The 72,089-nt window shown below is 37.3% G+C and overlaps 3 protein-coding genes and 1 long non-coding RNA gene across 4 annotated transcripts; 1 reads left to right on the top strand and 3 right to left on the bottom strand.

The window, feature by feature from the left end:
• Positions 1-25,680: 25,680 nt before the first annotated feature.
• Positions 25,681-25,989, bottom strand: LOC111897121 (secreted RxLR effector protein 161-like). The gene has a single exon (XM_023893086.1). It carries the CDS (start codon positions 25,987-25,989, stop codon positions 25,681-25,683), a length of 309 nt encoding a protein of 102 aa, XP_023748854.1.
• Positions 25,990-27,961: 1,972 nt separating this feature from the next.
• Positions 27,962-28,888, bottom strand: LOC111897122 (uncharacterized). Its single transcript, XM_023893087.1, has one exon. The coding sequence runs from the start codon at positions 28,886-28,888 to the stop codon at positions 27,962-27,964; it is 927 nt and encodes a 308-aa protein (XP_023748855.1).
• A 9,551-nt stretch (positions 28,889-38,439) lies between these two features.
• LOC128133244 (uncharacterized) lies at positions 38,440-39,332 on the top strand. Its single transcript, XR_008231644.1, has 3 exons — positions 38,440-38,657; positions 38,752-38,807; positions 39,088-39,332. It is a non-coding gene; the product is annotated as an uncharacterized LOC128133244 (long non-coding RNA).
• Positions 39,333-40,606: 1,274 nt separating this feature from the next.
• LOC111897100 (G-type lectin S-receptor-like serine/threonine-protein kinase RKS1) lies at positions 40,607-51,375 on the bottom strand. The gene is made up of 7 exons (XM_023893068.3): positions 49,895-51,375; positions 42,438-42,563; positions 42,137-42,330; positions 41,860-42,070; positions 41,527-41,764; positions 41,289-41,436; positions 40,607-41,199 (listed from the first exon to the last, which is right to left on the bottom strand). The coding sequence occupies exons 1-7, from the start codon at positions 51,174-51,176 to the stop codon at positions 40,885-40,887; spliced, it is 2,514 nt and encodes an 837-aa protein (XP_023748836.1). The 5' UTR covers positions 51,177-51,375; the 3' UTR covers positions 40,607-40,884.
• Between the last annotated feature and the right edge of the window lie 20,714 nt (positions 51,376-72,089).

Here is a 72,089-nt window from a genome sequence, read left to right as displayed (position 1 = left end):
ATTCAGGAGGAGGCGGTTAGGGTGGATCGGTGCCACCCGAGGTCATCGGTCAGATGAGTACGGATGAGTTAGATGCCAGGATTCGTGGGGTCCTGCATGATGAGATTGCTACTATGTTCTGAGCCGAGATGTCGGCGATGTTTGGGTCGATCAAGACCGTGATGACAGAGTATTTCGATGAGCGGTATGCAGCTCTTGCAGAGACGGCTGTAGCGGCTATAGCAGAGGCAGGTGGAGGAGTCAGACAAGGTTTTCAGTATCGGGACTTCGATAATGCGAAGCCCCCTACTTTTGATGGAGTTCAGGATCCAATCAGTGCTATGAGATGGTTGTCAGATGTGGAGGATTGTTTCTTCACATGTTCATGCCCTGCGGATAAGAGGGTGCAGTGTGCTCTGAACCTATTAAGGTTCGGGGCGAAGGATTGGTGGAGGTTGAACATGGGAGCTTATTCGGAAGCGGGCTGCGGTTTCTTAGGAGCAGTTTCAGGAGATGTTTTGTGCCCGTTATGTGCCACGAGTGTAGAGGGAGAGGTTGGCTCGGGAGTTCTTGGAACTGGAGCAGAATTCGGAGTCGGTGACGGAGATCACTAGAATGTTCAATGAGAGGGCGATGTTTTTCCCTAAATTTGCATCAGAGCAGGCTCAGATGCTTCGATATATGAGTATGCTAAAAGGGGATATCCGACAGTTTGTGGCTACGCAGAGGTGTGAGACCATGCTAGAGTTGCAGGAGGCCGCTCGGCGGTGTGAGTTGGAGGTTGAGTTACAGTTGCGAGAGCAGAGGCAGGCCCCGGTGCAATCGTAGCCGGCACCGAAACGGTCCAAGACCATTGATTTCAGGTTGGGAGGTCAGAGTAGTCGCACTTGTGAAAAGTGTGGGAAGGGTCATACCGGAGGTTGTAGGTCCGGTGGTGCGTGCCGCAAGTACGGAAAAGAGGGGCATTATGTGAGGGTTTGTCGGCAGTCAGCCCCGGTTCAGGATATGAGGATTTGTTATCATTGCCATCAGGTTGGTCACTTGAGGGCCAGCTGTCCTCATCTTGTTGCTAGACCGGTGCGGGTTCCAGCACCGGCCACCTTGAGGATTATTGGCGGGGGTCAGCGTGGAGTGGAGCTTCCAAGGGCACGGGGTTGAGCTTTTCAACTTGTCGCAGAGGAGGTCAGGTCAGAACCAGATACAGTTGCGGGTATGTTTTAATCTTGTCATCTTGTCATCTGTTGGAGTATGTATATCAGGTAGTCTTGTTTGCGCGAGTTATAGTATTGTATTTGTTAGTCCTTTTTGCCTGGTTTATCGAATGATCGAGGGTTTTGGTATTTGGAGTCATAGTTGGTTAACATTCAGAAGGATTGATGGTGAGGAAACTAGGTTTCTCTGTCTGGATGCCGGGAATAGCATTGGCAAGATGAGGAATGTTCGGTTGAGGGTCAAACTCTTTTAGAGTTCGATATGTGCAATGTCGGGATGTGAACTCGTGAAGGTTGCTCGTTTTAAAGGAATCGGTGCATGGATAAAAAGGAAATATCTTGAGTAGGGTTGATTAAATGATGTCGGTTGGGTTGCCAGTAAGTGGAAGCCAATTCTCTAAGTGGGGAGAATTGGAAAATTCTCAGAAGAATCGGCGAGCATTAGAGGTTGATTAGCTGTTTGGGATTTAGTTGGGCTTCAGTTAGCCAAGAGTATGGGCTGGTATATGTAAGTGTCAGATAGATGGGGCGGGGTGCAGACCAAGGTTTTCGGAGGAAGACGATCGGATGGTGTGAGGTCTAAGGTTAGGCCGGAATCTGAGAATATGGAACGGAGTTACAGTTCGAAACCCCAAGAGGGCTAGAATAGTATATGTCGGAGAGATTCCCAGGGAGGATCGTTTGTGATGATGTATGCTAGTTTGAGCGGTCCGAATAGACTGAAGGCCAGAAGGCATATCAGTTAGACCGAAGCCCGGAAGGCGTATCAGTCAGGCTGAAGGCCCTGGAGGGTAGTTCAGCCATACTGAAAGTTCTGAGAATGTTTCAGGGTGGCTGCCGGCCTGGAAAGGCGGTTCAGTCATGCTGAAAATTCTGAATATGTTGTTAGATCTATATGAGGAGATGGATTGTGTATGCCGCGATGCTATAGAAATCAGTAGGTCTGGCCCCGGGTATTAATTGTGTTAGTGGAAGGCAGCACATGGGCCCGAGAGTCCTTGCAATCAGATTCAGAGCATGTGTGATGAATAGGGTAGTTGTTAATTTGCGAGTGATGGTGTAGAGTAGGATAGGAGTGCTGTGGCACTTGGTTGAAGTTGCGAAGTTGACTGATGGACTACCTTAGATAAGGAAAAGGAAAGGTATGTAGCTCCGAGGGGGGGGAGTGTTGGATCACGGAGGTGAAAACAGTAGCGAGAATGAAGGATTGAAAGTATGTCAATATGGTGTTTGGGCATTGTGATTGTGCCAGTGGTATGGAAGTACATTTGAGTTGGATGTCTACTAAGGCCGGAAGGCAAGTCAGGGTACGGCCGGAAGGTTTACCAGAGTTAGGGGACCGGAGGGTCCCGCTGAGACACAATTACTGGAAGGATTTCTGGTAATGTAGAACCACATGAGTTCGGAAGGGATGTAAGGATAGAATCTTGGATTCTCAGGGTGGTTGTGGTTAGGAGATTATGTATGTAGTGGTAATTCATCATGGGGGATGTCTGAGGGTGTCTTCAGTGTGTCGGGTTTTCCCAACCCGAGGGTGCTGGAGCAAGTTCAGCATGTGTATGTGATTACGGAAGAGAACTCATGGGAGTTGCTCAGGAGCTGAAGGAAGTGTCATCCTGTCAGCACGGAAGGAAAAAGTGTTGGATTCAGAAAGGGAGCGGGATAAGTCTCAACACTGGATTCGGTAAAAGTAATGTCAGACAAGAAAGGGATAGCAGTGGGATACTAGGTCGAGACCTGGTGGTTCGTGGAGATATCTAGTTGATAAGAGGCAAGTGATCGTGGTGGTTAAGAATGATTGAAGTGTCATTGGGTGGTATTTGGTTGATAAGTGTGGTTGTTAGAGAAAGGACTCGGTGGCCGGCTTGAGGCGGTTGTCAGGACACCGCAGAGGGAAGAGTTGGGTTTTGGGTTTCTGTGGTGTTGTTTTGAGGAACCTGGATCAGTTAATGCCAGGAGATGCTTTGCGGGAGTAGTTTTTGGAATTGTGTTGCCGCAGGCTTCGAGGACGAAGCCTAATCTAAGCGGGGGAGAATTGTAACATCCCAAGTTCAAAAGTGCAAGTTCAGGGTTCAAAGTGTAAATAATGATGGTCAACTCGGCGAGTCCATGGGTAGACTCGGTGAGTTGAGTCGCGATTCTGGTCGCGTGTTAAGTGGCCAACTCGGCGAGTTAGTGCTGAAGAGAGAAATACCTTAATCTTTGGGATTTCACCCTATTTAAAGGACTTAATGTCCTCCTTTCATTCCCTTTATCCCCCTTTGAAGTCAAGAAAGCCCTATATCCGTTGGTGAGAGCATTAGAGAGCAAAATGGAGCTTTGAGAAGTGATTGGTGAAGAGATTTTGAAGATGTAGAGGATTGGAGAAAGGGACTTTGCAGAGATTGGGATTATTCTTCTGATGGAGCTTTCTTTTGAGGTAATAATTTGTTGCTTGAGCTTTTGTGCATCTAGATCTATCATTTGTGTAAGTTTTGGGAGCATATCTAGTGTTATGTTGGGTTTGGAGGAAGGATCTGAGGTTGCTACCTCAGATCTGGGATTGAGATGATTCAGAAGTGCATAAAGCCCCTGTCTTTGAGTTGTTAGTGAAGCCTTCTTGTCCCAAACCCTAGCCCAAGAGTGTTTTATGCTTAGATCTCTTTAGATTCATGTAAAGTTTGCCACTTTATGTGATGGATGGGTTGTAGGAGAGTAGATCTATGGTTGGGAGTCCCTGCATGGCTTAGAAAGCCACTGTATGGAATAAGAGCTAGAGGTAGTCGGCGAGTCACATGGGTGTACTCGGCGAATTGGATGAAGATAGGAAGGAACTCGACGAGTTGGAAGAACAAATCGACGAGTCTGTTGAAGATTGCCTTGGACTCGGCGAGTCTGTTCTTGGACTCGGCGAGTCTGGTCGTGGGACCCTAACTTTTCTGGTTAAGTCGTGAATTGGTGAGTCGAGGGACGACTCAGTGTGTTGACTAGGATGGGACTCGAGGATTCTTGGACGGCGAGTCTCAGGGTGACTCGACGAGTAGAGTCTAGGCATCAGAGTTTTCAGATCATAGGAACTTGACGAGTCATCGGGTTGACTCGACGAGTTGAGTCGTGATATGGGGTTTCTCAAAGCATACGGACTCAACGAGTCAGCGGGTTGACTCGGCGAGTAGAGTCAGTCAGGAAGGTTGACTTTGACTGAGGACTTTGACTTTGACCAAGGGTTGACCAGCTTGACTTCCAGGGATATTTTGGTAATTATTGGTATTTATTGGTTTGGTTATTTGGTAATGATCAGTGGTGGAGTTCGTGCGGGTGGTCGGAGCAGCATGGTCTTAATCCTTCAAGTCGGCAGTTGCAGGTGGGTTATCCTCACTATATCGATGGGGTCTAAGGTTCCAAAGCCGGCCCCTTTACCGGATGGAAAGCCGAATAGTTGTTGATTACTTTATTATAGAGTTATGTTATGATATGAGCATGAGATATACGTGTGACCAGAAGGTCTTATGTGCTATGGATAAGTAATTATATGATATGTGATCTGTATGAGTAGGGATGCGATATGAGTATGAGTTATATGTGCGACCGGAAGGTCTTAGTTACCATGAAAAGTATTAGCTAAATTGATAGATGTTATGTGATTCGTATGAGTAGGATTGCGATATGAGTATGAGATATATGTATGACAGGGAGGTCTTATGAGTTACGAAGAGTATGCGATATAGGTTGTCTTATGATATGTGATTTGTATACGTCATGTATGAACTGTATGTATGTATGAACTGTATGTTATGGACCGGAAGGTCAATAGAGTATGGACCAGAAGGTCATTATGTGTAAGACCGGAAGGCCTAGCAGGTTTGGGACGGAAGTCCCCTGAGACATTCGGATCGGAAGATTCTATAGAGTTATGGCCTGGAAAGGCGTATGTGTTGCATGTGGTATTTTGGGGGTAATTCACTAAGCTTTCGAGCTTCCAGTTTCAGTGTAATGTTTCAGGTAACTCAGGAGATCGTGGCAAGGCAAGGGCGTGATCGTACCGCTGCTCAAATTTTATGTTGATGTTCTGGGATACTCTGATAACAAATGAAATGAAAACCTTTTTGTAATGATTTTATGAATATGGGTTGATTTTGAAAAGTTTAAATTTATTGTAAATTTTCACGGTGTTACAATAATCATTCCAAACATAAAAGTTGATTTTAGGCGATAAAAGTGAGTTTTGGTAATCATCCTTAACAAAATTTGGCCAGAAAATCGAAAATCCCGGCACTAGATCCTTGGACTCGTTGAGTCCACTATGGAACTTGTCAAGTAGGACCTACTAGTCGAGTCTGCCAGTCAGAAGGCAAAAAATTCAATTTTCTTGAACTTTGGCAATTCACTTTTGCATCTATTCCCAACCAAGATGTCCCATCATGATTTTCTGCCTTATATATATGGGGGACCAAAATCATCCCTTCATTCTTACACCTTCCAGCCAAAAACGCCCATTTTTCTCTCAAGAACACTTGCCGAGAACCTTACTTCTCTCGCAAGTATCATGCGAAATATGCTTGAATCTTCATAGGATCATACCAAATTCATCTAGTGTTCTTTATACCATCAAGCAATCATCATTCCATCTCCTTAAAACCCAACCGAAAACACCTTGATCCTCTTGATTTCACCAATAACACCAAGAACATCACTCGAATCATCAAGTGAGCGAAAACCCAAAGGCGACTGAAATCACCTATCGCCGTCTTGGTACCATTCTAATACTCCTAACTGTAAGTGATTCTTACTTTTTAGGCTATTCCATATCATATTTACCACTATTTTCACTAACTATATACATGTATATTGCGTGAAATGTTATTATGTCTCGGTTTTGTTACAGGATTTAACTTGTGGAATTTACTCTATTACACTATATCTTCACTCGAGCACTCACATAAGGTGAGTTAGTACCCCTATGTTTTGATGGGTTATGAGCATGACATCATTCCTATGGTGTTTATGCAACCCTAATTTCTTTGATCTAAGTTTTTCTACTATGAACACAACAACATTGAATACCAAAGAAATGATCCAAAGAACTAGCATACAACAATCTAATTGACATATAAACTAGGGTTTAGATCTTACCTTTCTTGTTATGTAGTAACAACAAGTTCTCCTTGAATATCCTTGACCTTTGAAAGCTTAGTACCTTAAATGTTTCACCTCTAATGGAGTCACAAACACCACTAGCAATAATATGACTTAGGGTGGGAAGGATTTCGGCTAGGGTTTCTCATAAAACTCATAAGCGCTGAAAATCCTATGTAAAGGGTTCCTTATATAGGTGTGTGGGTTGCTAGGGTTTCTGAGAAAATCCTAGTTCCTGCTTAAGGCCTAAGTAGTCCATGGATTCCTTCCTTAGAGCCCTTGGACGAAATCTTATGGGCTTCACCATGAATTTCGTCCACTCCACTCTATGGAGTCCATCAACCCACTAGCAATTAAACGTTAATTACAATATCAGTCTCCTTTATTTAATTAGTCTCTTTTGATCACCAAATTAATACCAAATTAATTTCTGATCAATACTAATTAAATAATATGATTTCCAAATAATATATTAAACTTGTAATATATTAATAAAACCATTTTCGAGTACCAATTTATTATTCATATAATAAATTCTATTCTCTCTCCATGATTCATCCTATCAGTTGCTATGATGAAGGCAACCCAAAAGGACCATGCTCATAATCGGGTGAAGTACATACCAAAATAGTTATGGGCTTAGACACCTAATCCAACATGTTTTACCATTTTTAAATGCTTTTAGGGGGAGAGTACAAGCAAAACACAAAATAGTTGTGCTAAGACTTACATGCTATTACAAACCATTTTTAAGATATTAATGCTTTTATAAACTAATTAAACTATTTTTAAACTGTTTTTCAAACTCTTAAATTGTTGTTTTTATCAAAGTATATTCATATATATCTATATGTATAATTAGGATTTAACAGACTTAGGACTATTGCTTTTGTCTTTATTCATGTTCCTTATTTGGTTGTGGCTTAGGGTAGGATCACTTGTCCGACTGTCAGTCAAACCTTAATTATACATACCAAGTATATATATATGGGTATTAAACTTATTTCAATAACATTGTCAATCATTCCAGTACAAACATTACATTTGGAAACTATAATAGGTATAGTTTTGAGATCCATTCACACTATTATCTAGTTCAATAATAAATTACATGAATCAATGCATAAGTACAAATTTCGTTTCATTACAAGTACATTATTCATTTCCAAGAACAAGAAAACAGATACACACTATACGTAAACAAGTTAATACTAGAATGTGAGACACCACTTCAGGGTACTTAGTAAGGTTCTTACTAAGTCCAGTTTTATAACCAGAGTCTCCTTGAGGGAGAGCGTGAATTTGTGTATAGATCTATACAAGAGTGACAATCTCGCACCTCGTCTGTTAGCTACAGTTGGACCGGCAGGTCTACAAGTGACAAATGTCATAAATTTTCGAAGCCTGAAGAACGTCGTGTAGGATACTAGTTAGTTTAGCATGATTATAATCTCATTCATATTAAGAATTAACTAAACATTTCGGTTTACAAAACAAACATTACTTCAGTGGTTTTATTTTAAGTAATAGGACTACCTATCATTATTTTCCAGAACTATTACACTATAGAGTTCATACAAGTGCAGTAAACTATTTTCTATCAAAGAAAACATACATTTATGGAAAACATACACTTTTACTATTTCAAAGTACGACAACATACAAACATTTTGGTCTTAAGGTCTAAGACTGATTTTCATTTAAATAGAAAAAAAATTGGATTTTCTGGAGAACATACTAACATTTTCAGGGAACAAATGCATCTTCAAATACTAAAATCTTATGAACTCACAAACTTAAATGTTGATACTCTCTTTTCAAAATAACTTGTATTATCAGGAAACTAGTAGTTTGATACACGCATCCAGGTTTTTGAGAAGATGGACCTTATTCAAGACTCTACTTTTACTTTGCTATACATTTTTGGTGTCTTATAAACAATACACAGAACACACATGTATTAACTATTTTAAGTGCAATGTATTGTTGTTGCTTGTTTTACTATTATGCAATTGTTATGATACTGTACATGACGTCCTCCGCCCCTTCACATTTCCGCCGTTCCGGCTTGGGGTGTGGCACCATATTTATTATACATATGATTACATAACTATCCAGGCTTAATCGCAGCGTCCAACTTATCTAAATACTTTTATGTAGTTCTTAATGTGATATTGTTTCCGGTATGTATGCATGTTCGTATAATTCTTATAAAATACTTATATTCTAAAAGTATACTTTTAGTCAGAGTGTTTCAACCCCATTGTATTTATAGTTGTATATCTTGTGTGGTTTGATATACTTAGTTCACTATAAACAATGCTCTGATACCAATCTGTCACACCCCCAAACCAGAACGGCAGAAACGTTCGGGGGCAGATGAAGTCATGTACAGTATCACAACAAGAGATTAATAGTAATCAAAGTACAACCAACATCATATTGTTAATGTATAGTTTTTACATCTGTGTTCAAATCATTGTATACTTGCATCCAAAAATGTATAGAAAAAACTAAAAGACGTGGGTCTATGATACTTCGTCTTCTCCAAAACCTACGTGGATACCCGTCTATTGATTCCCTGAGAATACAAGTGGTTTTGAAAAGAGTGTCAACAATTAAGTTGGTGCGTTCATAAGTATTTTTGTATTAGAAGTCTGTCATTTGTTCCTTGAAAATATAAATGTGTTTTTCCAGAAAATCTTATATTTTCTATTGTAAATGAATTGTACTCTTAGTACCTTAAGACCAAAATGTGTAAGTATTGTTGTACTCTGAAATAGTATAATGTAGTTTTAATATTGACTAAAAGCATATGAAAATGAAAGTTTCCCTGAAATGTAAGTTTCGTTGTACTGGAAAATAGTGTTCTGTAATTGTACATGTATGAAATCCTTTTGAATGTATGTGCTTGGAACTACCAGCTATACTGTAAAGTATTGTATTGTATTATAGTTTTATTATTAAATAAAACTATTTGAAGTTATGTATGTATTCGTACACTCATCATATTGTTCAATACCAAACTGTGAGTTATTATAACCATGCTTGATGACCTAAGATGGTCTAATACGACGCTATTTAGGCGTCAGAATTGGTACGACATTTGGCACCCCAGGCCTGCCAGCCTAACTGTATCTAACAGTTTAGGTGTTGGATTGTCAGTCCCGTAGTCCTAATAGTATTTAACACATAATATTGTGTATAGTCGTAATCCTAACAGTATTTAACACATAATATTGTGTATATGTTAGTTAAATTAATATGTGAAGTGTTTTTAAATCACTAGATTAATTTAAAGGAACTTACAAGCTTTCTGGGGATTTTGGATGAATGTTTGAAGATGTTCCCATAAAGATTTGAAGATACTGGATGAAGGTTTGAAGATATAAAGATTGTCTTATAAATTTTGAGAGGATTTGTAACTGATTGCGAAAATGAAATAGGATAAATGGGTGTGATTTCGGCCTATATATATATATATATATATATATATATATATATATATATATATATATATATATATATATATATATATATATATATATATATATATATAGTTAGGTTCATGTATAAACCTTAATTATTGTGTGAATGTGTGAACCAATGGGAATTAAGAAAACAATAATTGATTAATAAAAAAAATAAAAGTTAATTTTGGAAGTTTACATATAATTATTTTACTAACCAAAAAATGAAGTCATATATTTTCCTTAAATCATGGTTTCAATTACAAATTTTATATAAATTTATCCCCTTTTTAAACTATATTTGTGATCTTAAATCATATTCACCACTTCACGTTGTCAAGCCTGGAAGTTGAATTTTGTTGATTATAATTTTTTATGTTAGGAAAGAGCGATGACATTATGAATTAAATGATTTTGATTCCAGAAGTTCAACACAAACCAAAATTTTCGAGAGCAAAATTTGCAGGTCAAAAAAGAGAGACAATGTGAGAACAATTATTCTTCAAGAATGAAAATTTAATTGAGACTTGGAAAACGGGTAAACCAATCTCCAAGAAAATTGAGTTGAAAAGTTAATTTTCAAAACAATTAATTTATTCTTCAAGAATGTTGTATATTGTACAAAAAAGTACTATAAAGATACAGGGAAGAAGCGCATAAGTATCTTCAAAGAGATTAATTTTTTCAAGAATTGTATTCTTCAAACATTCTTGAAGAATGCTTGAATTCTACATGATTTTCTTGGTTGTATATAAAGGTTGTGGTGCTACAAACCTGCAAATCTATTTTTATTATTCAATTCTTCAATAATACTTGAATTCTTGAATTCTTCGGACCTTTATATCATTTTTTCTTAAATCCTTCTTCAAGAATGCTTGTATTCTAAATAATTGAAAATTATCATCGGCTGAAATTTCTTATACAAGTTATTTATTTTATTCCCAAAGAATGTAAAATATGAATTTGATATATATTTTGTGAGTACCGTGTAAAAGAATGGTTCAAATTCTTTAAAAATGTGTTATAATATATATATATATATATATATATATATATATATATATATATATATATGCATTCTTAAAGAATTATATGCGAAATCAATACTCCGTGCAATTGAAATCAATTGAAATCATATTAAAATTGACTGTTATAGATTCATTTAAAATACTATATTCTTTAAAAATGTTAGGCACAATTGAAATAAATTAAAATCAAATTAAAACGTAACATATACCCTTCAAATTTGCCATTCCTAATTTGTTTAAAACCATAACGTCAAATTTACTCTTCTGGAGCTCGCAATATTGATAGAAATTAATTTTTTACACTTAATTACTATTATGCCATTATTGATCCTAACTGTAACGCCTATGTTTCCGGGCTTGCCATTTTTAGCAATGTAATGGTCTAGGTTAACCTCTGCAACCTGTTTTGAAATAATAAAGATTGTATGATTTAAGTATTGTGTGTTTTGTGCTTAATTGCTTAATTATGTGGTTTGATTAATTAAGAATAAATATAAGTGTCAAAATTATAGTGTAAAATAAACTTGATATCTTTGGTTAATGTTGTAGTAGTTGAAACGAGGTTTCCGAATATATATAGAACGCCCAAATCTGACTTCGTATGAGGAAGTTATGATTTATCGAAGTTTCGGCTTAGCGGTATGCAGCCTAAAATACTCGATTTGAGATCGAGCGGTTTTTAGCCTGAAATACTCGATTTGGGAGTCAGCAATCTGATCCGAAGTACACCCCGCGTACACCGAAGGTGTCGACACTCGCAGCAAGTGGCTTCGGATGACGAACGCAGTGACGGATTCGGACCAGTACGCCCCGCGTACGCCTGTACGCCCCGCGTACTCCGAGGCTCCAGCCTCCTATAAATAGGATGTGAGGGCAGCCGGTTCTTTTGTTCATTTTCTCTCTTCTCTCTCCCGTTTTGCATCGTTTTGTGTGCCAGAAATACCCCGAAGCCACGGTATCATACTCGAGCCCCGAGGCAAGTCCCGAGATCCCGAAGATCCCGAGAAGTGCGGTTCCCGAGCCGAAGCTCTGCCCGCGAGAAGTTCGATTTTTGTGAAGATCTTCCAAATCTGCCGAGGATTACTACTTCTGCAAGTCGTAGTGCTGTCCGATCATCTTCTGATCAAGTGAGTGTATACTACCTTTCATAAACACGATAATAATACAAGTATGGTTTGAGTGTATTAAGTATATTGTTGTTTATATGTGTGAATGTGTATTCACTTTCTTCTAACTCATAGATATGATTTATTCTCTATGAGATATGTGTTATGTGTGTGTGTGTGCCTCATCTGTTATGTGGAATATGTATTGATCAAAGTATGCTATACAGGTTTTTATCTATGTATAAAATGTATATTTTTATCTACTAATATGTTGGGTAGAACATGGGTAGATAGTTGGTGTGTAATAAACAGATGAGAGGCCTCGTTGTTGTTTGATTTAGTCATCTAGCGGAGTTTAGATGACGACCACATACTTTTCTAGATTGTCTTGTGGAACATTAGCAGGTTCGCCACCTGTAGGTGTTAATGAACTTGGGTGTTCATTCGCTGTACTCCATCCCCCTCATGGTTGCCTTATTTGACTTATATTGCTGAGGTACCCCCAAAGCATGTGTTGTCGCCCCGATGAAATATTCTTAGACTAGGTCCCTTATGTTAGTTGTCTTAGGGACATAAAGTGAGAATAACGGGAATGGGTAATTGGGTTATTGTTGGTTGGTGGAAATTAAATATGATTATTTATTGTGGGTTGAAAACCCTATATGCTCACCAGGCTCCCAAGCCTGACCCACTCAGTTTTATTTGTATTACAGGAAGTGGTGCGAGGGCATAAGATGGATGAACCATCAAGTTGTTTTGTTTACAAGTCTGTATATGTTTATATTTGTTGAATGACTTGTAATGTTATCGTTTATGCTTATTGGTATGTATCGGAACATGACACCCTGAGTTTTGATTATAATGAAAATACATTTCTTTTATGAAATGCTTTGGTAAACATTGTTTTATCATGTTTTGTTTTTGGGAACAAATTCCGCAACTCTTTCAAATCAAAAAGATTTACTCTGAAAATATTTTAAAAGCATAAATGAAAATCGGTCTTTTCTGGCCGAGATTTTGGGGATGTCACAGTTGGTATCAGAGCATTAGTTTAAGCGAACTAGGAATTTGTAGGATTTCTAGACTTAAACTTAGAATGCTAAGTGAAGTTTTGAGATGTGTGTCTGTTATGTTTTAGACACGAGCACTAGTTTATTTTAGGAAAGTTGCCTAAAATGCTTTATGTGCTAAATGTTATATGTTGCCATATATGATATTATTTGTTCGGATCTATGGTCTGTTGCCGACCGGATCTAGAAACCTTATGTGTGTAGGATTCTAAGCGTACGTCTACGATATTAGAACTAGCATGTAAACGTTTCGGAGTGATAAGGATGATTTGAATATCTATCGTGATTGAGGGTCTAAATTCACCTTATTCGGTGTGTAGATCAAAATGGTGAGAACAAGAAGTGGAGTTGGAAATGCTGACGAAAACAGGAATCAACCACCAGTGATTGAACAAATACATGTCGTAGCAGCAGCACCTGAGCCAATAGCCATGGCTGGTGTGCAAATGATGATTCAGACGATGTTGGATCGTCAGATGGATGAAACTAGATGGTTGCTTCAACAGAATCGTGAAGAACTGTCAATTCGTGTGGAAGAGCCCGAATTAAATGAAGGGAACTCGGAGGGTGGAAACTTCAGTGGGTCTGTTGGTCAAGCCAACCCACCGATAGTTAGGCAACACAACCATGATGGAAGGAATGATGGAATGGGATGCAAGTATAAGGACTTTCAAACTTGCAAACCATCGACCTTCAATGGAAAGGAGGATCCGATTGGGGTTATGGATTGGATCTCTGAAATGGAGCTAGCCTTCATGACTTGTGGCTGCAGAGGTAAGTTGCAGACTATCTATGTAGTGCGTCAATTCCAAGGTGGAGCTGTTCGTTGGTGGAACACTCTAGGGAAGACTTTGAGCCCTAATGAGCCACTGCAATTGTCATGGGCAGAGTTCTTGGTGCAGTTCAAGCGGAAGTTCTGCTCGACTCAAAATCTGTTAGAGTTGGAGAACAAGTTTTTAGCATTGACGAAAGGCAGCATGTCAGTTGATGAATACACCAATAACTTCACCGATAAGATGGAGTTTGCCTTGCGTATCATCCTAGACGAGCTGACAAAGGTGGACCGGTATGTAAAGGGACTCCCATGGGAGTACGAGGTGCCAGTACGTCAGGCACTTACTCTAGAGGCAGCTATCTGGGCTGCCAAGTCTGTTGAGAACATGATTAAGGGAAGAACCACCGACAAGGTTGAGGTTGGTGAGAAAATAAAGTTTGAGGGAACATCTGGTTCCGGTAAGAAAGGCAAATTTTCGAAATCTGATTCGAAAAAGTTTGGAGGAAAGGGAGGCGAAGCGAAGTGGTGTGATAAGTGTAAGAAAAAGCACTTTGGGAAATGTAGCGAGGATGTGACCTGCTACAAGTGTGGAAAGGTCGGACATTTTGCCAATGAATGTCCGAACAACAAAAGGATGTGTTTTGGTTGTAATGAAGAGGGGCATATTTTGAAAGACTGTCTGAAGAAGAAGGAGGCAGCTAGGCTCAACATTCCACCAAAGCCGAAGGCGAGAGCCTTCCAAATGACACTTGAGGCCACGAAAGATGAAGCTGATGTCACTTCAGGTACCTTCCTCGTAAACGAATTACCTGCTCAAATTTTGTTTGATTCTGGTGTCAACTACTCCTTTATTTCGCATGAGTTTGGTAGAAAGCTAGCTTTGCCTGTTGATAGACTAGATAATGCTTTATTAGTCGAAGTAGCTAGTGGCAAGTTTGTACCTGTTAGCCATCGTATGAAAGACATCTTAAGTGACCTTAATGGGAATAAGTTTCACGAGAAATTATTGCCTATCGAACTAAATGGTTTCGACATCGTGTTGGGAATGGATTGGCTTAGCGCCAATGATGCCGCAATTTTGTGCAAGAAGAAGATAGTTAAAGTAAACCCGCCTGGGAAAGATTCGTTTATGGTGTATGGAGACAAACGCAGAGTGAATTCTGGAATCATTTCCCTAATGAAAGCCAGAAAGTGTTTGACCAAGGGATGTACATCATATTTAGCATTCGTGATTGATGCTAAGAAAGAGAAGAAGGTGATGCAGAGCATTCCAGTGGTGTGTGATTATCCGGAAGTATTTCCCGAAGATCTTCCTGGATTACCACCTGATAGACAAGTGGAGTTCAGAATAGACTTGTTACCAGGAACCATGCCAATAGCAAAAGCACCTTATCGATTAGCACCAACGGAGATGAAGGAGCTGATGATGCAACTTCAGGAGTTATTGGAAAAAGGTTTCATTAGACCTAGTTCATCGCCCTGGGGAGCTCCGGTGTTATTCGTAAAGAAGAAAGATGGAAGTATGAGAATGTGCATCGATTACAGAGAGCTGAACAAGACAACAATAAAGAATAGATATCCGTTGCCAAGGATTGATGATATGTTTGATCAATTGCAAGGTTCGAGCTATTTCTCAAAGATCGATCTAAGGTCAGGATATCATCAGCTAAAAGTAAGAGATCAAGATATCGAGAAGACTGCATTCAGAACTAGATATGGACACTACGAGTTCTTGGTTATGTCGTTTGGACTAACCAATGCTTCGGCAGCATTCATGGATTTGATGAATAGGGTTTGTAATCCTTTCCTTGATAAATTCGTGATAGTGTTCATAGACGACATTCGGATTTACTCGAAAAGCCAGGAGGAGCATGGCAGACACTTGCGAGAAGTGTTGGAAGTTCTGAAGAAGGAGAAGCTGTATGCAAAGTTCTCCAAATGTGATTTTTGGATTCGTGAAGTCCAATTCTTAGGTCACGTGGTCAACCAAGAAGGGATAATGGTTGATCCAGCAAAGATTGAAGCTGTGATGAAGTGGGAACAACCGAAAAGTCCCACGGAGATTTGAAGCTTTTTAGGATTAGCCGGATATTACCGCAGGTTTATCCAATGCTTTTCTTCGATTGCTACTCCATTGACAGCTTTGACCCACAAAGGAGCTACTTATGCTTGGAGTGATAAGCATAAAGAAGCATTCGAGAAGCTAAAGAAGAAGCTATGCGAGGCAGCGATACTTTCTTTACCCGATGGAGTTGAAGACTTCGCTGTTTATAGCGATGCGTCTGGGGTTGGATTAGGTTGTGTTTTGACCCAAATAGAAAAGGTGATAGCATATGCGTCTCGACAGCTGAAAGAGCATCAAAAGAATTACCCGACTCATGATTTGGAGTTGGCAGCGGTAGTTTTCGCTCTGAAAATATGGAGGCATTACCTCTATGGCACGAAGTGCAAACTTTTCACTGATCATAAGAGTCTCCAATATCTCTTTAATCAGAAGGAATTGAATATGAGGCAACGACGTTGGCTAGAATTACTTAAAGACTACGACTGCGAGATACTTTACCACCCCGGTAAAGCTAATGTTGTTGCTGATGCTCTCAGTCGGAAAGTCAATCTTGAAAGGAAAAGGCCAAGGGCGTTGAGAATTGAAGTTGTCTCGACCATTGTGGAAAGTATAAAGAAAGCTCAAGAGGAAGCTTCTGAGAAAAATGACCGAAAGGAGGAACGTTTGGGTAAAACGTTGGTGTTTGGTACAAACGGTCATGGACTAAAGGTATTCCAAGATCGTATTTGGGTACCTAAGTCATGAGGAATTAGGGACATTCTGATGGAAGAAGCTCACAAAACCATGTACTCAATTCATCCTGGTAGCACTAAAATGTATAGGGACCTGAAACCCTACTACTGGTGGCCGACGATGAAGCTTGATGTTGCAAAGTATGTGGCTGAGTGTGTGACTTGTGCGAGAGTCAAGACACAACATCAGAAACCTTACGGGAGTTTAGAACCATTGCCTGTGCCTATGGGTAAGTGGGAAGACATTGCTATGGACTTTGTCACTAAACTGCCCAGAACAAAGAATGGTCACGACATGATTTGGGTGGTCGTTGATCGATTCACTAAGAGTGCGCATTTCATAGCAGCCAAGGAGAAATGGTCTATGGAAAAGCTTGCGAATTCTTACGTGAAGGAAATTGTGAGGCTTCACGGTGTTCCGTTAACGATTGTATCGGATCGTGATAGCCGTTTCACCTCAAGGTTTTGGAAAAGTCTACAAGAGGAAATGGGTACCAAGTTATGTTTAAGTACAGCTTACCATCCGCAGACTGATGGTCAGAGTGAAAGAACGATTCAAACACTTGAAGATATGCTGAGAGCATGTACCTTGGAATTCCTAGGTAATTGGGATGAACATTTACCATTGGTAGAATTTTCCTATAACAATAGTTTCCACTCGAGCATTAAGATGGCACCTTATCAAGCTTTGTATGGACAAAAGTGTCGTATGCCGTCTTGTTGGCTTGAGGTTGGGGAAAAGCGGTTTATGGGACCGGAGATGGTTCATCAAACTGCTGAAAAGTTGAAAATAATTAGGGAAAGAATGTTAGCAGCTCAGGATCGTCAAAAGAGCTATACTGACAAGAAGCGAAGACCGATGACGTTTGAGGTTGGAGATTCGGTTTTGCTTAAAGTCTCGCCGTGGAAGGGACTTATAAGATTTAGAAAAAGGGGAAAGTTGAGTCCAAGGTTTATTGGACCGTTTAAAGTTCTTCAGAGGGTTGGGAACCAAGCTTACAAGCTCGAATTACCCGAAGAACTGAATGGAATTCACAACACTTTTCATGTGTGTTATTTGAGGAAGTTCACGGGAGAAGTTCCCGATATAATTCACATTTCTGAATTTAGAATTGATGAGAACAAAAGGTTGATTGAAGAACCAGAGGCAATTGTTGACCGAAAGACTAAGAAGTTGCGACGCAAAATGGTTGGGTTAGTGCGTGTCCGATGGAAACACACGAATGGGCCGAATCTCACCTGGGAGACGGAGAGTGACATGTTGAGTCGCTATCCGCATTTGTTTGATGATGTGTGATTCCGGGGACGAAATCATTCTAAGGTAGAGAGAATTGTAACGCCTGTGTTTCCGGGCTTGCCATTTTTAGCAATGTAATGGTCTAGGTTAACCTCTGTAACCTGTTTTGAAATAATAAAGATTGTATGATTTAAGTATTGTGTGTTTTGTGCTTAATTGCTTAATTATGTGGTTTGATTAATTAAGAATAAAAATAAGCGTCAAAATATAGTGTAAAATAAACTTGATATCTTTGGTTAATGTTGTAGTAGTTGAAACAAGGTTTCCGAATATATATATAAAACGCCCAAATCTGACTTCGTATGAGGAAGTTATGATTTATCGAAGTTTCGGCTTAGCGGTATGCAGCCTGAAATACTCGATTTGAGATCGAGCGGTTTTTAGCCGAAGTAATCTAAACGAGGATCGAAGGTCTCATTGTTGGTATCGAAGCGATAAAAAGCTAGGCGAGAACGGACGTCAAACGAAGAAGTTATGAATTTATAACGAAGTTTTTCTGTCTCGGCCCATTAAAAATAAATAATAAAAATAAAGTTAAAATTAGCCGACGGAGTCTAAACGAAAGTTGTAGAGCGTAGTCTCACCTTCGCGTGGATATAAAAAAACGTCGAAAACGGAGTTCGTATGAAGAAGATATGAATTTCCGAAGTTTATTAAATATTTTGTATTTAATTTTAATTGGAAAATCCGGCATTATCCGAAGGGGAGTCAGCAATCCGATCCGAAGTACGCCCCGCGTACACCGAAGGCGTCGACACTCGCAGCAAGTGGCTTCGGATGACGAACGCAGTGACGGATTCGGACCAGTACGCCCCGCGTACTCCGAGGCTCCAGCCCCCTATAAATAGGATGCGAGGGCAGCCGGTTCTTTTGTTCATTTTCTCTCTTCTCTCTCCCGTTTTGCATCGTTTTGTGTGTCAGAAATACCCCGAAGCCACGGTATCATACTCGAGCCCCGAGGCAAGTCCCGAGATCCTGAAGATCCCGAGAAGTGCGGTTCCCGAGCCGAAGCTCTGCCTGCGAGAAGTTCGATTTTTGTGAAGATCTTCCAGATCTGCCGAGGATTACTACTTCTGCAAGTCGTAGTGCTGTCCGATCATCTTCTGATCAAGTGAGTGTATACTACCTTTCATAAACACGATAATAATACAAGTATGGTTTGAGTGTATTAAGTATATTGTTGTTTATATGTGTGAATGTGTATTCACTTTCTTCTAACTCATAGATATGATTTATTCTCTATGAGATATGTGTTATGTGTGTGTGTGCCTCATCTGTTATGTGGAATATGTATTGATCAAAGTATGCTATACAGGTTTTTATCTATGTATAAAATGTATATTTTTATCTACTAATATGTTGGGTAGAACATGGGTAGATAGTTGGTGTGTAATAAACAGATGAGAGGTCTCGTTGTTGTTTGATTTAGTCATCTAGCGGAGTTTAGATGACGACCACATACTTTTCTAGATAGTCTTGTGGAACATTAGCAGGTTCGCCACCTGTAGGTGTTAATGAACTTGGGTGTTCATTCGCTGTACTCCATCCCCCTCATGGTTGCCTTATTTGACTTATATTGCTGAGGTACCCCCGAAGCAAGTGTTGTCGCCCCGATGAAATATTCTTAGACTAGGTCCCTTATGTTAGTTGTCTTAGGGACATAAAGTGAGAATAACGGGAATGGGTAATTGGGTTATTGTTGGTTGGTGGAAATTAAATATGATTATTTATTGTGGGTTGAAAACCCTATATGCTCACCAGGCTCCCAAGCCTGACCCACTCAGTTTTATTTGTATTACAGAAAGTGGCGCGAGGGCATAAGAGGGATGAACCATTAAGTTGTTTTGTTTACATGTCTGTATATGTTTATATTTGGTAAACATTGTTTTATCATGTTTTGTTTTTGGGAACAAATTCCGCAACTCTTTCAAATCAAAAGGATTTACTCTGAAAATATTTTAAAAGCATAAATGAAAATCGGTCTTTTTTGGCCGAGATTTTGGGGATGTCACACTAACCCTCAATTATATTTAATCTAATAGACACAATTTATTCATACAATCACACTATAATTACAATTCGCATTTAATCCTAACCCTATATATATATATATATATATATATATGAGGATAAAATGATTTGACATGTGCATAGGGAAGTGTAATTTTTCTAATTGGAATGTATGTCACCGTCTAAAAGTTTTGAGATTTCGGCATATCCTAACCGAAATCATTGTTTACGGTCTAAAAGTCCAACAGAGAAGGGGAGTTTTTGGTTTAAACTCCACCGAAATTCCCTGATTTTTGTCCATGTTCTCGGTCTCGCAATGGCAATGGTTTTCGGTTTAAAGGTTTGTTCTCGGTAGGGGTTCTCGGTGCACAAAGAGAAGGTTTTCGGTTAGCTCTTTTTTTTTGTATTTTGATGCCTACTACCAAAAACGCATAAAGTAATATAAAATTGAACTATTAAATCAAATAATTTTATTTATTTGACTTTTGTTTAACATAGTTGACTAGCTTTGACTTTTAGTGACTTTCTTTTATTTTTATTAACTTTAAATAATTGGTTGTTACACAAGGAACTAACAGGAAATCACCCTGAAGCATTTGGTTTCCAAACCCATTTGTTAGGAACTACAGACAGCTTTACATTAACAACAATATCACACAAGCTATCCAAGGCAGTCGATTCCTTTCCTCTTCATGGCTGTCTTCTCCACTCCCACTGAGTAGCAACCACTTCTAGATCTCTAATCCTATCTGCCACCCTGCAATTTTTATTAGACTTAATAACATAAAGTTCTAGAAACGCATCTTTCAGAACCAAGTTTCCATGCCATTTGTCTTTCCAAAAGTGAGTTGTATTTCCAGCACCTAAACGTCTCTCAAATAACTAGTCCAAAGAAATATTACAATTAGCAAACTCCATATTAATTCTGGAAATCGTCAACCATACCCCAGGGATACTGCATTTAGCCATTGGCTTAGTATCTATTCTAGAGATTTTATGCAAAGCAATGATGCAAGCGGACCAAAAATTGTTCTCTTCACTTTTTAGGCGCCACCACCATTTAGCCAAGAGAGCTAAATTTAAAGACTTGAGACAATTAATACCAAAACCCCCTTTACTTTTATGTTTAACCATTGTGCTCCTAGAAATCCAATGTATTTTTTTTTTATTTTCTTTTCCACCCCCAAATAAATCTCTTTCTAATACCCTCCAGAACATCAATAATCTTGCTGGGAGCCTTAAATAATGAGAAGAAATAAAGTGGGAGACTTCCTAAAACGGATTTGAAAAGTGTAAGACGCCTGACAAACGAAAGGTTATCCGCTTTCCAACTAGACAACTTAGAGATTGAATTTATCCATAATTGGTCGCCAGTTCTTAGCAAGCCTCATATTGGCCCCAATACGAAGCTCGATATATATATATATATATATATATATATATATATATATATATATATATATATATATATATATATATATATATATATATAATGGGGAAATTCGCAGGTTCACAACAAAGAATACTAATCAGTCTTTCAAGTTCAAGATCTTCCACTCCAACACCAAAGATGTTGCTGTTGTGAAGATTAAACTTTAAACCGGATGCGATGTAAAAACAACGAAGGATTCTATTTAGATTAATTAAATCCATCTCATACCATTCTCCAATAACGGTAACATCATCCGCGTATATAAATTGAGACAACATGGGGCCATTATTTGGAAGATTTATACCGTGATAAAAATGTTGATCACAAGCTTCCTTTAGAGAAATAGTTAATTTCCATCACAAGGATAAAGAGAAAAGGAGTTAGAGGGTCACCTTGCCTAACACCCCGTCTTATGTTGAGTTCTTTAGTGGAAAAAACCTTGACTATGATAGAAGTTATTCCCGAGTTTAATTAACCACACATCCACTTCCTCCCTTTACCCCCAAAATTCAGTTGCTCCAATATCGAATCTAAGAAACCCCAATTAAGCGAATCAAACGCTTTATCAAAATCAACTTCATATGTATTATATTGTTTTGCATTTTGTATCTATTATTTGTATGACTCATTGTATAACTAGTCTGCACATAATTAGTCATTTTAGTTATGTTTGTAATTATATATCAGTGGAAATCTACCCCCCCCCCCCCCCACACACACATATATATATATATATATATATATATATATATATATATATATATATATATATATATATATATATATATATATATATATATATATATATATATATATATATATGCATACAAATCTAGCTTCTTTTGAGAAACAATAGATATGTGATAATTTGCGAACTCATAATCAACTCATCATTTTTTAGCACCAAAAACACTAATATTCTCCAAATTGTGCGTCTAAGTCATATCTAGGCTCAACAAAGGATTTGACGATATATATTTGATATTTTTGTATGACAACTGATGAGCACAATCAGCAGTCGTATGGACTGCTGATGAGCATAATCAATAGTCATCTGGACTGATGATTGCTCATCAGCAGTCCATATGGCTGCTGGTTGTGCTCATCAACAGTCCGTACAACTGTTGAATGTGTATACATGCAAAATTTGAAAATAAATAAAAAAAATTGTCAATTTTTTTAGTGTTGATAGGAGTTAGACGCACCATTTGGAGAATATTGATGTTTTAGTGTTGAAAAATGATGAGTTGATTATGAATTTACAAGTTTGCATGCTTTTTTAAGTTCTCACACACACACACACACACACACACACACACACACACACACACACACACACACATATATATATATATATATATATATATATATATATATATATATATATATATATATATATATATATATATATATATTATCGTTACCATTATCAACTTGAAACCCTAAAAGCAATGATGCGCGAAAGAGAGAATGAGAAACAACAACACTAATAAGATGTGGAGAAATAAAAGGCAACTTTATATTATTTCAAGACTACAGATAAATTGAAAAATGCATCGTATGTTTTTTTATTTTCATTTTATGATCCTAAAAGACGACATATACTTATTTATGTCATGGATTTTAATAAAAGATGACAACATTTTGCACAAACATTTATGATTGCCGTAAATCCTTAAAATTTTTACGAAAGATGACATAAGTTTTATGAACGTTTTTTTTTTTTTTGGTCATAAAATAGTGTATGTCGATGTTCATCTATCATTAAAACCTCATTTTTCTACTAGTGCTACTTAGGGCTTTCCAATGATATGTTGCAAAAAAATAGTTCTTGGGCCTAAATTAGTGGAGAATATCAACAACAAGATCTAACTTCCACCGCCCGTTGTATGTGCTGTCCAAGCGCGTAAATGTACCGTGTCGTAGACAAGAAATATGATTCATTGGTTTCATTTTTTTTTGTTTTGATAATCTCTCGACCACATACAACCTCATTCTTTTCCAAAAAAAAAAAAAAAAAAAAAAAAAAAAAAAAAAAAAAAAAAAAAAAAAAAAAACTTGTTAAAGTTAGAAGAGAATTTTGAAAATTGTTTATGATATTTTAACAAGTTTTAGATTGTCGAAGATATAAATCTGGTTTGATATTTTTAAAATAATAACATACATCTGTTTGTGCAAAAAGATTTTGAAGAAGGGTTTTCTTCAAATATTTTCAAAGATATGTATTATGATTTTCTAAGATGCTTTTCGAGAATTTCCACAAAGATTTTTTAAGGGCATTTCGAAGCCACACAGAGAGGACCGTTTCTGAAAAAATTGGATCTTCAAGGAGTACTTCAATAAAGTTAGGCTTTCTAATTAGCGATGAGCATATACGGGTACCCGTCTTATTTGGCGAGAACCGGAACCGGAACCGGAACCGGCGGTTCCTAGAGAGTTAGAACCAGAACCAGAACCGCTTTAGACAGTTCTTAAATGTTTGGAACCAGTCTCGGAACCGGCGGTTCTGATTCCGGGAGCGGGTAACCCGGTCACATTAATTTTGTGAACTTTTGTCTACAAAACCGCAATTTAGTTCGATCCAAATCAAATTAATTCGGACCAAAGACGGACAAAATCGGACCAATATATTCTAAACCGATCGAAGTAACACACACACACACACACACACACACACACACACATATATATATATATATATATATATATATATATATATATATATATATATATATATATATAAACCGGTTCTGGCGGGTACCCAGCGGGTAGCGGTTCCGAAAAAATGAGAACCAGAACCGGAACCGCTTAAGGTTCCAAAACCGGCAGTTCCGGTTCCAAAAGCGGGTACCCGGTTCCGATGCGCATCCCTGTTTCTAATAAGGCACATTATTTATTTTCGGTGGATGACGTTGATATCTAAAAAAGAAATCTATGTCTTTGTTTGGTTTACAATTTTTTAAGGAAGTTTAGGCCTACCAATTGTATCGTGTTCGCGTTGGTGGGTCGTAGGTTGGCGGGTCAAAATATATCAACCCGAACAGGAACCATTTAACTATGCATGTAACGGATTACCGGGTTTGAAACATAAATACATATATGACCCGTCAACCCAATTATTTATACGGGTTCACAGGTTGGTGGGTTCGTGGGTCAGATTGGGGTTCATATGTTCAAAGGTTCGATCGCAACAAATCGATTGTCAACTACGTTGTGCATCCGTCGTTCACGTTCAGACATCCATCATTCGATAATGATTCAATCATGCATGTCGCCATTCTTCGTGAGTTTGTTCTGTCGTTTGTCATAGAGGGGAGAGCGAAAGAGGGGTTATTCGATTTTGTTTGTGAGATGCTAAGATTATTTAGGGCAAACGCCAAATGTCAAATGGTCAATGATATCGAGTATCCTATCCTAGTATAAAATATGGAAAGTGATTCGTACACAACACTGTATAGTATATATAATGCTTAAAACATTTAAAAAAATATATAAAACTTTTTATTAAAATTTTAAACGGATTGGTGGGTCAACCCGTATGTTTTTTAAGAAACCCACATATAACCTGTTTAATAAACGGGTTGATGGGTTCAAAAACTCAACCCAAACCCGTTTATTTCGTGCCGTGTCGCGGGTCGTATCGAGAATTGTCAGGCGTATGTGAATGTGATGATTGGTTGACAATTTGAAGGCATATAATTTTGTTCAGTTCCACCAAAATCTTGTTGGTGGTCAAGCAATATAACAGTAAACGAGAACAAGGGTAACAGGGGTAAAAATGGAAATGACAGCCGAATGATTACTTTATTGACTGAAGAATACTAGCAGCCTAATGATTAAGGTGCTATACAATGAATTTTCGACTGATGAATTGTGATCACTGAACTACTCTATTTATACTACTAAATTTAACAGAAAAGAGAAATAATAGGAGCAGTCTAATTGTAACGGTCATCACTGCCCCATGTGCTTTATTCTTCCTAGTTACCAGGTTCATCCTTGACCAACATTTCTCCCCCTCAAGATTGACCTTTCTTCTTTAGATCCTCAATGCCAACTAATTCCCTCATCTCTGCAAACTTTATCCTTGGCATTGCCTTTGTTAGAACATCAGCCTTTTGTTGATCTCCACTTACATGTTCCACTTGAATTTGCTCCCTTTCAACACACATGCGAATGAAGTGGAACCTTGTGTCTATGTGCTTGCTTCTGCCGTGAGATACCGGATTTCTTATGAGTGCAATGGTGGATTGATTGTCGATTAGCAGCTTCACCTTCTGTGCTTTCTTTCCCATCAGCTCACTGAACAAATTTCTTAACCACAGTCCTTGACATGCTGCTGCAGTTGCAGCCATATACTCGGCTTCACATGAGCTGAGTGCCATTGTTTTCTATTTCTGCGAAGCCCATGTTATAAGATTTCCTGAGTAGTAGAAAGCTACTCTAGTGGTTCCCCTTCTATCTTCACAGTCACTGTTGTAGCTGTTGTCACTGTATCCCACAAGTCTTCCATCGCCTCCCTTGTGATACTTTAGCCCATACTGGGTTGTTCCCTTCACATATCTCAAGATATGTTTTATAGCAGCATAGTGACTCTGTTTAGGACTTTGCATAAACTTGCTCACCACTCCAACACTGTAATTGAGGTCTGGTCTTGTGTGTACCAGGTACCTCAAACTCCCAACAAGCTTCCTGTACATGGTTGTATTTACTGGTTCACCATCTTCATCTTTGGTTAGCTAGAGTTTTGACTCCATTGGGTAATGGGAACTATTGCAGCCTCCCATACCTGAAGTCTTTAAGATCCTTTCAGCATACCCCTTCTGTGAGAGCATTGTACCATCCTTACCCTGTATTACTTCAATTCCCAGGTAATATGATAACAATCCCAGGTCACTCATGTCAAACAAACACTTCATTCTATTTTTGAACTCTTGGATTCCTTTCTCACTTGACCCAGTGACTATAAGGTCATCTACATATATAACCACTATAAGAATCAGATTGGGTTTATGTACCTTGTAGACGGCTTGCTCATGAGCACATCTAGCGAATCCAATTGACTTGAGTGATTGGTCAAGTTTTATGTTCCATGCCCTTGGCGCCTGTCGTAACCCATACAGGGCCTTGTGAAGACGGTACACCCATCCTTCCTTGCCTTTGACCATCCAGGTGATGTACAAGCCAATTTTCTTTCGTCGCTATCGAGAGAATCAGTCTTATCGTCTCCAACCTGGCCACCGGTGCAAATGCGTCGTCAAAGTCGACCCCCCTTTGTTGAACATAACCCTTGGCGACCAAACGAGCCTTGTGCTTGATTACCTCCCCAGCTGCATTCTTTTTCGCCTTAAATACCCATTTTACCCCTATCGCCTTGCGATTTGGGGGTAGCCTGGTTAAAGTCCAGGTATTGTTTTTCTCAATTGACTTCACCTCCGTTTCCATGGCTCGTTTCCACCCTTCTTCACTTGATGCTTCTTCGTAGGTTGTGGTTTCATCATCAACCAACAACAGCTCTTGATTACTTTCATACAATTCTCGTATCTCCTCTTCCTCCAATCTTGTCGTGTTTTCATAGACTTCATTGATTGAGCGGAATCCTCTAGGTGGCGTGTCGTCATATGAAGCTACAGACCCACTTCTCTCTTGAATTGTCGATGCTCGACTGGAAGGTGTTGATCGCGACTCCAATCTGTACGAGCTTTGCTGTGATGATTCTTCGAATGGTGGAGTGTGAGTTTCGTGTTCTAGGTTAGAATCGCCATGTGACGGCGTTAACGGGTCTTCAGTCACATTATCTGTTGAGTCTATTTCTTGGGCTGGTTGGGATTGGGCTTCCATATTTGTCACAAAATTGGTCCAATAAGGGGTTGTAAGAGGCTCCCCTATTGTTTCATTGCTCCAAGCCCAAGGCCTTGCTTCATCAAAGATCACGTCTCGAGCTATCACTATCCGACGATTGTTGGGATTGAACATCCGGTACCCTTTTGTTCCTTCCTCGGATCCCAAATACACCATAGGCTCGCTTTGATCAGTTAGTTTGTTCAGACCTCGCAATTTCTTCACAAATCCCACGCAACCAAAGATCTTTAGGTGTGCGATCGAGGGTTTAGAAGCTTTCAGTGATTCGTATGGGGTTACGTCTTTGAGCGCTTTTGTGCTTGTTCTGTTCAGTAAATACATTGAGTGTCTCACGGCCTCTCCCCAAAATTGATACGGTATCCCCATATCCTTGAGTAGTGCCATAGTCATTTCCAGAATCGTCCTATTTCGACGTTCCACAACCCCGTTTTGCTGTGGGGTGTGTGGTGTTGTCAATTGTCGCTTGATTCCCGCTTGCTCACAGAAAAACTGAAATTGATTAGAGTTGAACTCACCTCCACGGTCAGTTCTTATCATCTTGACTTTGTGGCTGTACTCTTTCTCAACTTGCAATTTGAACTTCTGAAACATGCTCAACGCTTCATCTTTTGTTTTGATCAGGTATACCCACATATACCGTGAGTAGTCATCCACGATTAAGAGGAAATATTGATTCCCTCCTTTGGTTGCTGGGGTGATGGGTCCACATAAGTCTGCGTGTACTAACTGGAGTGGGTCTTTAGCTCTCCACGTGGCTTCCTTTGGAAAGGCCTGTCTTGATTGCTTGGCCAGCATACATCCTTCACACACCTATGATAGATGAGTCACCTGGGGCATACCTAGTACCATCTTCTTACATGTCATCTCCTCGAGTGTTCTGAAGTTAGTGTGTCCCATACGTGCGTGCCATAACCATGAGTCATCGTCTATACTCATGGCTAAGCATACAGGCTTCCCAGGTGTAAGCTTAATTTTATAAAGTCTGTTCTTGGATCTTTGCACCTTCATTACCAGGATTCCTGCTTCATCATACATCCTCAAGAACTCGTTCTTCATCCCTATGTCATACCCTTCTTCAGTCATTTGTCCCAGACTTATTATATTATTGTGTAGAGCAGGAATATAATATACATCTGGGATGTCAAATTGATCACCATTCTTGCAATCAAATAGGAGAGCACCTTTTCCTTTGATTGGAACTCTGGACCCATCTCCGAATCGAACCTGCCCCGTTACTTTCTCATTAAGTTCTGCAAATAAGCCCCTGCATCCAATCATATGGTTACTAGCTCCATTGTCTAGATACCATATGTTCTCTTCATTGCTCTCCTTGAGTTGACTCGGATAGACTTTTTCTTCATTCAAGAGGACCACCTCGATATTCTTTTCACCACAAACAGTCAACAATAGAGTTGGTTCTTCTTCATCAGCAGCCAAGTTAACTTCTTGGTCCTGTTGCTTCTTTGCCTTGCACTCCGATGCATAATGACCAAGCTCTTGGCATTCATAACATCTAATGTTGCTCTTGTCTCGTGGTTTTTTTGTTGACAATGTTTGTCTCCTGTCGTGAGTCACCGCCCCAACGATCACCTCTCCCACGAGACGAACCTCGTCCTCGTATGCTGCCTCTTCCTCCCCGGTTGTTATTTCCTCCTCTTCCTCGACCACCTTGTGAGTTTGGCTTGCTTGGACTCCGGTGGGTTGATGAACCTTCAGCCTTGGCAAGTAGCAGGGCATTATCAGCTTGTGTGCTTGCCTTCCGGAGTCGGAGCCTGTCTTCATATGCTTTCAAATGCCCAATTGCTTCTTCAAAGGGCATTATCAGTCTTGCCTTTTAGACCCTCTCTGCACCCACATACCGTGACTTTAGAGAGTCCCAAACTTCCTTAGCTGTCTTCTTCTTGGCAGCATGTGCAAGTATTTCTTCTGGTATTGACTGGAAGATGAAAGCTCGAGCCTGCTTGCTCTTCTTCTCATCCACAACCACTCCGGTTGGTGGCTCTATGGCATCCCATAACCCATGGGCATCCATGATGGCTTCCATCTTAATTGACCAGGTGTTGTAATTTAGTGAGGTTAACATTGGGCACTGTAGGGTGAAGGGGTTGTCCTTGGACTGATTGGATGAAGATGAGGCTGTCATCTTATTGAATCGAGGGTACTTGGGCATACAATTGATCAGGATCTGTTTGCTCTGATACCAAATGTTGGTGGTCAAGCAATATAACAGTAAACGAGAACAGGGGTAACAGGGGTAAAAATGGAAATGACAGCCGAATGATTACTTTATTGTCTGAAGAATACTAGCAGCCTAATGATTAAGGTGCTATACAATGAATTTTCGACTGATGAATTGTGATCATTGAACTACTCTATTTATACTACTAAATTTAACAGAAAAGAGAAATAATAGGAGCAGTCTAATTGTAACGGTCATCAATGCCCCATGTGCTTTATTTTTCCTAGTTACCAGGTCAATCCTTGACCAACAAATCTATATATAAAGGAATTAGTCACTCTCGGCTAAACTTAAATAATCAATTTTCATCTATAAATTTTGATAAAGAAAAAATTGTCCTTGCTCTTCTTTAAAACGTATTTTAAGAATAAGTTTGTGTAGGGAATACGAGGATGATTATGATCGAGTATCCCTGATTAGTAGTCACATGCATCAAATAAATTTATCAAAACAATCGGCAACGAAGGATGAAATACAAGAGGGTTAAAAGTGATTATGGTTCATGGAGGAAGATGGTTGATAGGAAGGTGATGAAGATGTTTATGGTCGCATATGGATTTACATGTCACAATGTGCGCTTAACACTATAAGAAAAAAAGGCAATTAGCGGCTACAAAAGTCGCCGGTAAAGAGTAACGACTAATGGAAATCACGGCGACACGTCGTCGATAATAAGTCGTCGATACTGTTCTGTTGCTATTGATCAAAACGTCATTGCTAATGAAAATTGTCGCCGCTAATGCTCCTGTCACCGATAATACTTGGTGTCGCCGCTAATGCTTATGTCGCCTCTAATGATGATGTCGCACGCAATAGAGTCGTCGGTAATAACATTTTTTCATTTTTTAATTTTTTTTTCTAATCAAGGATTTTGGGTATAAAAAACCTGATACATAACGACATTAAATACATAAAAACAAATTACATAACATCCGATTAGATACCAAATACTGTTATAATTAATTTCATACAAAAATAAATAACAAAATTTTTACAATTCTAACAAGTAGCAAAGTGAGATGAGAAGTGTAACATACTACACACAAATTAATTATCCGACAAACCACCATCTCTGTTTCCATCGTTTCCTCCTTGATTATTCCCCGATTGAAAAAACGCATAAAACTCCTCCCTACATCTCGGGTCGTTGAGCAGTGCCCGAAGATTTTCCAACTACATAATAACTAACAACATATATAAACTTATAAGTTAAATTATCAAACATAACCAAAAACTACCAAACTACATTCCTATTTCTTGCACTTAAATACAAGATATACCAAAAGTACATTGCTATTTCTTGCACTTGGGACAAAAACCCAATTACCAAAGTTTTTAGAAAATAATCACCACAAACCAAAATTACCAAATCAACATGCTTTTTTTGATGCCAAAGTACATTGCTATATTTAAACTAGAGACAAAAAAACCAAATTACATTTCTATTTGTTGCACTTAAATACAAGAAATAGAAAAGTTCATTGCTATTTCTTGCACTCAAAGTCAACATTATTATATCTTGCACTTGGGACAAAATCACAATTACCAAATCAACATGCATTTATTGATGCCAAAGTACATCGTTATTTTTAAACTAAGACAAAAAAGCCAAAGTGAGTAACAGAAGGTTTCTGACTGATGCCTCTAATATGGCCATGTTGTTCTCCTAATACTTTCTCGAAAGCAACTTTTTCTTGATCCGGTGTTAACTTTCTCTCACCTTTTAGCCCTTGCGTTTGTTCTAAGAGCTCTTCCACTAACCGATTCTGCATTTCCCAATAGTGAGTAACAATTAAGTATAAATAAACACTTAATTATATGATAAATTATAATTAAATACTTATGTATTGTTGTTCCGCCTCGACAGTAACAAATACATCATCCCTATCGGTATGATCAGCCTTGCGAAACGTTTCCACTCTCCTAAGATTCTGTTTAACATTAAAAACTAGATTATATGTTAATTAAATAATTACATGTATTGTACATTACCTTCTTATACGAGATCGACCCCCACGATTCACGGTCATTTGCATTTGACAGAATTTTTTGTTCCTTTCTGAAGCAATTTTGTGTTCGTCCGTTTGGAAATACTCAATTGTTTTCTTCCAATTAGCAACATCCATACCATCCGGAGGGTTGGCTAATGCTCTCGGGATATCCTCATACCCTCTGATTTCCACAAAATATTCTATTGCATCAGGGTTACGCTCTTGATAACTTTTTAAAAAAAGTTGTTTGAAAACTCTCTGGCAACAAATGAGCGTTTGGATCCTAGTACATATGATCCAAATCAAACTCTATCTACAACAAATAAATAAATAAATAAAAGGAGTTAACCAAGTAAAAAACCAATCATAATTAACCATATAAAATATCTTTATATAAATAATTTACCCTTAAATGTTGTATTATTGTATCTTTTATTGCATGGGAAACTTTTTTCCAAGTCCATTTATTAAAAGGGACCATCGTCACATTATTTTTCCAACTTCTCATGCAAACATGTCTTTCAGCTCTCCAATGGGATCATATGTCATATCCCTATCATAATCCATGTTAATCGGTTTGCCCTTATTCTGTAAGAGAGCTCTTCCAAGCTTAATATTTTTGGCTTTGCCTCGGACTTTCCTACGTTGCTCAACTACAAATATAGTTAAAAATTATTAGAAATGGTATTTAATTTATAATAACTGAATAAAATTAATAAATAAAAATTTATAATAACACTTACGGTCCTACCCATGATGACCGACACATCTACCACTTGGGAAAAGGTGGGTCCTCAGCTTTGTCACCCCATGTCCACGGCATATTACAACATCCATGGTGTACACAAACAAAAGCAATATCGATATCATTTCCTGAAAAATTATAAGATATACCGATACAATTTTTATTACAAATACACATTACATAAGAATAAACATTTCTATTATAACATTGATTATTAAATGACATTATAAATTATAATTCATAATGTCATGTAAAGTACAATGTTATAATTCAAAAACAAAAAAAAAAGTATGTTGCTATAATTCAAAATGTCATTTAAAGTACAGTGTTATAATAAAAAAAACATAGGATGCCATATATAAACGTCCTTTTTTTTAATTATAGCATTGTAGTTTAAATAACATTGTGAATTATATAATCTTATTATTTTTTTTTTCTTTTTCAAGTATAACATTATACTTTGCATGACATTATGAAATAGCATCTTACTTTTTTTTAAATGAAATTATTAGTTATAGAATCCTATTTTTTTGTTTTTTAATTATAGCATTGTAATTTTGAGGCTTGCCTAATTAAATAATAACATTATACACTATTAGACTAGGAATTATGTATTGTCATGTTTATAATAGTTGAGGTACAAAAACTGTAATATATATATATATATATATATATATATATATATATATATATATATATATATATATATATATATATATATATATATATATATATACTAGGTTATTACTCGTGGAAACCACGGTTGATATATTTAAAAATTTTATATAGATAAAAAATAATAAATGTAAAAAAAACAAACATATTTTTTATTGTAAGTAATTATGAATTAATTTGTTAAGCAAAATAATTATAATAATGTTATTAGAATATGATTTTTTTATTTTCAAAATTTAAATTGAATTTAATTTGTTACCAAAAAAAGAAAATAATAAAAATCATAGAAAAATCACGTGTCAAAAAAAAATATTTTAAAAAACTGACACGTGTCATTTTAGATTTCATTTATTAGAATAGAAGAGATATATATATATATATATATATATATATATATATATATATATATATATATATATATATATATATATATACAATGTTCTAAAAGGCGCGCCACGGCGTGAGGCGCGACATCGCCATTACGAAAAGCTTCATAAAGTTGATGTTAGGCGTGGCACGTGCCAAGGCGTGATATGACGTGCCATGACGCGTTATGAAGTGTTATGGCGCGTGTTTTTTCATTTGAGACACATTTTTTTTGCTCTTTTTTATACCTTTTCTAATCGGACATACAAGTATTGTGTTTTTTATTAACTTTCTATTATTAGTTGTTGATATAGCACTTCTAAAAACTAGGTATATTTGATATAAATTTATATTCATACGGTAATATAATTATAAATTAATACAAAATCGCCGCCTTACATCACGCCTTGAAAAACGACATGGCTCGCCATAACTCGTTAAGCTTGAGGCTTGGCCTTGCCGCCACGCCACGCCTCACGCCTTTTAGAACCTTGTGTATATATATATATATATATATATATATATATATATATATATATATATATATATATATATATACACATACAAAAATACACAATATATACAAATACACATATGCGTACATCATAAAAACATTTTACTATAATCAAATAGACATACTTTCAAATACATATATCACATATACACACTTTAACATATATACCTAATAACATTCTAGTTACACAAAATACACATGTTTTCATATACATATTATACACACATAGATACACAAAATACACATATTTTCGTATACATACACCAAATACAACAAAAAAAAACACTTAATGATGAAAAAATACACTATTTTTACACACATATGCCAAATTCCACATAATATATATATAAGCACACATATTTTGCAACAAAATCTCGAAATTCAAAGTATAAAGAACCTATGGTTGTCGGAACTGAAGAGATGGTGTAGTGGTTGGTGGTGGTCCTCAGTAGTCATAGTAAACCCGTAGCGGTGACCAAGACAAAATGACCAAAAAAACTGAAATTGAAAAGTATTTTGCATTTAATCATCAAATGGAGCCGGAAATCGATGTTATAAGAGAAAGAAAAAGAGAAATCAGAAGTTGAAGCTACCTTTTATCCGAGATGCATTGTTTTCGTTAGAGTTGAACTCATTTTCGTCGGAGTACTTGAAGCCTTAAACCCATTTGATCGGTAATCTCACAATGTTGGGGAGTCTCTTTGTCGGAATCAATGATAACACATAGAAAATGGGAGAAGAAAAATAAACGAGACAGCAAGATGAACCCAGGAAGAAAGCAGAAAGTGAAGTCTGCGTCGTTTTTTCTTTCACTACAAGAAAAAAGGCCTTTTACGACGCGCAAAACACGACGCTCTTTGATTTATGTTACGCATTAGAGAGCGACATTAAAAAAGTGTCATCTCTTCAAAAATTTTAAGGATTTAGGTCGCGCATTACTGAGTGCCCTTAAATTAGTGTCTCATGTAAAAATATTAAAAACACGGAGGGCACCTATAATAAAAAGGGCGTCCTCTACAAATGTCGCTTTATAATTTTAAAAACGCGCGTTTCTGGGACTCAGGGGGAAACTAAATCCCCCAAAATTTTGAACACCCGCTTCCTCTTCCTCTCTACTCTCTACACCCGCCAAATCGACTTCATTCTCTCCCTTCTTTCTCTCTGCAAACCCCTTCTTCTCCGATCGACTTTCACTTCCTTCTATTTGCAAACCCTAATCAAACATAACACATTTGAAATAGTAATATCTTCTTTCATTTTCTCCCCTGCTACTCTCTGTAAAACCTAGCAGCCGCCACCACTAGAAACATGGAAAATCCCCCAAAATTTTGAAGTACCCCGCTCACTCCTCTTCACCTCTACCCTACTCCATCTACAATGACTCCCCATGTTTACAAACCCTAGTCTAGTTGTGCTTCTATCCTTGGTCCTATTTCTTCATCCATTCAAGCAAATTAGGGGAACACGACTTCTCCCTGTTACCTAATATGCGACTCCCATGAAACCGAGTTGCTCAACAGGATGAAACTCAACATCTCCGATCCGATCTTTATCTATTCTCTCAATATCTCTTGCGCTTTCGTATTTATAGCCAGAGTTGGAGAGCGAAAAGAAGAAAGAAGAAAGAAGAAAGAAGAAAGAAATGATGTGCGTATTCTTCCTCTTTTCTTCCTCTAGCTCGATCACAACCCTTCTTCTCCCTTCTTATTATTTCTTTTTTTATTTGCAGGTGAGGGTGTGAGGTGGCGTTCAAAGGTTGTCAAGGGGTTGTGAGGAGCTATAGGGCTCAAGTTCGAGGTTGAAGATTAGAAACCGAAGGTTGAAGATCAGATTTGGGATTAGATGACACTCTGGCGAACATCTCTCCATGTTTTTCTTTATTTGCTACACCGACTTGAGAATAGAGCTTCATATTAAGGTTGGTGTCTTCTGTCTTCCTCATTTGGTGGGCACATGAAAAAAAATATACTTATACTTTGATTTTAACCAAATCGTCAAGCATTTGACTTCGTAGAATTGATTTGTAGACCATTTCATTTCATAACCATCGTAATTGCAATTCAACCCAATGTCTATTTATACAACAGTTGGAAGATGACCAAATGGATGAAGAATCTGAGGAGTTAGGGTGCTGTTGGCTGCACAAGGCGTGATTGGAAAACGAATTGATCAGATGGAATCAGGCTTCATGATGGCATTAGATTATATGATCAATCTTGCAGAAAAGGACCAAGACGATAAGGTATTTATTCAAATCAAATTAAAGAAATCAACCTTCTTCTCTACCCAAATAACGATCATCTACATAATTTCAGCGCAAGTCTCTGTTGGAGGTAATCAAGGAAACAATATTATCCCATCTTACCAAAAAAATGCCCCCCACATGTAAGCAAATTTACATCTTTTACCAATTTACACTCACTGATTTCTACTACTTATCTCATAAAATTATAACTTTCTTGTTTTTTTTTTTCTTTTTAGGTTCAAGTTGTGGGTCGCTATGCAGAACCCCTTGGAAAGAAAGCAGACATGATCACATATGTATTGTACCTTTATTTATATCTTTTTTCCCATAACCAAATTATACTTTTTCTTGTATATCCAGGGAGAAAATCTAGTTATGGCAGTTGATGATGATGGCTGCTTTACAGAAAAAGTTACCGATTTCATTGGTCAATATGTCAAAGAGGCAGATAAAGATATCATTCAAGCAGTGAAGGCAAGAATAGTTGAATGTTATATAATTATCAACAGGGGCATTTATGTAAAATGATTATTCCTAACCTTTTATTATGGATGTATGTAGGATAAGGGCAGACTGGTCAAATCTCGAAGCTTTACACATTCATATCATTTTTGTTGGAGATATGATACCCCTCTCATCTACAAAGCAGTTCCCAGCTGGTACATCTTTTTACTTATCTTTTCTACAAAAGACATGAGTGCCCTTCGCATCTTTATTATCTTTAGTGGGATAACGTGGTATCATGATTAGTTTATTCATGTTTCTTGGTCAACGTTTTTTGCAGTGGAAAAGTTGAAAGATCAATTACTTGAAAACAATGAGAAAACAAAATGGGTTCCTGCTTTTGTTAAGGTAGGTCATTTACAGTGTTTGGTATGATTTAGTCAACAAAGGAATGGAATGACTCATTCCATTACCATTTCTGTTGGAATCAAGCATAAATTATTCAAAAAGGTGGTTCACACTTTTAAACAACAATCATATAAAATCAAGGTTTCAACTTTTCTTCCTTGTGGATTGTACGCTCTGGTCCATGACAAAAACAGCCAACCACATATAATACCTTTGCATGCATATTAAATACTTGACCATTTGATTATATTTTTAATTTTGTACCCACGTGTCTTGACTGTCTTGGATTCCCTTGACCCATGCCTATTTTTTGAATTTTAAGGCACTTCCACAAGCAACATCTCTTTTGTGTTGTACTTTCCTGCACATTAGTTTCCCTTTTATTATCCATTGGTTCCACTTTGAAACCATCGATTTTATGAGGGCTACTCTTCCTTTAATTCTTTGGATTGAAACCACCAGAACCTCTCATCTTTGTCTTATATATATCGTTAATATATAAATAATAAAAGGAAATTTTCCAAAAAATTTCTTAGATTTCAGTTTTTCCAGTCATTACAGTTGACTTGTTCTTTATGTGATTACCTTTGAAGTCCTAACCTAGTTAGTTAAAATTCTAAATTATACACATTTAAATTATGTGTTACCTTTTTTATAAGAACCTGAACGTTATGGATGTAAGGTATCTACCTGATACCTTGCTGCAACCTTGTTGCCTAAGAACAGAAAACAAAATAGAATAGGAAGAAAAAAAAGGAAAAAAAAACTACATGGCTGGCAACAGGTGATAACAGGGGAAGAAAAAGATGGGATTTTTTATTTTGCTTGGTGGAAAAGAAAACTTTTATTGCTGAAAAACTTCTTTCTAAATACCTATAACGTAGCATATTTATACTAAAAGAAAAAGAGTTTGACTCATAGTCTAAAACCGGGAAACAAAAATAATAAAAGCATTTTCCTAAAATGCCCCTGTGGGCTTTTTCCTGAATTACGCCAACAATGGAGGTGATATTATGGCAATTCACGAACTACAATCATATTTTATTACAAAAACTTAATTAAATTGGAACTTTCCCAAAATACCCCTGAGGCTATTTTTGTCCCCAATTCTCAGGGGACGGAATAATGATGGATGGTCAAGCTAAAATTTGGTTTTGAATTTAATTTGGTATAAAAATGACAGGTTTGATAATGGTAGATGGTCAAGATACAAGAACTTTTCAAGTCCATTTGGAATATTACACTACAGATAATATTCTCTCTTTATTTCAGAACTTCTTACTTCTTCGTCTTATTAACTTTTTCATCTTATAATATGTTTGGATGCTGCTACATTTTAATACTGTCTGGAGTATATTATATTTGTTATTTGTGATAATAGCAGCTGGTTTTGTTTGTGATGGGATTAGTGTAAATTTTTGTCTGTTTTGTTGTTTTCTGGATGATAGCTAGTTACCTAAAGCATTGTTTAAAGGTGGATCAGTAGTCTACATGTCATTGCATGTCATTGCATTCTCACTGTTACCTATCAAAGTACTGAGGTAAATATTATGATTTTTTATATTAATTTTCTTACTTTCTAAAATTATTAGTGTTTTTTTTTTCTGAGTTATGATTGAAAAACAGTGAACTAGGGTAAATTTTATGAATTATGATATTAGTTTCTGAAAATATATAATTAGGGCATCATTATGTCTTATTGCCCCGGGCAACATATTTCTTTGGACCGGCCCTGGGTCCTTGCATTGCAATTGCCTATTTATCGGTTCTAAAGGACTGTGAGATTCATTGCTTTCATGAAGGATTGGAAGTCAAACGACTTGGTGGTCTCCATGTCATTGGGACATCTTTGCATGAGTCCCGAAGAATTGATAATCAGGTAACTTTGCATCAATATTGTGTTTTAAGGTTTTACATAAATTTAGCATATACTTTCAGACTCACTTTTTTAATTTATTTCTTGCTTTACAAAGCTTCGTGGCAGAGCAGGAAGGCAAGGAGATCCTGGATCAACACGCTTCATGGTCAGGTAAGTTCATTTAAATGATTTTTATAAAGTTTAAAGTCAATCCTTTCATCTGGACAAAATTCTTCATGTTAAATTACGTAATAGTCCTTGGAGTAGTTGACATGAACAATTTTTTTTTGTTAGAATGATTCCATATATATGTGCAAGCAAGCACATGCCTTGTGAAAAAGGGAAATCTATTCTAGTCATTCTCTTTAACAAGGCAATTAACCTTAAAGTTGATTTTTTAAACCTGCAGATGTTTAAAACTACATTGAGTGTGAGATAGAAGTTTATGCAGAGAAGGAAAAAGATAGAAGTTTTTGAGGATGTTGCTGATGAAAAAGATAGAGGTTCTTTAGGATGCTGCTAATGAAGTTTATGCAGAGAAGGAAAAAGATAGAAGTTTGTTGGCACATAGTAAGCTAGATAATTAATGCAATTGTATATAAATGAGTTCATTTTTTTATAACATTTACTCACTATTGGAATAATTATTTGTATTTGACATATTAGTGAAATGAATTATATTTGTTATTTATGGTATTTTATTTATTATTATGAGATTTCTAATGTATTATTTAATATGAAAAATTAGTAAATCTATAAATAATATTTTTTTTTAAAACATTTAAAATTACGATACGCAAAAATGTGTGTCATCTTCATTTATGACATGGCCTTTCTTGACAGGGGCTTTCTTGATACGCATTGCGTGTCATTAACACGCGCGTCGTAAGGTTACGACAGGCGAATGCGTGTCATCTTCCTTTATGACAGGGCCTTCCTTGATACGCATTGCGTGTCGTAACCGCGCGTCGTAAATGCGTGTCGTAAATGCGCGTCGTAAATGCGCGTCGTCTCTAGACGACGCGCAAATGCGCGTCGTCTATCTTTATGACATGGCCTTCCTTGACACGCATTTGCGCGTCGTCTGAGCCATTTATGACGCGCAATGAGCGTCGTAAAAGGCCTTTTTTCTTGTAGTGTTTTTATCTGTGCATGCCTTTAGCGGCAACACCCAGAAACAGCGACAAATTTCTGGAAGGGAAGGGTACCCAATCTTTTTTTATTCCACAATTAGCGGCGACAATTTCGACATTTTGCGGTGACAAATTGTCGCCGATATTGACTTTCTGTGAAAATGAACCCCAGTCGTTGGATTAGATCGTCAATCGAACGGTTGAGATTTCCCGAAAGGTGTTAGTGCGGATCCGGCCTCAAGACCATTACCACGACATTAGTAGCGGCGACAAAGGCTTTTAGCAGCGACTCTGGCTTGAGTCACCTCTAAAAGCCTGTGTCGCTGTTAATAATGTCGCCGGTAGTGTTTTTGTTTATGTAGTGCAAATGGTTTCCAAAAGAATTGGGTAACAAGAAGTTGTGTAATTTTTTTATTAAAATAAATGTTAATAAATGTGTAGTTTAACAAATAAAAGAAATCAATAAATGTTAATATTATTAGTTTTTATAAAACAAGAGAAATTTATAGAAAAACTAATTGAGGGTAATAAGTAGATCTAATTTCCAATCCAATTCATTTATCATATATGCAATCCAAAGTGATATTAATTCATGTCGGTTCATTCATATTCACATTTCATTGTTAAATTTGATTACTTACAAAACATTATGCTAACCAAACAACCCCTTATATTGATGAAGATGATCCTAGAGATTTAACTTCTAGCCGTACGATGTTACCGATAATCTTAATTAATTAGAAAACAAGTCTTTGGAATTGAAAGAATTAAGCAAAAGCAAAAACCTAAATCTAACCATTTCATCAAACATACCACATGATTATTACACTACTAAGGAAAACCAAACACCAAAATCTAACCCTTTCATCAAACATACCACATGATTGTAATAGTAGCTAGTTGCTTATTTACATGTATCCTACAAGTTGATAATGCAACAACTTTAGCTACAGTGTTGCATCACTCAATAATAAGTTGCAACCCATTACATATACATAATGTTGAAAGTATCTCCAAATGCTACTTACAAAATGCACAACTTGATTCTTGACACTTTATAGGAAGGGACATGATCGAGCTCATGTTCAAAGTAATTGATTCAATGAATTATAAGATCACCGAGCATAAACAGTAGTGATGCTCCTATCATAGACTGACCCATCTCCACAACTAGCCGAAGCTGTTGTTGAATCTGTACCATAATTCAATTGTCTAAAGATATATGCTGGTTGATTAGGAGTAGGGAGTTGTGTCTCACGATTACTTAACATAAATGCTACATCTGTCATCGTTGGCCGATCAGTTGCCGATTCTTGAACGCATAGGATCCCAACATGGATACATAATAGAATTTCACGAGCATCATATGCATCTCCTAATGATGAATCGACAACTGTCAATGCTTTATCTTGTTTCCATAAATCCCAAACCTGAAAACCATGTGAATGATGATGAACTTTCTTTTAATTTGGGAATTGTCAAAAAGCAAGCAACAAAGAATATAAAATCAGTTCCTTACATGTCCGACCAAATTAACTGAGTTCTCTAGATAGTAGCTGTTGTTTTTCCTTCCACTGATAATCTCCAAAACTAGAATTCCAAAACTATAGACATCAGATTTCACTGAGAAAAGACCTTCCATTGCGTACTCCGGAGACATATAGCCACTGCAATTATATTGCATCCATGTTAGATGGATTATGGATAGAAAAGTTGAACAAAACTGATTTGTGCTAATTATATAAATGGAAACATACTATGTTCCAACAACTCTACGTGTTATAGCTTGGTCTTGATCACTTCCAAATATTTTTGCCATCCCAAAATCTGAAATTTTAGGGTTTAAATCTGCATCTAGCAAGACATTGCTTGCTTTCAGATCTCTGTGGATGATCCTAAGCCTAGAATCCTGATGAAGATATAGCAATCCACGAACGATTCCCCGAATGATCAAAAACCGTTTTTTCCAATCCAAAAGACACCCTTTTTCTTGATCTATATAGAACACCATTAGGTTGAGAAATTTAGAAAAAGTACAAATCTTAAGAAGCGTACGAGGATATGGAAAAGTTGTAGGTCACAAAACAAACCGAAGATGAAAGAGTCCAAGCCTTTGTTTGGTAAGTATTCGTAGATTAACATCTTTTCTTCTTTATGAAAACAATATCCCAAAAGCCTTACAAGATTCCTATGTTGAAGTTTTGCTATCAATGTCACTTCATTCGTGAATTCATGCATCCCCTGACCTGAACCTTGCGATAATCTTTTGACAGCTATTTCTTGCCCATTAAGTAGCTTACCCTGAAAAACTCTTAAAACGTTACATAAGCTACATGAAGATATTAATGATCCTAAGGAAGAGATTACCTTATAAACTGAGCCAAAGCCACCTTCTCCTAGTTTGTTTGAAAAAGAAAAATTATCGGTTGCTGCAACTATTGTGCTCAGATCGAACACATGTAAATCAACGTTTTCTCCAAAATCCTTCTCCATGAAAGAACCTTCCATGGATTTCAAGCTATCACTAAAACCTAATCGGATTTCTCGTTTACTTTGATTGGCTTTTAATAAGAACAAACAATTAAGTGTTAGCAAAAACTAGTGTATTGATGCATTTCCTTTAAGTTTATTGTTCTTCTAGCTACGAGTGTAACCAACAAAGACATACCTTTCTTTTTCCTTATGTAACAACAGATTAACATAGAAATGATAAGCCCTGCTGCAATCACTGGCAACCCAATGATCACAAATGGGTTTTGATGGGAGCTCTTAGGTTTATTTGTTGAGTACTTGGCTGAAATATAAAACAACCGGTTAAATATAGAAAAGTTTGAATCTTATGTTAGAAATTATTATCTTTCAATGTAGTATATTAAAGATGCTATTATATAAGTATCCATAGTGGTCACTGACTTTAAAGAAAATATGACAAACCAAATTATAAATTTCTAATACACGGTTTCGTTTTCTTTTGTAAATTTATGAAATCAGAAGAAGGGGTATTGTCGTCATTTGAGTGAGGGCATATGTAAAAATAAAGATAAAATATGTGTAAAATTTGAGGTTTAAGACACTTAAACTGATGATTATCAAAGTTTTTTATTATAACAGAAAAGTAAGGGTATAAGTCAAGTGGGAGGATCAATTTTAGGCCTCTCTCTTCCTTCCATCAATCGCCTCTCTCTTCTACCCTATATTTCTTTTCTCTTTTCTCCTCTTCTATATATTTCACCATTATTCAATAGGAATACTTAGCCACTATAACGTATAAATGGTGTTACATATTAATTTTCAACAAATTCATCAACTATTTGGTCTGGCTGATCTCTAAAACCTGACGGGAATAAGTTGACGCATATTAGTATAGTTGGGACAAAGCTTAGCACACTAGACTACACTCCCATCTTCATGTGAATTTCAAAGATTTCAGTTCCTTTTCTTTAAACTTTTTAGCTCGTGGTTTGTGGACCCATGACTGGATTAGGTTGTCAATCAGTGTTGGGAGGATCAATACAAAAATGTATTCTCTAAGATTGAAGTGTTATCGAGGAAATTTAGAAACTTGAAAAAGTGGGTATAAATCAACTCGGCTCATAGGAAGTAAAGATTACATGGATTTTTTTGTTCAATTTCAAGATCTCTAGAAACAAAAGCTTTTAGATATCAAGCAAAAGGCAATCTTGAACTAAGTTATCGACAATAAGCACAACACTCAGTTCTATCAGAGATTATTCAATCACAATGAACGACATCGCTACTTTTAATGATATTTTGTGCTTCATGCTTTTTTGGTTCTCTAATCACGGTAGGAGGGTTAAATATGTTAGATGGGATATATGGTGTCGAAGCCCATGTATTGATGATTGTATAAGGAAAGCCTCTCGCTAGCCCCTCTTTAGTTATTTCATTATATCTTTCCTGGTCTTCAATAAAAATGTATGATGTTACCAAGTCAAAAACAAGAAACGACTCAACTGATATTGAAATAAAATAATTTTGTTCAAAATAAGTTCGTGAAAGGGAGTGAGAAGAGTCAATAGCTAGCGTAAGACCACAAGAAAGATTTTTATATAACATAAGACAAACCCTTCTTAATCATAAAAGACCTATCAGCTATCACAAATAAATACTCCTTTCCGTGTTAGATATGTTATCATTTTAAAATTTCAATATTATCTCTATATTTTTAATTAGAACCTATAATAATTTATATTGTATATTTATACATTTGATGTAAATTAATTATTATAGGTATCTAGTTTAGAAATGTAAATTAACTTATATTGATGCATTTAATATTTTAAAATTGTTATTTTGCTCTAAATTAATTTTTTAATAACTTTCCTTAATTCAAGTCTTCAAAATTTTGGCAAGTATTAATGGTTTTGTTATGCATAATTGATTTGTATAAAAAACTTTGTATCTTGTATCTCTTAAAATTCAAGATATGACTAATATGCTTTATAAATAGTATAAGATATATATATATATATATATATATATATATATATATATATATATATATATATACCAAAAAGGTTGAGAACACGAGAACAAAGTATATTCATTTGCGATTCCATGTATTCATTTGTGGAGAAAAGATAAATTTTTGCGCCTTTAATTTCAATTAAAGAGAAAATACATATTCATGTTGATTGTACGTAAAAATTTATCATTTCTCCACAAATGAATATGTGGAATCACAAATGAATATACTTGTTCTCGCGTTCTCAACCTTTTAGGTGTTCTCATTTGATCATTTCCATATATATATATATATATATATATATAATATTCTCTAATTTACAAGAAACTTTGATATTATATTATTTCATTTGAAATAAAAAAAAAATAGTCGTGATTCAGTAAGAATTATAATATTTTACTTTGAAAACTTAGGCATCCACAATGCATTAAACTTGTTAGAATTTAATAGATTGACACATCATCATTTTACTTGCTATAGAACTCTATATTAATTTTCCTACAATGCATTGAACTCAATAGAGTTTAATAAAATATATATTTAAAATAGTTAAAAGGTTTCCTTTTACCCAATGAAGAATTTAATGGTCATTGAACTCTATATCTATTGAATGCCAACATGACATCCGATAACGATAGTGTTTAATCCATTGAATGTCAATTAGATATGTCACTTTATTTAACTCTCTCATTGAACTATGCATCGTGGATGCTCTAAGAACTAAGATAAAAAGTAAGTTAATATAATATATATGTAAGAATTTTTTTTCCGAAAGGGCAAACTTTTATTAGATATGTCACTTTATTTAAATATGGAAATAAGATTTTATTATTTTGAATTTATTTTTAGTTGATTACCAATTTAAAGATAATTTAATATGCCTTTGTTCCACAATAATTTTGACTTTATTTTTTTGTCTTTATTTTTTTTTATTGAATTCTTTAGTTATTTTTGTAAATCAAATAAATTCTAATAATTTTTCTCAAAAATTCCATGGATAACCTCAATCATTTTCCATTGAGATTCACGCATTTGTTATTATTCATTTAACTTAAAATCGAGCGTTTGACCGCAAAAATCGTATCATCAGGGGCGGTTTTTATTAGGTGCCCGATGTGGCACCGGGAACACCTAGTTAGTTCTGCATATGCAGTGATAATTTTTTCAAATTTTCTTTTTTACCTATTGTGCCACTGCGTAAAAAAACCGACAACTACATAAAAAAAAATTAGCAACTACATAAAAAAATGTCACTCTATTGGATCAACAAAGGCTGAAAATATATTTACAACCTAAAGTTATAATTAGTTTAAAACTTAAACTCATAATTAGTAGTCCAAAAACCCTATTAATTTTATCCCAAAAAAAAAAGCAAATAAGCCTAAGAAAAAAGCTTAATGGCATTTGTAGAATAGTCCAATCGGGAGTTTGGACTTGGTCTACTTGGACACTTGAATTAATTGGACGAAAGGAACAAGAACAGAATAAAAAACTATCGACACTTGAGAAAGGCACTATGTTCGACTTCAACAGAAAAAAGATCACCAGTCGTTGCTTCGTGCTTCCGTTCCATGAGCTTCATGGCTGCCTAATGTTGTCTTGTTGATTCACTAGCAAAACTTGAATCTCATTCCTACCAATTGTTCAATTTGACTCCAAGTAATCTCCAAACCCTAGCCTAAGAATGAAGCAAGCAAGTTGAAATTTTACCAATTTGTTTAAGTTGAAATCGAAATTGCTATGTTTTTATCTTAAATTATTGAAATTGTTATGTCTCTATTGATGTTATTGACTTATTGCTTGATTTAGTGAAATAAATTGTTATGTCTCAACTCTCTATCTTATTGTATTTATTGACTTATCTTGAACTTTTGAAATTGCTATGTTTCTATTGATGTTATTGACTTATTGATGTTATTGACCAATTTTGTATGCTTTTATTGAAGCTATTGGATGATTTGGTGAAATTAGTAGTTATTTAGCTTAATGTTGAATTATAGGTTACCCTTACAGAAAGACTAAGACCGAATCCTAATGAAAGTGGTGAATGATCTTCCCAAACACCAATCACGAATCAATCAATTCCTTCGGTTAATACAATTCCACAAACACCATGCTCTAATGAATCTATTGAAAGTGTTGATTTGAAAGATCTTCCAAAGGACACGGCAGATAGGCCAAAGATTACAAGCTATAAATCACATGTAAGAGATGATCTAAGAAGAGCTTATTTGCTTCAAGGGCCTTGTCAAATAATGTCACATAAGTTTCCAAAAAAGAAAATATGTGATAGATTAAGAAGCTTCATTCCTTCATGATTTAAAGATTTTGATTGGTTGGAATTTAATGTGGAAAAGAATAGAGCATATTATTTATATTGTTATGTGTGTGAAGACCTCATGGGACAAAAAGGAGGGAGATATGCATTTGTTTCCTAAGGTTTTGATACTTGGAATAAAAAAAAGCATTTTAGACTCATGAGGGTAGTATTGATAGTTTTCACAACAAAGTAAGAGAAAAATGTGATTTTCTATTGGGAGAAAAATAACCTATTGATGTACTCTTAAGGAGGCAAACCGAGGCGGATGGCCGTAAATATGAAGTTCGGTTACATGTTTCTATTATTGTTGTTAGACTTTCACTGAAAACTGGTTTACCGTTTCGTGGTCATGACAAGTCGGTTAACTTGGAAAATAGAGGCCTTTACATTGAAGTGCTAAAAGCCATGTGATAGACAAGGTTACAATGGGGCTAGAAATATGCGAGGGGACTTCAATGTTTTGGAATCTTTGATATTACAAGAGAACAACACAACTTTTTATGTATATTGCTTTGCACACCAACTGCAGTTAGTGGTTGTGGTAATAGCAAAGAAGCATGTTGGTGTTAGTGACTTTTTGAGCAAATTCCGTTGGTGGTTAATGTTGTTTGTGCATCGTGTAAAAGAAAAGACTTATTATGGGAACAAGCAAGAGAAATGGTGCAAAAGGCTTGTGTAGTAGTGAACTTGAAACGAAAAAATGGTTAAATCAAGAGACTACACTAGTTCTAGCGGCAGATACAAGATGGGGTTCACATTTCAACACACTCACAAGTTTGATGAAGTTGTTTGCGGATGTTCTTGTAGTGTTAGATTTTGTGAAAGAGGATGAAGGGTCATTTGCAAAGCGTCAACAAGCATCCGGAATCTTATCATATTTTAAATCGTATGAGTTCATGTTTTACTTATGTATGATGTATGAGATTTTACACCTCATAGGTACATTGTCAAAGTAACTTCAAAGAAAATATCTATACATTTTAGAAGCACATTCGATGCTTAGAGTGACAATGGAGGCATTGAAATCTTTATGAAACATAAGGTTTGCTGCCAAAGGAATCCTCTTTTTGTCTAACACGCAATATTGATACTTTGGATATGGAAGAGTTGTATGTTGGTGCGAGAAATCGTAAGACCACAAAGACTAATAGATTTCATTTCGAGGTTGAAATCTTCAACATGGTGGTGAATATGCAACTTACAAAATATCAGGATCGATTTAGTGAAACAACCACCCAACTACTAGAATACATGTATGCTTTAAGCCCTTGTGATTCATATGCACAATTTGACAAATCAAACTTGTTAAAGTTGGGTAAGTTGTACAAGTATGACTTTGATGATTTAGATATGATAGACCTTGAAGGATAACTTGACATATTTTATCACCCTTGCATCAAAGATGAGCGTTTCACCAGTTTGAAAGGAATTTCTTATCTTTCTCGTTTGATGGTTAGTACGGGGAAACATCAGCCTTATCCTTTGGTTTATAAGCTTTTAAAGTTAACTTTGATATTACCTGTAGCAACCGCAAGTGTAGAAAGATGTATTTCGAAGATGAAGCTCTTGAACACCGACTTACGCAACAAAATTGGTGATGACTTTTTGAACGACACTTTGTTTTGCTATGTTGAGACCGAAGCACTTGTGAAAGTTGAGAATGAAAAGTAATGGAGTGGTTTCAAAAGATGTCGACACGAAAAAGACAAATTTAAATTGTAATAAATCGTTGTTATGTTTTTAGCTTTTTATGTAATGAATATTAGATAAATATATATTGTATATATTGTTTATTATGTTATGTATATCTGTATATTCTAGATCCTACATTATAGGATCTCACTATTGTAACTTCCCAGTATATATTCAATATCATACACACGATTATGAATGTGGTTCACTTAATCTCAGTATTACATGGTATCAGCCTAACCCATCCGATCCTTCCCTCCTTTTATTTTTCTTCTTCTATTTCTCAAAACCCTAGACGATGTCGACTTCTCAAGATGGGAATTTTTCAACGAACACTTAACTTCATATGATTCCCATCAAGTTATGTTCCACCAATAATCTTCTCTGGGAGAATCAGATGCTTCACTTACTCTCCTATCAAAAGCTTTTGCCCCACGTTGATGACACCTCTATTCCACCTTCCAAAACAATCGAAGTTGACAACAAACTAGTTCCGAATACAGTGTTTACATCCTGGTTTGATCTTGATCAGAAGGCTGTGATCCTTCTTAATTCTTCGTTGACTGAAGAGGCTGCTGCCGAAGTGCTTGGCCTCTCCACAACTCACTTGATCTGGACTTCACTAGAATCCGCCTACAATAGTTCTTCGGTAGAAATAATTCATTCTTTACGAGACTCTTTGCGCTAGATGACAAAAGGTAACTCTATTATCTCAGAATACGGTAGAAAGTTCAAGTCTACTTGTGATAAATTGGCTACCATAGGCCAACCTATTGAAGATATGGATAAAATCCACTAGTTCTTATGTGGATTAGGGCATTCGTTTGAAATATTCTCTATTGCGATACGCACCAATAAACCATCTCCTACTTTTCGTGATCTTACATCACAAGCAGAAAGCCATGAGTTATCTTTACAATCCATCCGTGACACCACTACTCCACCCGCAACTTTTATCTCGCATCTCGATCCACTAACAACAGGGTTCGATCTTATAATTATTCACGTGGTGGCTCTCATGGATCTGCTGGTGGTGGTAGAGGCCGTGGGGGGTGTCGTCCTCCCCATTGCCAACTTTGTCGCACCAATGGACATTAAGCATCCTCTTGTCCAAGTTTGTCCACTTATGCTTCAAACTCACTCCATCAAGACTCCAACTTGGCACAAGCTTTTCATTCCTAGTGTCATGTCACTTAGGGAAATCCCAATTGGTATGTGGACTCGGGAGCAACTGCATATATGACTTCCTCAATAGACAATGTCACCTCATCTACTCCATATGACTTCCTCAACAGACAATGTCACCTCATCTACTCCATATTTTGGTAATTCACATGTTGTTTTTGTTAATGGAAACAATTTGTCAGTTTCACATATAGGAGAATTCATGGTTCATAAAAATATTACTATACTCGATATCTTGGTTGTTCCTCATTTGACAAAGAATTCGTTTTTTTATTAGACGTGATGAATTATTTTTCGATTTTATATCATGTTTGGCCAGAAAAAAAAATCGACAACACCTATCAATTACGGGAATAGATATTTTTTTTCATCTTTGGAAAAAGCTAAAAAAAAAAAAGGACTTAAATATTAAATAGCATTAGAGAAGGAATTGATGGCGTACCTAATTCTTCTGCATCCACCCTGATAAAGAAAGATTGGCCCCCATCTGAATACGTTCTTGTATCAATCATCTCTCCATACCAAGTGACGCAGCCTCGCCCTCCTCCGCTAATATCAGCAACCGCATACCCCATGCACGTGCAATTCCTCAAGCACAACCCTTTACATGCTTCCAATCCCAAGCTCATGTTCACGCGTGCTGTCGACGTGTCGGGTACCTTCACACGTGCCAACTCCACGAACCCCTCTCCCTCCTTGCACACCTCGGTCCCGACCTTTCTCTTACATCCTCCGGACGCATCTCTGAGGTACCAATCCTGTGGTGACCGAGGCTCATACCCTGGAAGACAATCACACTCGAAAGTTCCGGACTTGTATGGATCACAAAGGCCAAAAGGACCACAATGGTTGTATCCATCGCACTCGTCTTTTGGAGCCGACCAGAACACAATCCACCGACGATCTGCATCATGCCATGTTGACCTCTCAACTTTCCCAGACTCGTTAAGGACTAATCTTGAGAAAATTGATGAGTTACGTATAAGGTAAACTAGTGCTACCTCATCGTTGTTGTCTGTGTAAGTGACGTTAAACAAGTAGTTCTGTGTCATCTCCGGTACACCGCTCCACCCATGACCCGTCCATGAGCCGCCTCGCCAAACTGCTGTCGTACCTTTGTACAGGAACAACTGAGTTGACTCACTAGTTTCTATTTTAAACGAATACTCCCCGATTCCAGGGTTCCCACTGGATTCCCAAGACGTAGCCATCCTGTTCATACCCGTTTTCTTATCTATCCCGAATTTCAAACCCGGAAGAATAGTATTTGAAGGATGATCAAAGCTTTGCCATGAATAAACCTCTCTGTTTTGACCTTGAAACAACACTAAGTTCCCGGAATCCAACAACTGAGCGGAAACATCATTATTATTCTCCACTCCAGAAACGTTGGTCGACCAGAACACAAAGGGTTGAGTACTCTCACGCAATACGAGGTTTCCTGTTTCATCAAGTGATAGGATACCTGTTGAGTTAGTGATCGGATGATCTCTATTGGCAACCCATACTACCGTTTGCTCCGACACCTTGTTATACCAGATACCCACATACCGGTTGCTGGAATTTCTGGGGCTAAAGAATCCAAGCGCAAAACTTTCTCCACCGGAGACTAATACATCACCATCTTTAACAGGCTGAGTGAGTGTGATGGAGTCGGTAGAAATGCTAAATCGGAAAAAAAGGATCATCAACAATGACTGTAGAATGCTTTTTGCTTGATACATGTTTTCTTTTATGTGATCATCAGATGTTTTTCGTCTCTTTGATGGTTCTAAGGAAACAAAATATTGACAAGTGATAACAAAGAAAAAAAAAAATCACTCAGTATAGCTGATTAATACTCCTTAGGAGCTGTTTCTGTCTTATTTAGAGTCTTTTTCAGAATTACATGAGAAAGTTGGAGAAAGAGGTCATCTTTTAGGAAAAGTGTTGGGCAAGTTGGTTAAAGTGGTAGTTTAGCATTAAATGGTTTGAATAAGTCTGATACGATCCTGGATCCGGAAAACCAAGCCCAAGTACTAAATAGCTTTACCCATTCGACCCACAAGGCTTAGGTAGGAAGAAGCCAGCTCGCTAGAGGAGTAGAAAACTGGTCCACGTGCATGAATTATTAGCTGCAGAACTCAAAGACTACTCAACCAAGTCCTTTTGGAGGGGAAGTTTGGTTTGGAGTATTTAAAAGGTTTTAACTTTTTACTCAATTAAACTAACCTTCACGAAAATGGTTAAAATAATCATATTATATTTGCATAATTCGACCCTCAAAATTTCACTTTGAAGATTCTCTAAAACATTACGTGTCGTGGGTACCTCCCATCCCCTCCAACTTTTTTATTTTTTATTTTTTATTTTTTTTACCATGGTCATTTTATACTCACCTTCATCTCTTTTAGGGCTTTTAAAGGCGAGGATTATCATCCATTATTACCTCTTATTTTATTTATTAAATATATTAAAATGTAATTTAATAATTATATAAAATTAGTAAAAACAAAACTATTTCTTATATTAAAAAATACATAAACAAAACACGAGGATGTGCACGATCACACATTTGTCTTCCCGCGATCATTTTAAGTACCTGAAACATAACCCAAAACTTTAAGTCCAAAGCTTAGTGCGTTCCCCCAAAATACCAACACAACACAAAACCAGAATAATAACAATAAACAGCATGCATATAGATCGTTCAATCTGACTGTAACCCCCCACTGGCCTACATTCTACCTGGTACGCTCATAGAACCTTCAACATGACTGGTACGCCACACCGAGCCTTTAGCCCATCTGGACCGTTCTCCGTGCCTTCAGCCTGACTGGTACGCCCCACTGGCCTTCAGTCTATTCGGGACGCTCTAGGTCTATTGGCCTTCAGCACAAAGAAGGACCGCCTCGACCTAACCACATATACGATGTGTCGACACACATATAATAGATAATCATACAATTAACCAGACAATAATGAGCAGACAAATCTTACAAATCACTACGCATAGTATCATCCTATCTACCAAGATACATATCTAACAGATCAATACAATACTCAATCATACGGTAATTAGGATAATAATCCAAAGGGCTGGCCTTGGTGCCTTCGACCCATAAGTACAGTGGGGAAAACTCACCTCACACTGTTAAATCACACTGAAAGCCTCCGACTGCTAGCTCACTAAAATCCCCGCACTAGTACAATAAAATAATCATCCAATTAATAATTTGATTACAATCCTTGACTAATAAGCCATACTTAGGGTAAATGACCACTTTACCCTTTCCCTAGATGGGCTAAGACCCAGGCCTAAATCTAGATCCAAAAGGCCCAAAAATAAATACTAACTCAAAGCCCATAATCGGCCCAATTTTCCAAATTGGGTCCAACTCCTATTTAAGCCTTACTCCAAGGTCCAACACTTTACTTAGCCCAAAAACACCCATAATTAGATGGACCAATAAGGGCCCAACCATCCAAGCCCAAAAGGTGGCCCAAAGCTTGAAGCCCAAACTTGAAAACCCAACAGGCTAAGTACGCGGGACGTACTCAATTGTACGTCTAGCGTACTCTGCATTGACCCAGAATCGTGTCATTGACCACCTACGCCCAACGTACGCGATGGCCTTGCAAGACTTTGATTAAGAGCTTATCCCATTCAGTCCAACGTCCAACTTTCAAATCCAGGTCCAAAGAGGTGTTCCAAACCATAAAGTTTCCAACTTTATGGTTATGCATGTCTTAATAAGGCCCAACACCAAGATTCTAGCTTGTCTAAACCACTAAAAACCTCATTCATGCACCACAAGAGCCAAGATAGCAATTTTATGACTTATAGCACCTTATTTCTTCACAAAGGATGGATGCTTTGGTCTTAGAGTAGCACATACTCATTAACACCAAGAAAAGGGACTAAGAACACATAATTTCCACATGGCAAGATCTAAAAGAAAAACAAGGCAACATTGAAGCTTTATACCTTATGGAGCTTCTTAAGAAGGTAAGAATCCCAGATCCATAAGTTGCTCCTTCACCAAGGCTTCTCCAAGAATCTTCTTCTTCCTCTAACACACCAAGAACACTCCAAAAAGCAGACACTTGAGCTCCAAAATGCACACCTCAAAGATTAAGGTTTACAAAAACGTCCCAATGGAGTGGAGGTTGAAAGGTGGAAAGGAAATGAGCCAATATGATGCTTAAATGCCCTTCAAACCCTAAAATTTAGGGTTTCCTCCTAACATGAGTACGCCCAACGTATGTGAGTGTACGCTTAGCGTACTCCTCCAGCTCATATTATAAAAATTCCACTAGGGCTTCAAAGCATAATTCTTGGACTTAGGGATCAAATTGATTTATAATTTAAAACCAAGGGTGAATTTGAAAATATTTGAAAACCGGGGTGTTACAACTCTCCCCCACTTAAACTAGACTTCTTCCTCGAAGTCTACTGTAGAGAACAAATCTGGATCATACTCCTGTATCTCAGCCTCTGGCTCTCAGGTCCACTCGGAGCCCCTCTGGTGCTTCCATCGTACCTTTACCAAAGGTACTTCCTTGCTACGCAAAACTTTTACCTTTCTTACCAGAATGGCTACTGGCCTCTCGACATTGTTCAGGCGCTCATCAACTTGAATATCATCCAACGAAACCACTGCATCCTCATCCAATACGCATTTCTGCAGCTACGAAACATGGAAAGGGTTGTGAATCTGACTGAGCTCCTCAGGAACATCCAATTTGTAAGCAACCTTGCTAACCCTAGCAATAACCTGAAATGGCCAAATATAATGGGGACCCAATTTCCCCCTATTCCTGAAGAGAATCACACCTTTCCAATGTGAGACTTTCAGTAACACCATGTCACCGACCTGAAATTCCAACTCGGATCGGCGTCGGTCGGCATAGCTCTTCTGCCGACTCTCAGCAATATACAATCTTTGCCTGATTTGTTGAATCCTCTCCATAGTCTGAAGGACTACCTCGGTCCACCCCATAACCATGTGGGCCATCTCACCCAAGCAAATCGGGGTACGAAACCTCCGCCCATATAAGAGCTCAAAAGGCAGAGCACTAATGCTGGAGTGAAAACTATTGTTGTTGGAGATCTCTGCAAGAGGTAGGTAAGAGTCCCAGCTCCCACCAAAATCGATAACACATGCCCGCATTATACCTCAAGGGTGTGTATCGTCCGTTCACTATGGCCGTCAGTCTGCTGATGATAAGTTGTGTTAAAGTAAAACCCGTTGCCCAGTTCCTCATGGAACTTCTACCAAAAACGGGATCGAACATCATAGTTTGAAACAATGGAGACCGGAACCCCATTGCGAGTAACGATCTCGCGAATATACACATCGGCCAACTTCTCGGCTAAAGAACTCTACAGAATCGCCAGGAGGTGGGTGATATGGGCATATTTAGTTATAAAATTCATGCATTATCTTAATACTTTATGTTAATTTTATCTCAAATAATGAACCAAAGGTGCTTAATTAGCTTAAATATTTCATTTTCAGTAACAAAGACATACTCGGATGGAAAAGGAAGCGGAACTAGCGATTGGAGGCTTGGATCTTGGATTTTGAAGAAAGAAGGATGTTGCTGGACAGCTTGACCCCTCGTCAGTGTTTTGGCCATATCTCATGAACCGTAACTCCGATTGACAAGATTCAAAATGTTCTGAAAATTAGACACAATTTCGGACGACTTTCGTGTTTTGAGAAAATGTTGATTCAAAACGTACTCGGCGAGTAGGGTAGATTACTCGGCGAGTTGTATCGAACTTTCGCGATTCTGGACGCACTGACTTGATGTACACGGGTTTTAAGTGATGGACTCGCCGAGTAGGTCACTGGACTCGCCGAGTAGCCTCTGTTTTGTGAAAATCTATATAAAGGGACTTTCAGAATGATACCCTAGCATGGAGAGAAACCCTAGGAGGCTGAGGAACGATTGGAAGTGCTGCTAGGTCGTGAGGAACTGAAGAATCAACCCTACATTCAATTGTGAAGAGAATCAAGACAATTTTGGTTTATTCTTAGTAACTTTTTGATTTGTATCATGTTTACATACTTTGATTTCGTTTTTGAGTTTATGTTTACTGCAATCATGAGCTAAAAACTTATTCTTCTGTTAGGGTAGACAATTTTGTGAACATGGATTGATTATTTGAGTAGGATTAATTTTAATTGGTAATTATGTTTTGTTAAGCTTGTTAAAGAACCTTATGTGTTGACAATAACTATTCTTCTGTTAATAAATCAGTAATTAAGTTGTATGAACATCTCTTAGTTATTAATTTCATATGATTTATTGTGACCACATAGTTGTATGTCTAGGAATAACGAACGTGAAACTAGAATTAACTAGAAGATAGGTAAGTTAATGTGTAAGCTTGTTGGATGAACATCGACAAGAGGTTAATTGAAGGGCCAATTTAGTTAACCACTACAAGTCTTACTTAACCCGAATCAATAATCTAGGAAACCCGTTAATTTAGACAACTGGCCATTGCTTGATTTAATTTGTTTTCTAAGAATTAGGAATAGCGAACATGAACCTAATTATCTTAATCGGTAGCCAATGAAGAATTAATCCGATACATTAAAATCATCCATGGGAACAAATGAGTCGTACCTAAACAGAAGTCCTCTTTACTATTGAATTTAGTTGGTAATTAATTGTTTTAGTTGCTAGTTAGTTAATTTGTGTGTTGGTTATTCTAATTAAGTTTCTAGTCTTGTAAAACTAGAGAAAACCCCCTTTTTGTTATTTGTTTTATTTAGATAATATTAGCATTTATTTTAATTGTTTACCGTTCCCTGTGTTCGATACCCTACTTGCTTGAACTATATTACTAATCGATAGGTACACTGTCTTTCGTGTGTTTATTTTGTGTCTAAGTTAGTAGGATTAAAACTAGTTGGTTTTACACACATCTGTGGGCACTCTTGTTTTATCTATCCACGATGACCCAAATAACTCTGGTATCTAATCCCTAACAATAGCCACAACCTCCTCATGGAGAATCTCCCTAATCTTGTCATCCAACGTAGTTGACCCACCCTGAGTGCCAGCTCCTGATCCTGATCCGGACCCAGTCTCAACTCGCCTCATCGTCACCATACTGAAAATAAACCAGGGAATATTAGATAACACATATATCAAGACAAGGAACCAACTTCCAATAAAGCCCTAGGGGTTGTGACTTCCTTTTTACGCGTACGGGTCCCGTGCTTCTAGTAGTACGAGCCCATTGTACCTTCCACACCTATACGCATTTTTTCCATAGGATCATCACAACAACCCTAACGATATATACTAGCATAAACATACACTCGATCCTCACACCTAAGAGGAAAGGCTAATCATCTCAGAAGTGGCTGGTTGACCCTACACAACCTATCTATGAAACTTCCACCAACCCTGCAACACTCGTGTGTGCTAGTCATACATAACGCTGGACCCCATAGACAGTCGTATATTTGATCCTACCCTAACCCCTTTATCAAACAAGAACAGGAAATAAGGCCAAATCAAACATTTTCAGACTATAGAATCTTAGTTATGCATGGCCATGGTGCATACACTAAGCAACTACAGTAGTGATGTTAATTCCATGTAAAAAGAACCCTAGGCTATCAGACATCATAAAATCAGGCAATTCTATCATGAAAATTCCTAATGATCCCTAGCCTATTACAAGCATGTTGTTCTAACATATCATAATATTGAATAACAGTGTGGTAATTTGGGGTCGACTTATGACTCCGGCTGATCGTACACATCGCATCCTCCTTGATTATTTTGAAAACTTTTGAAAAATCCTTTCCTTAGTTTGAGACTGGACTCACACGAGTGTTTCATCCAAGTCACTCAAACCAAGGCTTTGATACCAACTTGTAACATCCATAAAATTCAAAAAAAATTTTTAACTTTTCAAACAATTCCACAAGCCATCATTGTTTACAAAAATAGTTTTCAAAATATGTTTATTATTAGAGTTTTCCCAAAATCATAAAACAAAACATGAGGAGGTGCACGATCACGCATTTGCCCTCCCATGATCATCTGAAGTACCTAAAATATAACCCAAAACTGTAAGTCCAAAGCTTAGTGAGTTCCCCAAAAATACCAAAACAGCGCAAAACCAGAATAATAACAATAAACAGCATGCATACAGAGCCTTCAGTCTGAGTCTAACCACCCACCGGCCTATAGTTTACCTGGTACGCTCACAAAACCTTTAGCATGACTGGTACGCCACATCGGACCTTCATCCCATCAGGACCGTTCTCTAGGCCTTCATCCTGACTGGTACGCCCCACTGGCCTCCATTCTATCCGGGACACTCTAGGTCTTTTGGCCTTCAGCACAAAGCAGGACCGCCTCAAGCTAACCACACATACATTGTGTCGACACACACACACACACACACATATATATATATATATATATATATATATATATATATATATATATATATATATATATATACATATATATATATATATAATAGATAAGCATACAATTAACCAACCAATAACAAGCAGACAGATCTTATAGATCACTAAGCATAACATCATCATATCTACTATGATAGATATCTAACAGGTCACTACAATACTCAATCACACAATAACTATGATAACAATCCAAAGGGCCGGCCTTGGTGCCTTCGACCTATAAGTACAGTGAGGAAGACTCACCTCACACTGCTGAATCACACTGAAAGCCTTCGACCTCTAGCTCATTAAAATCCCCACACTAGCACAATAAAATAATCATCCAATTAATAATTGGATTATAATCCTTGACTAATAATCCATACTTAGAGTAAATGGCCACTTTACCTTTTCCCTAGATGGCTAAGACCCAGGCCCAAATCTTGATCCAAAAAGGCCCAAAAATAAATAATCACTCAAAGCCCATATTTGGCCTAATCTTCCCAATTAGGCCCAACTCCTATTTGGGCCTTACTCCAAGGTCCAACACTTAACTTAGCCCAAAAACACCCATAATTAGATGAACCAATAAGGGCCCAACCGTCCAAGCCCAAAAGGTGGCCCAAATCTTGAAGCCCAAACTTGAAAACCCAACAGGCTGAGTATGCGGGGCATACTCAACTGTATGCCTTGCATACTCTACATTGACCCGGAATCGCGTTATTAACCACCAACGCCCAGCGTACGTCTTGGTATGCCAGAGTACGTGGTAGCCATGCAAGACTTTGATTAAGAGCTTATCCCATTCAGTCCAACATCCACCTTTCAGATCCAGGTCCAAAGAGGTGTTCCAAACCGTAATGTTTCCAACTTTATGGTTATGCATGTCTTAATAAGGCCCAACACCAAGATTCTAGCTTGTCTTAACCACTAAAGACCTCATGCATGCACCACAAGAGCCGATATATCATTTTTATGACTTATAGCACCTTATCTCTTCACAAAGGATGGATCCTTTGGTATTAGAGTAACACATACTCATTAACACCAAGAAAAGGGACTAAGAACACATAATTTCCACATGGAAAGATCTAAAATAAAAACAAGGCAAGATTGATGGATTATACCTTCTAGAGCTTCTCAAGAAGGTAAGAATCCCATATCCACAAGTTGATCCCTCACCAAGTCTTCTCCAAGAATCTTCTTTTTCCTCTAACACACCAAAAAGCACACACTTGAGCTCCAAAATGCACACTCAAAGATTAAGGTTTGCAAAAAATCTCACGGAGTGGAGGCTGAAAGGTGGAAAGCACATGAGCTAATATGATGCTTAAATACCCTTCAAACCCTAAAATTTAGGGTTTCCTCCTAGCGTGAGTACGTCCAGCATACGTAAGTGTACGCCCAACGTATTTGGGCGCGCCCTAGTACGCTCAACGTACACACATGTACGCTTAGCGTACTCCTCCAGCTTATATTACAAAAATGTCATTAAGGCTTCAAGGCATAGTTCTTGGACTTAAGAATCAAATTGACTTATACTTTAAAACCAACGGATGAATTTGAAATTACTTGAAAACTGGGGTGTTACGTAATTAGACTTAATCAAGCATAAGAAAATAAAAACAGATTAATAATTTACATGAAGTAATCAACATGATATATATATATATATATATATATATATATATATATATATATATATATATATATATATATATCGTGATTTGTAAATATTTAATCAAATCATTCTATTGGATCCTTGAGTGGTTTCTAACGAAGAAATACGTAAACCACATCTTGAATAGTAGAAGTTATAGCTAAATTCGACAAAATATATACAATATGTTATCAGTAATGATGACTAAGCGAGAGAGGAAGATGGTGAGTGAAGAAGAAAAAAATATAAATTAAGAAGATACTACATTTGAAGGGGTGTTACTATATGTACCCTCCTCACTCATATAAATCTTCACATCATAGGAGTTCACAAGCACTATTAAACTCACATGGGGGGTACAACAAGCATTTATTTGGAGGGGGGAGGTACGTATAGAAATTCCCTATTTGAAGCAGGGTTTAGATCAGGGCGAGAACAATCTTTCATGACACGTTACACTGTGCATTAATCAAATCAAACATGTAGATAAAAAAAATCAAACTTATAGATTGTAGCAGGGTTGGAAGCAACATCGTCATACTGGTGGTGATTGAATTAATTAAAAAGAAGAATCATGAATGAAAAGAAATCACAACATAGGGTTTTAGAGAAAACGACACTTATGGTTGATTTTCCAAGATGGAATGGAAAACAAATTCATAGTAATCTCTCTAATATAATAAAAGAATAGTTATTGATGCCACATGTCATTCATTATGTAAAGTTGGTGCCACATGTCATTCATTCTGCGTCCCAAAAATTTGTTTTCCTGCTCAATGGTTCATCCTAAAAACTATATCATGATCCCATAAAATCATTTAAAATTAAATCTCTTTCCTTATAAATCGCAAAAAAATAGCAAGTAAATCATATCTTCCATATTAACTATTACATTTTTTTTCTTTTCTTCTTCTTTCCAATTCTTCCATTTTTCATCTTTTTCCCTTGAACAAGTGCAAATCACAATTATAGTTAACCTAATCATAAAAAATAAGAATGTCATCTTATTCTAAATTTAATGTTATACGATTTTCTGGGCTTATGTATACATGGAATTGAAAATGAATTACAAATTCAAATTCGTTACACTGTATAATGGATTACAAATTCTAATTCAACGAAGTTGGTGTTGCTACGAAGATTTATAGTGAGGTGATTGCATTTCACGATTTCAGATCAAGGATTTCAGTTTATTATTTATTACTATGAAATCCTTGATCTGAAATCCTAAAATCCAATCGCCTCACTTTAAATCTTCGTAACAACACCAACTTCGTTGAATTAGCAATTGTAATCCAATATATAGTGCACCGAATTTGAATTTGTAATCGATTTTCGATTTCATGTATACATAAGCCCAGAAAACCGTATAAGATAAATTTAGAATAAGATGACGTTCTTATTTTTTTTATTAAGTTAACTATGATTGTGATTTGCACTTGTTCAAGGAAAAAAATGAAAAATGGAAGAAATGGAGAGAAGAAGAAAAGGAAAAATGTAATAGTTAATATGGAAGATATGATTTAGTTGCTAATTTGTTGCAATTTATGAGGAAAGAGATTTTGTTGAGTTGAAAAACTCTACGATCGATTAGATCTTTAACAGGTTAAACAGCAAAAGCAAACGAACACAGTAAACAAAATATAGAATCAAGTAATGCCTAATGATTCAAAGTAGTCATGCCTCAGCAGAGCTCAATGAAGAACTTCCACTGTAGAGGCGAACTAGGGTTTGTAGTACAATAATCAAAATAATAAATAAAAATGATGTCTTCTAAGGATGCATGCATGCACCTTAAATACTAAACCCTAATAAAACAATCACGGTTGGACAGGCCTAAACCGGATGACAAAATTAGGCTAAGGACCGAGCCTAATGACGCAACACAATGAGACCCAACAATCTCCCCCTTTGCGTCAAATAAGGTGAGAGTCTACTTCGGTTGAGTGACCTTGACCTGCTTCACAACCTTGAACAGCCGAGGGATAATCGCACCCTGCTGAAACTGCATGTACCAACGAAGCATATCGGTGAACAACTTCTTATCAACTTCACTGTTCTGATTACATCTATGTATGATCTCCAAAATGTGCTCCGAGCAAGCAGTAGAGAACAAGTGCTTATCAATAAGAGCGAACAGGAACTTTTGACCTTTGCCCCTAATGAACATCACAGTATGAAACTTAGGATCGATCTTGCCCTTGATCATTGCATTCACATTGCCAGTTCTTCCAATTGGTTTCATCGTGGTTCACTTGTGAATGGCAGATGCGACTTCTTGATCCATCTTTGCTACTTCGTAAATGTAACAAACAAGCATTCGCTTGACGTGATCAATAATCGGCTGATACTCCTGAGGGTTGGATAACAAAATATTGTTGAGGAGTATCCAATTGTGCGGGTTTAAGCTCGGTAGATTAGCCTGGGAAAAAGTATGGATTGAGCTAATTGAGCCTCGGGTTACTTTGAATTTAACATTAACAAATCTCCCAACCGAAGAAGGATTCAATACCTTTACCGTTGTACTCTTCTTTAGGCTCCATGTCAAGTATTGTGGCTGAGCAAACTCCAGATAAAACTCTAATAAGTCCCGATCTACCTTCGGGTCTGGAGAGGGAACAACAGTCGTTGAGGCAAAGCAATGGAAGATAAACGCCTTTCAGTTGATTGGCATATCGAATTGAGTATCCTTTGAGTTCTCAAGACCAAACGACATAACAGGTTCAAGCCAGTGAGTACTTGATTCATCAGTGACTTCCCTATGGAGCGATTCAATGGTCCATTCCAGAAACATGGACTTCTTTTTCTCTAAGAGTTCCTTTTCTTTCATCTCTTTCTCCAAAAGATTCATCTTCTCCCGAATCTCTTGATCAGAAGGCTTGAATTTCTTATTAGTTTTAAAAGGACTCCCTTTCATGATGTCTTTAATATCATCATCTTCATCTTCATTGTCTTCTCCAATCTTCTTCTATTTCTTTTCCCTCTTATTGACCGAAGTTGCATTATCCTTCGATCCAGCAGTAGCTTTTGGTTCTGGAGGAGGCTGAGGTTGAGCCTTTTCAGCCTTGCCTTGAGGAACCTTTTCTCCCCCTTGTTTCAGAAGAACACCAGTCTCTAGAACACCCTCAATCCTACTTAAAATATCCAAAGCAAGACGTAGCTTCTCAGCCAAGTGACGTCGAATGGAGATAGTCAAAATGGAGTCATGGGCGTCCAGGAGATGCAACAAGATGGAATGGACATCACCCATGGAGCTTCGAATCACCTCTCGTTCAGAATTTAAATCTTCAAGCTCTTTAGTTGTTGTCCGGAGCTTTAAATTTTGAAGTTTGAGCTGAAAAGTTCGCTTGTCCAGCTCATCCATTATTTTTTCCGACTGCAAGCTCAGCCTCAAGCTGAGTTAAGCGAGTATCAACATTAGTATGAAGCTCTTCGTTAGCAACTTCAATTGCTTTTCGAGCCACTTCAAGTTGTGTCATCTCTTCCTCTAGTGAATGTGCGAGAGTGTCAACAGATGCGTTCACTGTTTGTGCGTTTTTCTGAGCAGCTGCTTGCAAAGAATTCAAAAATATTTGAGCCTCTGATATTAGTTTTTCGACTTTTGTGGTCGCTTCCTTGCAGTCTTTTGTCTAGGCTTCAACAGAAAGCGAAGCCTTCTGGCATTGGGAGGTAGAGGCGTCAATTAGGGATGAAAGTAGGTCCGAACCCGGACCGGATGGACCCGGACCCGGAAAAATCGGAACCGGTTAACGGAATTTTGTAGAATCAGAAACCGGACCGGTATATAGAAACCGGTTCCGGTTCGGTTTCGGGTACGGTACCGGGTAAAGTGGGTCTAGAACCAGAAAACCGGGAAACATCAAAGTGGGTATGTTGGAACCGGTTAAAGTGGGTTTAGACCCGGAAAAACCGGAATTTTTTGGTAATTAATTACTACTTAGTGGGTTGAACTTTGAAAATTTTCATATTGATATCCCGACTTTGGGGGACTGTAACTCATTTAATATGAAACCAAAATTAACAAAATGATAGTCTAAAACCATGTAAAAATTCTAAAATACACTCTGGAAAAAACCGCATGTCAATCCGACTTTAAACGAATGAGATATGCATGTGTTAAGATTGTCACAGAATACAAAATACAAAAACAAATAACTGAAAAGTTGAAAATTTTCAGTTTTGATATCCCGACTTCGGAGGACTGTAAATCATTGAATATTAAACCAAAAATGACAAAATTGTACTCTAAACTCATGTACAAATTGTAAGCTACAAGTTGGAAAAAACCACATGTCAATCCGACTTCAAACGAATTAGATATGCCTGTTTTAAAACTTTCACCGAATACAAAAAAAAAACTGAAAAACTAAAAACTTCCAGCTTTGATATCTTGACTTTGGGGGACTGTAAGTCAATGAATATAAAACTAAAAATGGAAAATTTATAGTGTAAAATCATGTACAAACTCTAAACTACATGTTGGAAAAAAAACACATGTCAATCGGAGTTGAAACGAATGAGATATGCATCTTTTAAACGTTTCAAAAAAAACCGGTTCCAGCCCTAAAAGTGGTTCCGGTTCCAAACACCGGTTCCGGTTTTTCGACTCGGTTTACCCGGACCCGATGGAACCAAACCCAGATAAAACCAATTTTTAAACCTGAAACCGGAACCAGTTCTATATATTCTGGTTCTAACGGTTCCGGTCCGGTTTTCTGGTTCTAAATCTCATCCCTAGCATCAATAGCCTTTGCAGCATTGGAGAGGGAGGAATCATGATCTTTGACCACAGAAGAGAACAAAGCTTTGAGAGCAGCTTCTGAATAAGTACCAGCAGTGGATGAAGAAAGTAACTGATCAAGCTTATCAGTCACAACCTTGAGATGTCGCTTGGTAAGAGGAGCGTCTTCATCATCATCACTTTGGACACGATAAGGACTGAAGTAAGTAGAATCAAACTCCAAGTCCTCACCTCCAAGAGCGGTATTGGTTTCTGTTGATTTGGTAGGTGATATAGGTTTGGTGGTAACAGGGGTTTCAGGTGGTGAAGAATGAACCCTCGTATCAGATACGTTGGCTTGAACTCTAGTTGTGGTTGTAGTTGTAGCTTCAGAGAAAATAGGTGTAGGAATGGGAATGGTAGATGAAGGTTGTGATGTGATGATAGGGAAAATGGGAGGTAAGGAAATAGGAATGGAAACAGGTGGAGGAGAAGGTGCTTTGGAGAGAACATGTACCTCTTGTGTAGACGAACGAGGTGGGTATCACCACGGGCCAAACCTTCATCGTCTGAGCTTTTGCTATTAGATTCACTAGGAATGGGTTGTTTATGACCAGTAGGAATGTACTCGGAGTCTAAGTCGCTTGATGATTGAAGGATAAGCTTCCGAGCAGGTTTCTTGGTCTTCTTCTGCTTGGTCTAGGAAGGTGTTGCCTTCTCAGACTTTCTCTTCCTTAGAGTCTGAACCTTTGATATGAGACCTCCTTTATCCCCCTTTTTCGCTTCTTGCCCCCGCTTAGTAGGTTTGTCTGCTTCCCAGATTTAATCATTTCAGGAGAAAGTTCCCTTGGACCAGAAGACGGGAGCTTCTTGTACTCCTGAATAATCTTGCTCACAAGGGACACACAGGCATACATTGCCTCAGGAATTGAGCCAACGAAGTAAAACTTCGACGGATGAGTGAAAATGATGTTAGTGGTGTGAAAGGTAGCAATGGAGGAGAGAAGTGAGTCTGCCATGATAGGAACATGATAACGCTCCATAGTCCATTGAGTGATAATGGTCCAAAAGCGGGCACAGGAAACTTCGGTGTGGCGAGAAGCAGATGACAAACTCTGGACAAGTTGAAGCCATAGAACCATACCATAATCGAGGTTGATACCAGTGTACAATCCATAAAGTAAAGTCATGAAAGACTTGCTAGCACCATCAGATCCAACACTGCGTTCAGAAACCCCTTTAAAAAGAAGGGTGAAGAGGCCATTCCATTGAGGAGGAAGGCATGATTTCATGAACTTGGTGACAGTAGTTAGGGTTGCAATGTACCCCATGTTGTAGAACATAGAGAAAAGCTGACCGATGGAGATGGAATCAGGGTTCACCATGGATTCGTCATAAGGAAGCCCTAGTAATGAGCAAAATTGATTCTTGGAGATTGAAGCTTTTTGGTTGAGAATGTCGAAGTAGATATTCTATGCACCTTTGTCGTACGTAGCGGTGGAATAAATTTGGGAGAGACACGCCATTGGTATGACTTCCACAGTTGAGAGAGCCTTGAAGAGTGGGGAATATTTTAGACATTCCACCGCTTGATACATGTAAGTATCGTAGAGGAACGGTGAAAGATCGATCAACAGGTTCTTGTTGTCCTTGATTGCGAGAAGAGTGGAGCGTCCAGTGGTTTCTTTAACACAGGAAGATTCTGCCATTGGTGGAGCTTGAAGAAGAAGAAGACGAACAGTGATCGTATTTTTGCTTGAGAGAGTTAAAGAAGTGTAAAGAGTAAAATCCCAGTTAGCAAAACCCTTATATATAATTTTGTGGAGAGAGAAATCTGAAGTAATGATTCCACCAAATTGGGAAACGTCGCCGAAAAAGGCGTGATTTGACAACTAGCAACCCCGATAAAGCAGCAGATGACGCAAGAGTGGGTAACGGTTCAGAAGCACACGCCTTTCCATACATATCTTCTTTTTAAATCCCCAATCGTGTAGACTTCATGCTGACTCACCCTTTGAACCTTTAATGGAATCTTTATCGCCATAAGTACCAAAGGTGTTATATTGACACAACCCTTCATTTGAAAATAACTGCATTATATCGTTAGGAACTGAAGTTGTATATTTATGAATAGCTTGTGAATAACCAACCAATACTTTTTGGAAAATACAAGATTTTCGTGCAAGATAGTGTCAAAGATAAAGAAATAAATCAAACTATTTGTGGGTTTTTGTGATTTCATTTAAGACATAAAGCAGTGGATCCTGGGCATGAATAACTTCCTTCAAAATCAAGAGAGACTTCAAAGTGCTTGTGTGGATTCCCGTTGAATTATGATCAAGTACTTGTTGAGAAGTATTGAAAGGCATCTTTTATATATAAGGTTATTAAGGGTGGCTTTCGCTTCAATTCTAGATTTTGATACTTGACATAAGACCAAAATAGAACAAAGTACTTGTGAGACCGGTTTGGTCTGTTAAACAAGTAAGTGAGTGACATATTCAGTGACTTGTTGATATGTAGTAATTGGAAATCTCAAAAAAATGGATCCTTTGGGAAGAAAAATCTTGGTAAAAGACATTTTCATAAGGATCTCTTAAAAATAAAAGGAGATTTCAGGATACATCCAAAAAAGTGGTTTCATCAATTCAAGGTGAAAGCTAGAACATTTATTTGTTCACCGTCAATGCATTATAGGTATTGAATTTTGGGTTTCACTTAGCACGTAGTGACATGAAACTAAGATCATAAACACAGAAGTTGTGTAACCATAAACCTTAGTGGTAGTGTTGAGAGTCTCAAGGGTTACAATTATGAATTGAAGGATTAATGGAGAATAAGATTAAGTGAGTTAAAAAACGAATGTACCTCTGCTATAAAATTGGACCAAGCAAAAAAGCTCTTAACTCATGTTAAAGTAGAGTTAGGTAGCTCATGATGAGACTGAATTTGTCAGCCTAATTGGGAAGACATGATTGGTGTAAATCAAGTCATTAAGGCTTCACTCAAAATCTTTAGAGGCTTGGGTCAACATACAGCAACATGCTTCTAGGGACACTTAGCTAATATAAAGATAAAGAATCATACCTGTCCTAGCTCCATCATTAGGAATGTTCCTTCAACATTGATATGATAAAAAACTGAATAATTTAAAATAAAGAAAAATATTTTTGAGTTATGGTTTGCGTTTTCTGAAAAGAAATAAAAACAGAAATGAAAAATATTTTGGATTTTATGAGAATAAAGGAAAAACATAAAATAAATTATAAGAAAAGAGTGTATACATACTATACAACTGAAACCGTCACTTGAAAATAGAGAAACGAACCGAGTCCGATAAGACCGAACCCGAAATGGACCAAGCGTTCGGTTCATTTCGGTTCCCAAAAGAACCGAACCCGAAATGGACCGAGCGTTGGCTCTATTTCGCTTCCAACTTTTATTAAGGCAAAAGTGACTTTGGTACAGATTCAGCTTCCATCATTCGTAAGCCTTGTAGGATTTTATTAAAATTGGTTTCAGGAAAGGCTTTAGTAAAGATGTCTGCCAATTGATCAGTGGTCCTAACAAAATGAATTTCCACATTACCATCTTCCACATGATCTTTGATGAAGTGATACCTCAGTGCTATGTGTTTCATCTTTGAGTGTTGAATTGGGTTATGACAAATCCTAATTACGCTCTCTGGGTCACAATATAGTGGGATTTTCTTCATGTTCAGGCCATAGTCTCGAAGTTGACTTTGTATCCATATGACTTGAGAGGTGCACGATGTTGCAGCTATGTATTTTGCTTCGACAGTTAAAAGTGAGACACATGTTTGTTTCTTTTACTGCTAGCTAACCAGTTTTCCATCCAAAAATTGGAATCCTCCTGTGGTACTCTTTTGGTCTAGTCCACATCCTCCAAGATCAGCATCTAAGAATGCTTGGACAAAGAACCCTGACTTGGCTGGGTACCATAGACCGAGCGAAGAAGTTTGCTTCAGGTATCGAAAGATATTCTTCACAGCTAGCACGTGAGGATCACGTGGATTAGCTTGAAACCTAGCACAATAGCAAACAGAAAACATTGTGTTTGGTCAACTGGTTGTTAGATACATTAGCGACCCTATCATTTGATGATAGAGGGTCATGTCAGCAGCCGGTTTGTCCAGAGAAGGTGTAAACTTTGTGCTAAATGCCATAGGAACCTTGACTTTTGAAACTCCCAACATTCCAAACTTGGCCAGCAACGTCTTCGTGTAAGCCTCTTGATTAATATGCCAAGGAAAAAGTTAATCGGATCCATTGAGCTCATTTCAAATTTAGTCTCCATCAACTTCCTAAATTCAACTGTTAAGCTAGGATTTGTGGAGCCGAAGGTGATGTCATCAACGTAAATTTAAACTATCATAAGGTGGTCACCTTCTTTCTTTCGAAAGAAGGTTGGGTCAACCGAACCTTGTTTAAACTTGGACATTTTAAGAAATATAGTTAGAGTTTCATACCATGCCCTTGGTGCTTGCTTGAGACCATATACTGCCTTTTCTAGAATGTAGCAGTGACCTGGATACTTCTCGTTGACGAAACTCGGTGGTTGCTCTACATACACCGTCTCTTCTAGTTCTCCATTAAAGAAGGCACACTTCACATCCATTTGGTATACTTCAAAGTTCTTGTGTGCGACATAGGCAAGAAAAATATGAACTGACTCTAGCCTAGCTATGGGAGCGAAGGTCTCTTCGTAATCAATGCCTTCTTCTTGACAATAACCTTTCACAACCAATATTGCCTTGTTGCGAATTACGTTCCCTTCCTTATCCATCTTGTTCCTGAAAACCCACTTAAGTCCAACCATAGAAGCATCCTTTGGAGTTGGAATCAGTCTCCCCACTTTGTTTCGCTCGAACTCATTGAGTTCGTCCTGCATGGCTTGTACCCAATCAGAATGATCGAGTGCAGTGTTGATTGTGACAACCCGATATTTCAAGACGATATGTTGGGACGCAAGTCAAATTAAGGTCAAAATTTAACTTTCCTAAAATCTTATTTGGGGTAAATAAAGTAGAAGGAATAGTATCAAGGTTTCCAAGCATATAAAGAATGCTAAAATCCAAGTTATAACGAAGGAGTTATGACCATTCTAAGTTTTTCTGACAGAAAAACGACAATACGAAGTTACGTAAAACTCGAATCGAAGATCGAGCGACTTTTGGCCGAAATGACCTAAACGAGAATTGAAGGTCTCGTCAATGGTATTTCAGCGGTAAAAAGTCTAGCAAAAACCGACGTCAAATAAAGATGTTATGAATTTTTAAAGAAATTTCTTAATCACGTCATTTTAATAAATAAATAATAAAAATTATTTCATAATTTGCCAACGGAATCTAAACGAAAGTTGTAGATCATAGTCTCACCTTCGCGGGGATATAAAGAACGTCGAAAACGGAGTTCGTATGAAGGAGATATGAGTTTTTGAAGTTTAATTAAAATAATTATAAATTTAATTAAAAACCTCCGGTATTATCCGAAGGGGAGTCATCGGATAGGACCGAAGTACGCCATGCGTACCTTCGTACGCCCCGCGTACTGAGATCAAGGGCCTCGGATCGTCCACGTCGCCCTATCCGAGGCATCCGACCCGTCCGAAGCACCCGACCCGTCCGACCCGCCGACCCGTCCGACCCGCCGTCCCATCCGAACCGCCTCCCCAGCAACCCGTCCCATCCGAAGCCGAGGCAGTCGAGGCTTCGGTCATGCATGACGTACGCGTACGCGCTGCGTACGAGCGTACGCCCTGCGTACCGAGGCGGTTCAGCCTTCCTATAAATAGGATGCGAGGCTTTCCGAAAAATTTGCTCAATTCTCTCATTTCTCTCGCGGTCTTGCCTCGTTTTCCGTGCCCGTTCAAACCCAAAGCTCTGGCCTTTTTGCTCAAGTCCCGAGGGTCGATTTTACTCCCGAGATTCCCGAGAATCCCGAGAAAAATCCGTTTCCCGAGACGAAACTCTGCCCGGTTTTCCATCTCGCTATCTTCAAACTTTCAGGTGAGTTCATACCCCTATAATCCACACTTTTAAATGTTTTATAAATATTTTTATATGCTTTTAAGGGGGGGAATACAAGTAAAACACACGATGATTATCGTATGTTATATAAAGTTTCGTTTTATACTTTTTATCAACGGAATCGCATCTGATTTATAATTATTATAAAGAAACTAATGTATCACGATAACATCATATCTTTTGAAATGAAAAGTGTCGTTATTTATATATAAATCAAACACACTACTTATACTATATGTATATGTGTCCACCTATCATACTACAAACATACGATTATTTTGGCACGAAAAACATCAATATTTTGGGATACTTCTTGTTAATAAATCAATCTTATGTGATTTATAACTAGTATACAAATGGATTTACTACAAGTTTAACAGTTTCACTAAACATATTACTTCAAATGACTTTCTTAAACGTTTTTACATGATTAAAGCTCGTTATCAAACTGTCTTACATACTGTAAGCTTCCTTTCAAAATCGGTTGCAAAGGTGTTTTCAAACAATGGTTTTCCGTGTACTTAAACTGTCTTATCAAACAAAATACTTTCAATCATTTTATAAACTGACATCAAGTCACAAATTCTTTATTAGACTTTTCAACGGTTTTACAAAACTTCTTTATGCTTTTATATTATAAATTGCATGCCTCTATATGTATAGTTATATAAGAAATGTTTAAAAGACTTAGGAAGGCTATCCACCCTATTTCCTTTTCGCGCCTTGAGATGTGGTCTGGTGGGATATTGGGCATTCGTCCGAAAGTCGTTTAAATATTAGTTATATATATCATGTATACATATATGGTCATAAATGTTCCATCAGTTAATTTAGTTCCGATACTCGTAGATAGCAATGGTGTATAAACCTACTTGGTCACTCATCAATTACATTCTAGTAAACTATTATAGGAATAGTTTAGAGTAAACAAAACATTTTCCCTACTACAAGAAATTACACCAGAGTCAGTTCATTCATGAGTCCAGACTACATGTTATATGAAGGAATACTCTTTCATGAATACTTATACATGAATACTTTTACATAGACATTATATGGCAAATTACTACTACATGTTATATGAAGGAATACTCTTTCATGAATACTTATACATGAATACTTTTACATAGACATTATATGGCAAATTACTACTACATGTTATATGAAGGAATACTCTTACATGAATACTTATACATGAATACTTTTACATAGACATTATATGGCAAATTACTACTACATGTTATATGAAGGAATACTCTTACATGAATACTTTTACATAGACATTATATGGCAAATTACTATTACATGTTATATGTCTAGATACGGTTATATTGTTCGCCTTTCTATCTTTACCTTGTGATTCAATCACATCATCGACGAGATAGACTGGGACTTTATCTCCTAGTACCACATCATACTTTGAGGGACTAACCATTCCGACAACCACTGTTAGCTACAGAGGTAAATGAACAATCTACGGATGTTCTAGGTTGATACCATCGTGGGTATACATAAGGGACTAACTATTCCTAAACCCGGCTGTTAGCAACAGAGGTAAATGAACAGTCTACAGATGTTTTAAGTTGATACCATTTCAGGTATACTTAAGGGACTACTAATAAGAGTTAAACAGGGAAAAACCGTCACATTTTCAAGAGATGCGTACTTTCAAAACAGTCAGGTCTAGGTAAAATACTACTTTCAAAACATTCGAGTCTTGGTAGAAGACTACTTTTATACTAGTAGGAAATAAGAGATTTTCTAGAGTTTTTCATACTT

The sequence above is a fragment of the Lactuca sativa genome, chromosome 4 (genome assembly GCF_002870075.4).
Source record: "Lactuca sativa cultivar Salinas chromosome 4, Lsat_Salinas_v11, whole genome shotgun sequence".
NCBI lineage: Eukaryota > Viridiplantae > Streptophyta > Magnoliopsida > Asterales > Asteraceae > Lactuca > Lactuca sativa.
This window is presented reverse-complemented; position numbering and strand designations above follow the sequence as displayed.

Excerpts from the sequence above, each read along its gene's own strand:
- LOC111897121 (XM_023893086.1), bottom strand. The coding sequence starts at position 25,989 with ATGTACAGGAAGCTTGTTGGGAGTTTGAGGTACCTGGTACACACAAGA.
- LOC111897122 (XM_023893087.1), bottom strand. The coding sequence starts at position 28,888 with ATGCCCTGCTACTTGCCAAGGCTGAAGGTTCATCAACCCACCGGAGTC.
- LOC111897100 (XM_023893068.3), bottom strand. The coding sequence starts at position 51,176 with ATGTATCAAGCAAAAAGCATTCTACAGTCATTGTTGATGATCCTTTTT. Across the intron at positions 42,331-42,437 it reads TTACATAAGGAAAAAGAAAG|CCAATCAAAGTAAACGAGAA; the intron begins GTATGTCTTTGT and ends TCTTATTAAAAG. Across the intron at positions 42,071-42,136 it reads GCTTTGGCTCAGTTTATAAG|GGTAAGCTACTTAATGGGCA; the intron begins GTAATCTCTTCC and ends AGAGTTTTTCAG.